Here is a 72,089-nt window from a genome sequence, read left to right as displayed (position 1 = left end):
AGTTTTTTTGCTTGGCACCATAGGTGCTAGTAGCACCCGTGGTGAGCAAAACAATAGATAGCGCAGAAGCCGAATGTTGCAGACGCTATGGTTATAGAGTTTTTTATTTTTTCACACTTTGTGGTGTTATTGGGCGCCCAAGATTTCCCAAAGGGCAATTCAAGGGGCCCATCCCATGTGGTCATAGCCATGGAAAGAGCATAGCAAGCATGCAAGCAACCATCGTAGACACCACAAACTTGGCAAATCAGTATAATCATGAGCCTTTGATTGCATTCACCGTGTTGCAGGGGTTGGATGGCTTATTCACGCACTACGTAGCTACGATGGTGATGAGGCAAGTTCATGAGGCTTGTTCACGGGGCTTACCAAGGGGAATGGCCCTACTCTTGTCTTCAAAGTTGGCTTCCACAAGGCTTGAGCTTCAGCAGGCAAATCGTCACAACTGCGACAAGACATGGTGTGACAACGATTATGACTATGACCAAATTTCAAAGGATCTTGATACGAGAAGCTTGGCATGTATGATCATGCAACCTGTAAGATGTTGATAACAACGGCATCAAGAATACGATGACATGGTTCCACCGCTCGAAGAGGGCTTGTCAGCGTCGATAAGCAAGTTGACTTTCATGTTTTTAATTTTGAATTAATTGAATTTTTGCAAATCTCTCTGCATTACAAGCATGCATTGGGAAATTGGAGGCCAATTACTTGTCGATCATTGAGTCGCTCAAGTATGTTTGATGTTTTTCATGCATGGCATGTGCCCAATGAATTCTACCATCAAAAGTCTACTGTTATGGATGTCAATTTCCCATGGTGACTTGCAACCCAGAATCGTCCTCTTCGATATGCGCAATAGCTTCGAGATCTTTCTCTTGGCCATAACGCTCTCTCTCTTCTTTATAGATGGCCTGTGCTTTAGCTTGGTTAAGTTCTTCTTCCATATCTTTCAATTAAGCAAATATGTCATCAATAGAAAGACTTATCGTGAAGTTAAAAAGTCATCACTTTCAAATTTTCAAAGAAAAAGACATGATAACTTAATCATGCTACAAGAAAGAGACATAATATTTATCACCATGTCGTTCAAAAGAGACAAGATAACATAATCAATTATATAATTTACAAGAACAACTAAAGAAGACAATAATCAAATCATCACTTTAATCATCAGATGGTTGTAGACCAAAAATAATTTCAATGTCATAGCCCACTCTATGGTGGGCACCGTTTAGACAGAGAGAAAGATCAAAAGTGTTAGGTTGGGTTAAGGGATTGTTTCTCTAGCCACTCTCACGGTGGGTAAGTACATTGCTTAAAAAATCCCTTCTGTTTTCCTCTTGTGGCACTTCAAGAGTCGTTTACAAGTATGACACATGGAGAAGATATCCATGGCTTTATTCCAGGGACGGGGATTAGTAGATATGCATTCTAGGGCAGCCCATGGAAAATCTCTCTCGGTCTGCTTTCTATTTGCAAGTTGTAGAGAGGAGGAAAGCATGTCGTTGTTTTGGTCTTAGTACATGACCCCCAATCCACAATGCTTGCATAGACCCCCTCCTATCCAAAGTGAAGCAGGTCATTGTGGAGATAGTCGTGGGCATGTAGATACTTTAGGGTCTAAAGAAGAGCATTTATTATCTGAAAAATGTTAGTTTGAGACATCTCTATTTTTCCTTCAATGGTTACATAAATGTGAATGACAAGTTGACTGCCATCTGCAATGCACTCTTTTATCCACTACTCTACATGGCCGCCATTCCAAAAACATGAAATGAGCATTGGATGCTCTATGTGGTGGACCATGGCAAGTCGATAAATAATGCCGCTGTCGAGAAATTTGCGGTCTTGCCAGGAAAGCACCGGGCTTATGGCTGTGAGAGTTTGTGAGAGAACTCAACAAAAACTATATGAAGGAGTTAAACCATAGATGCCATGAAGACTAGGGTTTGGAAAGAAGTGCAATCAAAGAAGACTCACCCTTTCTCTCTTGCACTCACACACACACAAAGAAAGAACGCAAAAGAGAATGTCAAAACAATACGAAGATGAAAACATCAAGGCTATGGTCATATCGTATCATGGGTAATATGAAAGGGTTAATGGATGAGTTAATGGCATTCAATCTTGACTGACCAAATAGGCTACGAATTGTTCTTTGGAATTGTAGTTTTGTGCTTACCATAATATAGATATTTTGTCTAGTGATTGGGATTAATTGTGTGTACAAATCCTCTTGGTTCATAGCAAGATAACTACGCTTACATCAAAAGAAAAATTATAGTCTATGAGAGGTAGTATGATGGGATCCGGTGATAGAAGTATTTCATTGAGCCTTTCAGGGCCGAAGAGAAACACTATACGTTGTTGAAAGTGTATTTTACGGCTAATCCATACGTTAATTCTAATAGATCGTACAGAGTGAAAGCGATAGAAATGATCATCATGTGGGTTATTCATCTAGGATAGTATGTGAGAAATGTAGATATGAGAGAAGTGAAGAGATGAGAAGTTTCCCTCCCAAGCCCTATTCTTGCCCGTAAGCAATAAGGATACTGCGGGGAGAGATGTACCTGTAGCAAAGAGAACCTAGAGAGGATGAATGAATGAGAGAGATAGGTTTGGTTAAGGAGATGAGATTAGATATATATATATATATGTTGGATTAGAGATGAAAATGAAAACGACAAGAAATCAAGAAAACATCAATGTAGAACACATCTTACTTGAAACCCTTCGGCACCATTATTGATGGGAGAGAGAAGAAGAGTGGATAATTCCACTTTGATTGATACACCAAGTGCAAGACCTTCTTTTATTAGAGTTGATCTTCCAAGGTTAGCTTGTTGCAAGAATGGCTAGTCTCCCTCTAGGAGAAAGTGTAGGCTTGGGCTTACGTTAATGGCTAAGTACAATTAGGCATTACTACTCATTCCCTCAAGAATTCCTCTCATCAATGGCTTGAATGCTTATGTTCCTTTTCAAGGAAGAAGAGGTCCCCTTTTATAGGTGAAGGGAACCCCCAAGGGTTAACACAAGAAGAGAGGAGCCAGTGTGAACAGGAATTGGAAAAGTTGGAAATGAGCTGTCCCTGCATGATGTGGACAGACTGGGGTCCAGTATTTTGATCATATCTCCTCAACCGTGGCTCCAAATAAAAAAGTAAAAATATGGGCAAAAACTTCAGCTCATTAGCTACGATTTTCATTTTAAAATCGTTTTCCAATTCGGATTGGAACCTTGTGTAAAAAATTCATCAAAATAGGGTCCATTTATGGCAGCAAAAGTCTTCATGTGGTCTCCTTAGCCTAGACTTTCATTTAATTCCAAAGGACACCTCATGCCATATGAAAGCATGACATTTCTCCTTGAAAAAGTTTTGTAACCATGCTTGCAATAATGCATTAAAATAAGTGTATCTTTGAAATCATGCCACCTAGTGTCCCACTAGGATTTGATTCTCTCCTAGTAGCTATTTAAAAAGAAATGTAAGAAAAGTATAAAAAATACATAGAATATATATATATTGGAGTTTACCCTAGATATAGGATCTAGCTAGGGTGTGAGATGATAATGAGATAGTAGAAATAAAGAATCAATGCTTTTTGCCCCAAGTTAAAGAGGCGGAGCTATTGATGCTTTTCCCATAGTATTTTCTGATGGTAAAGTAAGAATAGGTTACCCTTGAGAAAAATAATAGGATGAGATAGGAAGCTTATTATTATACTTAAATATGCAAATGTACACTATAGGAAATATAATTATGTATCTAAAAATATAAAAGATAGATCTTGTAGCATGCGTTCCCACTATGTACGTGTCACAGCACGACACCGCGATGAGCGATGTCTAAAATTGTGGCTTTGTCTTTAACCTGCTTATCCAATGTGGGTCTATGCAAGTGGACTTTGAAGATCTTTGTTGCATACACTGGCTCTTTAAATGCAGGATGTGTGACACCTATACGCTTCACGTGTGCTAGGCCATCTCGCTTGTCTCAACTGTGGAGCCTGTATGTTGAAGATTACAGTTTTGGTAAAAGATGCAATACAGGGGGGAGCTAAGACTGATCCAAAGAGCAAGAGTGGCACTAGCAGTAGACTCTATTCTAGCGGTAGCTCATGGCTCTTCAGTAGCATCAAAAGAGCTTGCTTATGCTCTCGTACACTTTGTTGCTATTTCCATCTTTTCCTTGCTCTTGAACTCAGTATACAATTGTTGCACAAGCTGTATGCGAGTAGCTATGCCTTGCAAAGTAATGATTTTAGGATTTTTTAGATCCTAAAAAATCTTTGCGATCTGTCCAATAGACTGCTTGACCATGTTCAATAATGAATTTGATGTCATTAGAGATATGACGACAACAGCAGGCATAAATGCAAGCTGAAGCTGCTCAAATACAGACTTTGTTAAGGCCTCTGTGAACTGGTAATAATGTTTCAGAGTGGTGGGGTTTAGGCAACACTGAAGCTCAGGTTTTGACATGTGATGAAAGTGACGTACTATCACTTTGAAGGAGAATTTTTGGATTTTTCACCAACTTAGTATCCGCCATATTTGCAAGGGATAATTTTAAAACATAAACGTTGTTAGAGGAGAGGGAAAACTATCAAAATCATGTCATGACCCTAATCCATACACAATTGACATAATTCATACTTAACAACAATATATTATGATTGCAATCCATACATTGTACAATAGAGAGAATAACACACAAAGAGAGAGATGGAGAGAGGTGAACAGACCAGAAGTGTGAGGGACGCTCATCACAAGAACTGGACCCTACTATGTGTGTTACATAATACACATAAACGATCGGATCATACATGTGAACAACCCAGCTTCTGTGAGGTACGCTCATCACAAGTCCTAGATGTTTTTGTAATGTTGATTGATAATTTAATCAATCTAATCCCTGATGAAGTGTGTTGAATGCACAACACAACCATGAGCGGATAGTTTAACAATCTCATATTGTGGTCAAACATCATACATATTTACATCCAAGGCAACACCAAGTCATCTATTGATGAGTGGCGTATCTACGGATCAAAAAGTACAAGGGCAGGGCGTGTCACACTAAGATGAAGAGGGCATAGGTATGCATCTCTCCACTCTTAGGTAGACAAATGTATCCCTCATATTTCTATGAAGTAAGAACGATGATTTGACTTAATCTAATCCTTGATAAAGTGTGTGGAACTGGAACTCACAACACAAACATCAACGGACAACTGAACAATCTCAGATGCATACCAAATATCCTATGTATCTACATCCAAGGCAACACCAAGTCAGCTAGTGATGAACAATGACGTGTCTTTGGAGTTCGAAGCACAAGAGTAAACAGTGCAGCACACAGAGATGAAGAGGGCATAAACTATGCATCTCTCCACTCTCTATTTGATGAGCAGAACTCTTGCGTTTCTACATGATACAAACAATGATTTGAGCTGATCTAAAATTGAGAAAACTATAGGTCACTCTGAAGTGAGAGGTGTAGCATCATGCCTACAGCACTCCACGAGTCGACCACTAAATTCTAACTCAGCTCTGTGGTGAGAGATATACTACTGCACCGCACGAGTGAGAATCTAAGTCTGTCCTAAAACCCTTCTCTGTTGTGAGCCAAGTGGCTGCATAGCAAAAGAAAAGCGACTAGATTCTCCTCACTTCTGGAGTGAGCCGGATGGCTACACACCACGAAGTGGCCTATAACCAGCACGCCAACTCTGTGGTGAGAGAAAAACTACAGCACCACATAAGTCTGGCACAACACGCAAAAACAAGTTAGAACAAATGTAAACAACTTTAAAACTATACCTCAATAAACTCTAGCTGCCTGTTGCACTCTCAACTACAGTCGCTGGTTTCAATCAAAACCGACGACGGTCTTTATATAAGTATCTTTTTTTATCGAAAGATATTTTGATTGAAAAATACTTTGATCAAAAAGAAAAAATATGGATATTCGGTGATTACTCGGGATTTTGGAATATAATGATGTTTTATACATATATTTTTTTTGGTACGGCCGTATAAATGCAATGCAGCCTAGGCTAGGTTTTTGAAGAGAGGGTCTTCAAAAAGGTGAGCCCCCATCGTATGTAGCTTCTTAGATCCTTGGGGGTAATTACCTTTTCCTTTGATTTTCTTTAATTTCATGCTTGACAATCGATGATCCAATAGGCACTATGAAATCACCAACTTCAATTCAAGCCAAGATGGTAGGCAATTGGCTTGATGAGAATAATAGCAATGATCAAGCCAATACAATGTGCCCGCATACTATAAACCGGTGTATGTGAACCCCAACATGCTATTCCAAGGGCCCACCTCCCACATGTCCATTAATGCCCAATTCTCATAGAGGCTAAGCCATTTGGATCTTTTGGAACCAGCCAACATATTTGATGATCTTGTTCTGTCCTTTCTCTTCTCTACTATATTAAAGTCTCCCACTAAAACCATTTCCCTTCAACATGGATTTCTTTCCTAATTCTTATTATCTTATCCACATGTTGTTCATAGACATTCTTAGCCTCACTTTTTGCATTTTCTACTTCCCCAATTTTTCGTGGTCACCTTGAGGGATAGTGATTGGTGTTTCCTCTGGAATTCTTGAGTTGGCCTCTTTGTCTCTCCTAATGGATTCCTCTGCTCCATATTTTGTTTTGAATGCTGTAGTAATCCACCGTATTTATCAGATTGACATCAAAATAGGAACATCATACGATTATTCCTTAGGGAATTTTTTTCCTCATCCTTGGATACTTCAGGGTCATGTTGATGTCCTGAACTACTACAAACCTATGACTCTTTGCTAATTTTTTCTCCTTTGATGTTAGATTAAAATTAACTTTCTTCTTCTCTCTCTTAATGAAAATCTTGTTCGGTCCCCAATCTTGCTTTATTCTAGCTATACTCAAGAATGTCCTTCCAAAAATCAGTGTGTAGTCTATTTGTACTTCCTCTAGCTTGAACCCAATGAAGCTTATAGGAAATATAAGATTTGCAACATAAATTTTCTTCCTTGAGAATTCCAAGTGGTTGGACCCTTCTTCAACCTGTCATATTAACCTGAAATGGGACCTCATCAAAGTCCTTGATTGCTAACTTTAGAAATACTTGTTTCCATACTATATTTACTCTAAATGTTCTACCCAAAAAAGCTCTATATATTCTAGATAACTTGATATCCAAAAGATGGACTCTAAAATCCACCATTGTTGCCATTTAAATGGTAGTGATGTGTGTGGACACACTTGGGATCATCGAGGCACTTTTTTTTCTCACTAGCCCCATGCTTTGTATATACACCCATCACTCTATGGATATCTTATCTTGTATTGACACACTTGGTAATACATGTTGAGATGTCGAGCTCTACACCTTGAGCTGGCATCCACTACGGGTCTTGGAGGCTTACGGCATTTACTCACTGGCGTGTTAGGTGACCGACACGGAGGATCTCTGCCAGTGATTCTACAGCTGGACTACACTTATAGTGCCAGCCTAGTACGCTTCTAGCGAGTTCACACTTAGTAACCGCATGTACATATGTGCTATTTTTCAGCTTTAGCACTTAGTCATTTTGTACTCTCTTTTCTGTGAAGAAGAAGAAGAAGCTTTCCATCTCTGTGTGCTTTGTGCTTGTCTTGTGTAGCTCTCTTGCATCCTCATTCTTTACATGGTATCAGAGCCTGGTGCAGGCAAGAGAGGCTAAGAGAGCAAGAGCATAACAATCCAAAGTGCAGTATACAAAGATTTACTGTACAAGTACAGTGGTTGTATGTACGCTTGATTGTGGACACTCGTTGAGTGTAGAAAGCGTTACAAGTACCACGATAGCAGGTTCAGCTAAAGTCGGAGCTAAATCAGGTTAAGAGGAACAACCTCTCCATCAATGATTATGCTTTGAAGATCAAGAGTATCATTGAGGCTCTTGGATCTATTAAAGTCTCAGTGGAAGACGATGACATTTTCCGTGCATGCTTGGATGGTCTAGGAGATGAGTATGTACATTTTAGGTCTTCCATGAATACAAGAGACGACATCCCTGTGTTCCAAGACTTGATTTCTATGCTTATTCTTGAGGAGAAGAACCTTGACACATCTTCTTCTCATGGCAGAAATAATTCTGAACAGGCCTTCTATTCTAACTCCAACAAAGGTAGAGGTAGAGGTCGTGGTCGAGGCCCAAGGGGTTGCAGGGGCCAATTTCTGGAAGGTCAATCAAATCAAAACAATACAGGTGGCAGGGGAAACCAGTCTCAAGGCAGGGGGAGTCAAAGAGGTCGTGGTGCAGGATCAAGCAGGCAGCAACATACTCCAGATAGTAGAGAATGTTGGACTTGTGGTGAAAGAGGTCACATGTCACGTGACTGTCCAAAGGGAAAAGCAAGTGGAAAGAGAGAACAGGGCAACTATGCATCTACTAGCAGAGATGCAGATGACAGCAAAAACGAGCGCATGTTTGTTATGCAGCATGTAATGAATACAATGGCTGCAGAGAATTCCACCCAAGATGATGTTTGGTATGTGGATTCAGGTGCCTCTAATCACATGATGTCTCGTGGAGAGTGGTTTAGAGATATGCACAAACCAGATGTGTCAGGCTATGTGCAGACAGGAGATGACACAGCTCACCCCATTGCTCATGTAGGGGACATACCTCTAAATACGAAGAGTGGGAAATCAAAGTACTTAGCAAATGTACTTCATGTCCCAAACATTACAAAGAATATTGTTTCTGTTGGACAAATGGTTGAGCAGGGTTTGCAGGTTTGCTTCAATCCAAATGGCTGTTATGTAGAAGATTTCCAGAATGGCTATAAGCTGATCACAGAGGGCAAATGTGTGGGCAGAATTTTTACGCTGAATGTAGACATGCCTGAGGTAAAAGCTGCATTATTTGCACAGGGCACAGGTGTTGTGGATGATGTTGACATTTGGCACAAACGCATTGGCCATGTCAATGAGCAGAGATTGCGCAGCATGCAATCAAAACAGATTGTAAAAGGTTTGCCCAAATTCAAGGTGGATGGTATGCATAAAGTGTGTGCAGCATGCCAGTTTGGAAAACAGTCAAAGGGCTCATTTCCACATGAGCGCAATGTATGTAAAAAGCCACTTGAGGTGGTGCACACAGATGTTTGGGGTCCAACCGATACTGCAAGTATACATGGCTGCAGGTATTATGTCTCTTTCATTGATGACCATACAAGGAAAGTATGGATCTACTTCATGCGTAACAAAAGTGAAGTGTTTGGTCACTTTCAAGACTTCAAAGTCATGATTGAGAAGGAGACAGATATGCAAATCAAGACATTGAGGTCAGATGGAGGGGGAGAGTACTTCTCCAATGATTTTTCAGATTTTCTGCGAATGCATGGTATACGCAGGCAGTTTACATGCAGATATACTCCACAACAGAATGGGGTCGCAGAAAGGAAAAACAGGCACATTGCAGAGGTTGCACGTGCATTGATGAATGAGAAGAACATGCCTCATCATTTCTGGGCTGAAGCTGTAAATACAGTTGTGTACATTATGAACAAGACACCTACAGCTACGGTGCATGATGTAACACCTGAGGAAAAGTTTACAGGTACAAAGCCTGATTTGGCACACTTGAAAGTGTTTGGCTGCATAGCTTACGTGCATGTACCAGATGAGTTGCGTACGAAATTGGATCCTAAAGCAGAGAAATGTATTCTTGTGGGATATTCCCTTGAACAAAAGGGGTACAGGTGCTACAATCCTACTACACGAGAATTACGAGTGAGCAGAGATGTAGTCTTTGATGAGATGAGCAGCCGGTACAGTAATGCACATGGCACTATTGGGGCTGATGTAAAAGATGATGTGGTTGTATAAAATGTGAGGCCACAGTCACAGGTTTTGAGTGGACCACAAGAGTCCTCTTCTCGTGGCTCTGTTGAGAAACCATGGAATGGTAGACTACGTACGGAGGTTACTCCACCAACAGGTACATGGAATGTATCACGAAAAGGAAAGGAAAAGGTTGATGAACCTCCCCTTATGGCTGATGCATCATCAGGTTTTTCACATGTAGACATGGATTCAGATGGTTCTGAACAAAGTCTTGATGAGGAATTTGGAATTCCGGCTGTCAGGACACCTGGTGTAAGGAAAGTACAAGAAGATGCTAGAGGGCAAAGGAGTGACCCAGGACCGCGCAGATCTAATAGAGTCAGAAATCCAGTTCAGAAATTGACTTATGATGGGTATCTAGCGCATCACCAAGCCTACATGGCTAAGGTGATACAGGATGTGGAGCCCACATGTTTTGAGGATGCAGTTGGAAACGTGTATTGGGATGATACAATGAATGAAGAGATGGCTGCATTGGAAGCAAACGACACATGGGAGTTGGTGCCATTGCCAAGTGGCAAGAAAGCTATTGGCTGTAAATGGGTGTATAAAACCAAGCATAAGGCTGATGGTAACATTGAGCGTCACAAGGCAAGGCTGGTCGCAAAGGGTTATGCACAGATGTATGGCATAGACTATGAGGAGACCTTTGCTCCAGTGGCAAAGATGACGACTATGAGAGCTGTCATAGCAGTGGCTGAATCTAGAGGATGGATTATGCATCAAATGGATGTAAAGAATGCCTTCTTGAATTGTGAGTTGCAAGAGGAAGTGTATATGGATCAGCCACCTGGTTATGTTGATCCAGGTTACCCAGATTATGTATGCAGACTTCTCAAAGCTTTGTATGGTTTGAAGCAGGGCTCTAGAGCATGGTATGACAAGATTGCCAAGTATCTTGTCAGTATTGGTTTTAGGAGATCTCATGCTGATCATTCACTCTATGTACGTGAGAGTGATGTGGGGATTGTGGTCATTACCATATATGTAGATGACCTTATTATTGTTGGTGACAATGCTATGGAGATTGACCATGTGAAGGGTCTTCTCAAATAGGAGTTTGAAATGAAAGATTTCGGCGAGTTGCACTACTTTCTTGGCATTGAGGTGATTAGGACTCCATAGGGTGTATGGCTATCACAGAGACAGTATGCTTTGGACATGTTGTCAAAGTATGGTATGGCTGATTGTAAGCCAATTTCTATTCCCTTGGATGTGAATGCAAAGCTAAGTGCAGAGAAGGGTGATGTTGTTGAGGATGTCAACATGTACAAGAAGATTGTGGGTAGTCTAATCTACTTGACTATCACGAGGCCAGACTTGAGCTACACAGTAGGCTTGGAGAGTCAGTTCATGCAGCTTCCAAGGAAGCCACATTTGGATGGAGTACAACGCACACTTAGGTATGTGCAAGGGACTCTTGACTACGCATTGTTCTATGCAGCAGATGCACCATTAGCATTGTATGGGTATACAGATGCAGATTGGGTAGGTAGCATTGTTGATAGGAGATCTACGAGTGGCTTCATGTTCTCTTTTGGGAGTGCTGTTGTTACTTGGAGCAGCAAAAAGCAGCCTACGGTTGCTTTATTGAGCACAGAGGCCAAGTACAGAGGTGCAGCAGTTGCGGCGTGCGAGGTAGCTTGGCTACGCACATTACTTGAGGACTTGGGAGTGCAGGTGGACCAGCATATTTTCATCCATTGTGACAACCTCAGCAGCATGCAGTTGGCTAGGAACCCAGTGTTCCATGCCAGGACCAAACACATAGAGGTCCATTACCACTATGTTCGAGAGCGAGTGTTGGCGGGCGACATCGACTTGGTCTACGTCAGCACTGAGGAGCAGATAGCGGATATCTTTACCAAGGCCCTCGGAGCTGAGAAGCTTCGACGTTTCCGGACTATGCTTGGACTCTGAGACATGCAGAGCTCGAGGGGGAGTGTTGAGATGTCGAGCTCTACACCTTGAGCTGGCATCCACTACGGGTCTTGGCCGCTTACGGCATTTACTCACTTGCGCGTTAGGTGACCGACATGGAGGATCTCTGCCAGTGATTCTACAGCTGGACTACACTTATAGTGCCAGCCTAGTACGCTTCTAGCGAGTTCACACTTAGTGACCGCATGTACATATGTGCTATTTTTCAGTTTTAGCACTTAGTCATTTTGTACTCTCTTTTCTGTGAAGAAGAAGAAGAAGCTTTCCATCTCTGTGTGCTTTGTGCTTGTCTTGTGTAGCACTCTTGCATCCTCATTCTTTACAATACATTCTCCGATGTGTGCCTTGAGTTTCTTGAGAGTTTCTTCTCCATCTACAATCCTAACTCCAACAATTGGTATCAAAGCGGGTTGCATCCTCCTAGGCATAGTTGCAAGTGTCACTAGCACCCCTCTACTCACTATCTCTGATTTGTGCGGTGAACAAAAGCTGGCACATGAGTAAAAGGAAGTGCCATGCCTTGAGGACATGATCATTCCACAAAGGGGAGTAAGCCCAAAGCTTTGTGGAAAGCTTTGAGCTTCTCACGAGACAATGCCAAGCTGATCTCTCTTGTTGAGAGCCTCTCCCTAACATAGTGGTAATGCACCTCAATGTGCTTTGTGCTAGCATGAAAAACTGGGTTCCTCGCAATTGCCAATGCGCTCTGACTATTAGTGTAGATAGTGTTGGCAGTGTCATGTCCAACACCCAAATCAGCCATAAGGCGTCTGAGCCATACACACTCAACCGTAGCTATGAAGACAGCCCTATACTCAGTCTCACAACTAGAAGTGTCCATAGTAGGTTGCTTCTTGCTCAACCATGATATACATGAACTGCCAAGCTATGAAACAAAAACCCACTTGTGGACACTCACGTGTCAAAACAACTAGCCCAATCTCAGTCCAAAAAAGCATGTAAGTCTGGCGGCAATGATCCCCCCTTGGGATTAAAAAAGCCAATATGTAAAGTGCCACTAAGGTAGCTGAAAATCCTCTTGACAGCCTGCCAATGCTTAGACCCTCGGCTATGCATAAATCTATTGACCATTGAGACTGCAAACTGAATATCCGGCCTCGTGTTGCATACATAAATGAGGCATCCAACAGCAGTTTGGTAAAGAGTGACATCTGCAGGATCACCAGCATCATGAAGACTCAAGTTTAAACCTGTTTCCATGTGAGTGGCAATAGGTTTGCAATCCTCAAGTCCAAACTTACATATCAATGTCTCTATGTAACTTTTCTAACACAAGGCAATACCACCATCACACTGCTTCAACTGTATGTCCAAATAATGATGCAACATCCCCAGATCTTTCATCTCGAAAGTAGCATTCAAATCAGCCTTACATTCAGCAATATGTCTCTCATTTTGTCCAGTGATCAGCAAATTATCTACATAAAGAACCACGATGAGAAGTACATCACCCTCGCACTTTACATGCAATGTGCTTTCTATTGGACTGTTACAAAAGCCCTGTTTGACCAAATGAGTGTCAGCTTTCTCCTACCAAGCACAAGGAGATTGCTTCAACCCATACAAATCCTTCTTACATCTGCACATTTTGTCCTCTTGTCCTTTCTTGACAAAACCGCGAGGTAGTGTTACATCAACTTCCTCAAATATGTGACCATTCAAGAAAGCGATAACAATGTCTGATTGATGTATATCCCAACCAAAATGAGCTGCCAATGCACATAGAAAACACACAGTAGTCATACAAAAAGTGGGAGAAAAAGTCTCTTCATAATCTATGCCTTTTTGCAGTGCATAACCCTTTGCAACAAGTCGAGCCTTTGGGGATTGATCTCAATGATCTGGCTTGCGTTTCAACTTGTAAACCCACTTCGTACTAATGGCCTTTTTGCCAGGAGGCAAATCACATAAAGTCCATGTGTCATTTTCTATAAGTGCATCATATTCTGATTGCATGGCAGCCATCCAATTTTCTAAATTTTGTGCTTCATCAAAAGACAGAGATTCCTCAACATCATGTAAGCTAGACACAGCCAAAGCATAACAATCTGATGCATAAGATGCATGGCGAGAGCCTGAATGAGTACGACTAGACAAAGGTGCATCCAATTTGTTGTCACGCAATGTATATACCAGCCATTTTGGCATACCTCTAGCTTGCTCATTTTCAGCCCTTTCCTCATCAAGTACATCATGTACATCTACATCAGTAATAGGCTGATCTGTAACATTTTTGGAAACCCCCATAGGCTGTACATTTGCCTCATTGGAATTTACATTCAAACTTCCACCAATGAAAAGAGGCAACAAAGTGTCATAAATGTCATGTGAGCTTACATTAATGTCTCTAGTACATGATAGCAAGGGCTGAACAGAATCTTCCACAAACCCTACATCCCCGTGAAACCAAAATACGCTTTGTTTGCGGATGATACAACATGTAACCTTTGCTTTCAGCACTATAACCAACAAAAATACATTTGATAGCCTTATCATCTAGTTTTTTGCGTTGTGTTTGTGGCATTAAATCATATGCCAAACAACCAAAAACATGCATGTGATCAGTAGAAGGTTTTCTATCATGCCATGCTTCATATGGAGTAATAGAGTGCAACGCTTTTGTAGGACACATGTTAAGTACATAAGTGGCACACATGATGGCCTCAAGCCAAAAAGAATGCGGCAAAGGTTGACTTTTGACCATACATAGTGTTGTTTCCATAAGTGACATGTTTTTCCTCTCAGCAACACCATTTTGCTGAGGTGTATAAGGCACTGTACATTGGTGTTTTATCACACGACTAGCCAAAAATGCATTAAATTCATGAGACATATACTCCCCCCTTGATCGGAATGGAGGGTGCCCATAGTACATTTTGATACATTTTTAGCCATAGCCAAAAGTTGTTTGAAGCACATTAAAACTTTTGACTTTGCTTTAAGAGGAAATACCCATCCATGCTTGGAGTACTCATCAATGAAAGTCATGAAGTAAAGATAATTGCCCAAGGACGGAGTTTGCATGGGCTCACAAACATCATTATGCACAAGCTGCAACCTGCATGTGGCCCTAAGTGAAGCATCCTTTGGAAACTTTGAACGCTCCATCTTACCCAAAATACAGCCTTCACAAACATGTTTGACATGTGCTTCAAGAGGCGGCAAAGAAGCAACCATATCAGATTTTTGCAAACGCAGAAAACTGGAAAAATTGAGATGCCCAAAATGTGCATGCCACAGTTTTGCATCTGAAACAATCCTTGAATCTGCAACTACATTTCCAAAATTTTGGCCACACCACTTGTCATACAAAGTGAGCTTATACATCCCACGGTACAAAAGGCCAAATGCAACAATTACATCACCAAAATTGAGATCATGAACTATACATCTGTCATCCACAAATTTGACTACTAGTCCAAGTCTAGCAAGTGTAGATACAGACAAAAGATTCTTCTTGATCCCAGGTACATAAAGTGCATCAACAAGTGTGAAAGAACTGCCATTTACAGCAGTAAGCACAATCTTTCCAACCACCTGAACCGGATAAGAGGCATTGTTGGCACAAGTGACTGAATTCCCATTAGGGACAGACTCAAGAGAGGTGAACAATTCATGATGTGAGGTAATGTGCTTTGTAGCACCACTGTCAAAATACCACACATCTGAATTTGCAGCAACTAACATGCATGCATCATGGACAACAGGATTGTAGGTGCACTCTGCACTAAAAGTGCATTCTGCATCAACATCAGCATCACAGTCTCCTTTCACAGAAGACTCAACAATGGCTGCATTTGTAGTGGAGCCAGCATTTGTAGTGGAACCACCCTCTTTCTTCTTAGCCTCTTTGGCCTTCAACTTAGGACACTTCTTGATCAAGTGATCATTAGCTTTACAATAATGGCAAGACATCTTCTTTTTTCCCTTATCACCAAAATTTCCAAGCGCATTGCTACCAACAAAAGCATTAGGAACAAAAGTGTTGCCACTCGTAGCAGAACCATAAGAAGTGGCTGCATTGCTGTTACCACCCTTTCTTTGAGAAGCAATAAAAGCGACTTCAACTTCACGCTGCCTAGTCCTATTTGTTTTGGAAAGTGACTCTTGCAACAGCAATGTGCATAATGCATCAAACATGACAACTTCAGGATTTCCTTGAGTCATAAGTCTCCAAGTCCTAGAAAAAGTCTGGTAAGAATCTGGTAAGGCATCAAAAACAGTTTGCACAGGGAACTGTCTGAACTGACTTCACCTGCAGAAATAGGTTTCTCATTGATATCCTTGACACCAATAAGGAAAGTTTCCATATCATCTTCCTCATGCATAATCTTTGATTCCAACTCTTCACATAGCAAAGCAATTTTAGCCTCATTTTGGCTTGCATAAAGACCTGCTAGAATATCCCAAGCCTGTTTTTCACATTTTGATGAACGAATGTGAGGAGTAATGGTGCATTTCATAGACAACACAATCAATGCATGAGCCTGTGCATCCTTTACATCCCAATGAGCTTGTTCTGTCGTAGGCAAAAAAACTCTAATAGAAGCAAGGCCTACAACATCCTCAACATCGCCTACATCCTCAGAACCAAGACGTACATCAATGCCCTGCACAATATTCTAGATGCCCTTCGACACAAGAACATGTTGCATCATGTAAGCCCACATAGGGTAATTGTCCCCATCCAATCTATCCTCAATAGCAAATATCTTGAACACATCTGTGTTGTTGTCAGCCATGGAAAAGAACTGCCTAAAATGAGGAGAAACTGAGTGAGACCAGCATGTGCTATATAGCACAACCTGTAGTAGATTGTATGGGACCTATTATGCAGTAATTGGCACTGACAGAAATTCTGTACAAAATGACAAAATTGCATGTGCAGACCTGGATCTAGTGGAAACCGAGGCCGAAATGAGCCCAAAATTTTCGACTTGCGAACGCTCGCCAAAGCTCACAGAAATCAGAGAAAGTGAGCAGGTGTATGCTGGAGCTGCTGGCAACTAAGACCGAGAGGACATAACCTGCTCTGATACCAATTGTTGGAATTAGGGTTGCAGAGAAACGCACACAACTTGGAGAAGATGAAGGAAGCTCAAGGCACACAATAGAGAGTGTGTTAATTAGTGTACAGTGGAAAGATAGATAGCCCTAGAGTGATGGACGTATATACAATGCACGGGGGAAAAAACCTCCTAAAGAGGGAAAAAATGCCCCGGCGGTCCTAGTGTGTTCATACACATCACTACCACATGCATATGGTAACACAATTGAACATAAATTGCTCAATTTTTTTGATATCCCTTGTAAACCCCTTAAAAACCTTCAAAGCACATTGAAACTTTTTTGAAAAATACATGGATATGTATGCAATGAGAATCTATGCATATACTAAACTGCCGACTTGTTTTAGGCCTCAAAATCATGTATGTTGTTAAATTTAAAAGCCAGCTTTGTGGCTTCTTTCTATTTTTAGAAAACTAATTTTTTTAATTTTACACTTTTTTGGGAAAAACGATATACTAGAATTTTCCTCTATGTCATAGAACCTCAATGATATCCTATGATCAGGGTTTCTTGAAAAATAGACAATCTTAAAGACAAATTTATATAATGATGTGCCGAGCCACTATTGTGGCTCAAACACAAACCTAGTGTTAAGATAAAGTGGATTCCTCCCCTGATGTAATCGTTACATTTTGCAATTATAAACAAGTCTTTTCCACCTTGTTGATGTGATCACTATTTATTGTAATATAAAATCTAAACGAGACCATGATACAACATTAAGAATCAAATGGTTGATATTAAATGATTGAGTACAAAAATATAAGCCCTAGAGGATATATGTTCATATAGACAAAGTGAAAAAAAATGTACACAACTTCCTGTGGCATAAGGTAAACAAACATAAAAATTCACTGTTGTTTTTGTATCAGAGGATCTTGGATCCTCAAAGACCCTTTGCCTCTTTGGTTTGGGTTGATCCAGTGGTGGTGGTTTGGGCTCATGAGAGGGTAGTGGTGACTTTGCTTCATGATTTTAAGTAAAAGGAGTAATGGGGAGGATCCTCTTGCCTTTTATTTTTGCATAGGAGGATCCTGGATCCTCAAATACCCTTTTCCTCTTTGGTTTGGGTTGATCTAGTGGTGGTGATTTGGGCACATAAGGAAGGGTAGTGATGATGACTTGGACTCCAACATCTTAGATTGAACCATTATATGACATATAAGAAGGTGCTATCATATAAGCTAGAAATATAAATCTAAGGACTTCCTTATTAATGTAATGACAAAAGAATAAGTGAGAATCATTATCATAAGCTAAAGTTTTACCTCGAAATCCATAATCATCTAATACTTAACATCAAATCTCATTACCTTATGATATAAAAAAACTATAAGTTTCAAATGCATCAGAATTTGATGATTTTGACATCATCAATGCGTCTTGAACACCCAAAAACCTCAAAAATGAATGGCTTTATGCCCCGTTCGGACACCCGGAGAGGTCGTACGACCCAAAAAAGGCCTCTAGAGGCACTTTTTGCATGATGTGATAGAGAGGGTAGTGAGATTGTCACTGCCCCCTCTATCACGTTGTGCAAGAAAGTGCTTCTAAATGCCTTGTTTGGGCCCCCTCTCTACATGTCGGAATAGGAGATGTAGCCAGCCATTTTTGGGATGTGTGGGCGCTCGGGATGCATCGGTTATGTCCAAATCATCAAATTGTGCAGTATGTGAAAGTTAGCATTTTGCTTTGAGTTATTGAGAAGAGTTAGAAAAATTTGAAACAGTGGGTACTAGTGAGATTGTCACTACCACAACTTTGCTTAATGTAGGATAGTACAGACTTTGTTAAGTTAAAAATTTTTCTTGTGGATTTGATTGATACTAGGTATGTTCTAGCCATGTGAGACAACTGGGAAAGAACCATGAGCTAGAAAGTAAAGGTTGCTTTGTGGGAGGGGGTGCTGGATCACAGAGTAGCCTTGGTTGAATGAAGCAAGGAAGGTGTTGCTTGAATTTATAAAACACCTCTATTGCATCATGACGGGAGGGATGTCACCGCAAAGAGTCCAACAACCAAAACAAAGCAACGGGGAAGGTTATAGGATTGTCAAATCACTGCTATCATGTGGAGACCCGGATGGGAAAGGCTACACAAACAAAGCGAAGGGGGGTGTTCTTAAAATCCCAAATAGGTGCTATCGCGTCATGCGTGGAGGGGAGACCCGAGTGAAAAAGTTGGTATAAATGCAGCAAAGAGTGGGGTTCTTGAAATCCAAAACCACCGTTCTTGTATTGTGTAGGGAGTAGTGAGGGAGACCCAAGTGAGAAAGTTGACCCAAACTAAGCGATTATAGGGGTTTAAGAAAGCATGAGACACAGCTATCGCATCATGCAGGGCTAGGTTGAGAGGTTGGAGAAATGCCCAAAAAGCTAGGGGAGAATTTTGTGGTGGGTGGAAAATGAACACGTATTCAAGTTCTATATACCCAACCGTCCGTATAAGTTACCGTTGTTGTTAGTGGCATATGTCACTTGGTGCCATGTGGCACCAAAGAACTTTTTCTTTTAGTATGGATATAAGTCAATTTCCAACACCACGTGCACATTTCAACCCCAAAGTTCTCTCAATTTCTCCACAACTTGCACCACGCGATAGGAGTAATTTTAGCATTCTCACTCACCCTTCTATTGCGTCTTTTGGGCTCCCTTAGCGCATTTCTTCCACATCCCTCACAACGCGATAGGAGAACTTTAAGCATTCTCACACCCCCTTCTATCGCTTTGTTCGGGCTCCATTGCATTGGTTCCAGGTACAACTTCCTACTGGAAATAGTCATTGATGAGGATGAGTTGCAGAAGGTATTTTTGCTTTGATAGCTCCTATCACAATCTATTTCTATTAAAGCTATTGTAAAATAAAGCTCCTTATCTTGCAGATTGAACTTCTTGGTAAGGATAATTATTTTTTGGAGAGCTAAAGGCTCCAAAGCAAAATCTACAGAGACTAGTTCAAGAGCTATTAGTATTGGCAGAGTAGAGGAAACTCTTGTGAAGGTGAGAAGATCTAGATAAAAGGTCATGGGAGAATGTGTGTGTGTGTGTGTGTGTGTGTGTGTGTGTGTGTGTGTAGCTATTCTAACATAGATAATAAGACATAATTGAACTTTTTACATTCAAAAGACAGCTGGCTTTAGAACAGAGGAGATGATAAGTACAAAACAATTCAGCCTTAGAATCAATTTTGTACAATGATTGTAGGAATGAAGCACCACTCCAATACAGTGTAACAAAAGAACTTCCCAAGCAGTAGGTACATGTGTAATCCATTGTTGGATAGCTTGCTAGCCAAAAAAAACTTTCCAATATAAGATAGAGTCCTTACCTGCATCCATCCAAACAAGACAACAGATACGTTAGCCTTGGATGTGTTTTACAGGTATGACAACAAATACGTTCGCCTTGGATGTGTTTTACAGGTATCAGTGGACCATACCAATTGTTATCCATGTCCATCTTACAAACTTTTTTTTAAGAAAACTTACAAGCATAGTCCAAGAGTAATTTATGTGTTTCCAAAATGTACATATGCTTTCATAAAAAACCCAAAGTTTTTAACAAAAAAATACTATTATTTTGATTAGAAGACCATTACCCCTTCTAATCCAAATGTCTTAATCCCCCATAATTGGGTAGCTGTGTTACTTTGAAGTATGGAGCTTGCAACGCAGGTTTCTCAGGTTGGCTCCTCCGCCCTTGCATATTTTGTGCAGACTGATAATTGTGTAGCCTATTTTGATATGGTAGTTCTTAATATTGTTTTTGCTCTACATTAATGGCTCCTGGTTATGGACCTGGTTGGGCGATGAGTATATGAGATGATGTGATTTTTTGGCATGGATTGTTTAGCTTTCTGCGTTTTACTGTTCTAACCATACTGGGTTATGTTGTTACCACACGGCTTGGCAAATAGGGCCCTGATTGACAATAGCGTGCTGTTGTAGTAGTGGTACGGATTGGTTTTCCCTACGCTTTCTACTGGTTTTTTACAGGTCGCACAATATTATTCGTGTCAAATTGGGTTTTTGCCCTAAGTGCTCACTAGTATGGGTTTGGTTTTAAAAAAACAATGGGGTGGGGGGTGTTTTCGGTGGTTATCCCTGCTGCGTTAACACTATTGAAACCTGTAGAGAGGGTGTGTTTTACACCGCGTTTTCTTCTGGTTTAAAATTCACTGCTGGTTGCATTACGAGTACCTTTCTGGCTTTTTGGTAAACTAGGGGGCTTGGTCCAGCTGCTTACAGGTATTGGATTTTTAGCTATCTCGTTTTGGGGTTTTGGCCCGATTGTTTGTAATTACTAGACTGGGTGTCTTAATAAGGGGCTACAGTACTTTGGCATTCACAAGGACAGGTAAGAATGCAAAAAACATATGGGCTCTTATTCGTTTGCCTCCATGGTTTGACATAAGGATTGGATTGACACTTGGCATGCTTTTTTGAGGTTTAAAGTAAGTGATATACAAAGAGGGGAATTATTTGGATTCTTTGGACCGGGAAGGCCGGCATAAAATCTATTTACCTAAACTAAAACAAGCTTGATATTTTGAACTAGTAAAATAATTCTCTATGTAGAAAAGCTTCCTTTATAGCTTCTTGTGGTGAAGCTTCATTAATTTTGAAAGATAACTTAGATAAACTGGTTAAAAATGTTGATTGGAGCAGGTCAAGGGTTGATTTACAATAGCTTTGGATGGGTCAAAATTGAACCAGGAGCGAGGAGTGCAAGCAAACTGGGCACATAGTTTGAAAGTCAAAGTAAGACATATTGAGGGTACATCTAGGTATCAATAGAAGTGGTTCCTTAGTATGGTGCCAATCACTATTTTGCACGCTCTTCGACAGTTAAGGGCAGACCCTCAAATAATATATCTCCCAAGCTCAAAAATAAGGGAGGGGAGTATCATATTTTGGGGCGGGGGGGATTGTCTTGGGGGATTCACCATGGAAAACTTAATGCACCAGGTAAGTACAGGGGAGGGGTTTTTTTTACAAGCTACATAAGTGTATAAGTTAGGGGCAGACCCTCAAATAATATATCTCCCAAGCTCAAAAATAAGGGAGGGGAGTATCATATTTTGGGGCGGGGGGGAGAAGAAGTGAGAAAAAAAGAAAATGAGAGGAAGTTTTTTGTTTCAAAATCATGGCTTCCCAATCTGCCCTCAAACTTGTGAGTCAATTAGCTATAAAGATAAGGGTGCTATTTGATCACCCCATTTGGATGCACTCTAAAACCCCTTGCTTGTCATTGGGTCTCTATCTTCATCATATTTCTTTGGTTTGCTGAATGTGGCCAATCTATCCTTTGGGTTTCCAAGGGGAATATCAGTATATACTCTGATGTATCTATTTATGCAATCTTAGTGAAGTTCTATTCTCCCCTACCGTCTCTTGACACTTCTTGTCATCGAGAGTAGAAATGCTAGAAGAATTTGATTTCTTGTTCAAAGAGCTTCTTGATCTTGTTCTTGACTGCCTGTTGAATCCAAGGCTTGTGTCATAGCACTGAGTCGTTTTTATATCTAACCTTGCATATGACCTCTAGTGGGAGCCCCGGTAAGTATTGTTCGAGAAAAATCCTCACGTATTTTGTTTTTCTTCTTGTTCAATCATCCAACTAGCAAATTTCACTAGTCCATATGCTCCTCGTGTAATGTCAATGTTGTCCAATTGTTTTTTGCTCTTCTTTAGGATGGATCTAAGCATATAGCCCCCCACAAGGTAACCAAGTGTTAGCTATTAACTCGACACTAGTACTAAAGTTGATCTAAATGTCACGGAGTGTACTTCGAATCATACAATCTCAAGAGGGTGTGATTAATCACTACCTTGAAGCCATGTGTTAGGAACGAATTGATGTATGGAGGGCGGTAAAGAAAGCTAGTATGAGAACTTGCTCTTTGTAGTAGTCCATCTTGGTGGGCAACAATTGTGTCAGTTGTGGTGGTTCCACCCAAGCTCGTTTCTGTAGAGCTTGGCGCAGAAGCGAATGGAGTCCCGGATGGACATAGCTAGCCAGAGAAGAGAGCAGACAAGAGAGGAGAGGAGAGGGAGAAGAAAACACACAAAAAATGTACAATGTAAAGAGAGTTATAATTAGGTTTTAGTGACCCTTATAAAGGCCAATCAAATGGGTTCACACACAATTGACCGCTCAAGTTAGGCTGACCCCAACAGTTCTATGTGTCGCTCTCTTAGCTTTGTCTCACTATCTTATTCCTCTCGGGAGATAATGTGGGTGTCACCAATGTGTCAAAGTGCCACACATGCTTAAGATGTGCCTAATGACATCCTCTCAAGCATGGCTAGCGAAGCATATGCTCATGTCAAATGATCCTAAGAGGCCTGTATCATGGATCATAACCTTGCTTTTACCAAGGTTCACTAGTAAGGCTCTTTTTTGCAAAGTGTAACAATGACTTATTTAGATTACACTATATTCCAAAAGTATAAAAAATAATGACTAAACTAATATTCAATGGTAATGTCAACACCTCTCACAAAGACCTAGAAGAAATATTAAACAGGAAAGTTTTTCGACATGTGACACTAATCCGCAAGCTGAATCCAATGGTCCACAATTGCACCAAAAATCCAACGCTTTACTAAGGACTCCTTATGTAGTCCAAAAATGTGTGAGTAATCCATTGAAGCTAATACTTCATTAGTGTTCTTTGACATAATTAAGCCTAAAAGTCAAACTTCACACTTTGAGAGAGAGAGAGAGAGAGACGAGGGATCTTTTAGAGGCCGAAGTAGGCCTATGAGACAAATCAAATATAAATGTGTCCTCCATTTATCAAAAGTACAAAGAAACAAAATGTGGTCCTGTGTTTTTTTTTGTGGGGGGGGGGTGTTGATCCCCAAACATATTACTTGCAACAACCCCAAAATGTGGTCCTGTGTTTTGTTTGGGTGGGCGGGTGGGGGGAGGGGGGGTGTGGGGGGGGTGGGTGGTTGATCCCCAAACATATTACTTGCAACAACCCTGTTCTACTTGAGATATTAACTATGTCACACAAGTCCTTTACAACGTTCTCCCCCAAAGTTGAAAGGGGTATTCGACAAAAATTGTACATAGTGAAGATGGGGTCACCCAATACAGAAGGATACTATGAACACTCCAACCTCATGGAAAGCACAGCTACTTTACAAGTAAACCTAATATTTCTACAAATCAGACGGGCTGTGTACAACAAATTAGACCCTTGCTAATGTTACATACATACCGCAAATATCAATCCAACCCTACTTTCACAAATTTACCCCACCTTATATATATATATATATCACTGCAACCTGTGTTTAGTAATCCCATTCATCTGCTCGGGTGCCAAACTCCCATATCTTTAGAGGCAGGCCACCATACAATTCAGCGAACTTGTTGAGACAACTAGTTCTTTTCATGTAGTGTACCTTCGTATTTCGACTAATGGCAGAGCCTGACAGTTTTGAAGTGTCAATTGCCCATGTGGGATGAATATACTCAACAGTACGACCTGTTGTGCTGTTAGCAATCATATAGTTGAATAGAATATCTTCACAGTTGAACAGCTTATCAACAAGAGCTCTCCCTTGCTTTGACTCTTCACTCCAATACTCGTCGAATGCTGTTTTGCTGTCTAGAAAAGCAGCCCCTGTCAAAATCATGTTGTAACCATTGTTGCTACGGGCGTATCGCTTATTTCTATACTTCAGAGGACTCCCATCAACAAGACGTGGATAAAAGCCCACAACTCTCTCTGGATGTTGGCGCCAAGCACTGAATGCCCTCTCTAAATCATCGCATGTCATCAAAATGTCATCATCAAGCTCGAGCACAGCGCGAGTCTTTATATGAGAATCAGGTTTGAATCGATTGTTTAGAGAGTTTTTCTCCTCCACTCGAATACGAACTGGTACAGCAGAGTCGAAATCATTATCGGGATGAGGAGGGCGCCCTTTGTTCCAAACCACCAATATCTCTTTCACTGATGCACACCGAGAATAATGCTTGACATACATCTTGAGGTTCCACAATCGGGCCTCATATGTCATGGTCACCAACGTGAACTGTGAGTAATGCCCCCCTACAAGATATGGCTCCTCAGCTCCATTCCCACCGAAGAAGGACCTCACTCCAATACAGACTGAAATCACACTCAAAAGGAAACACAGCACTACTAAAGAGGCACCGGCACAGCTACTTGAGCGGATCCGACCCCTTAAAGCAGATGTATTCCTGCTCAGATGAGACAAAGCTCGGTGCAGCTTGGACGTTACCTGTGACGACACCCATCCTAATGCCACGTCATTTCTCTTGTGTGCACCAAGACACTTGCTCAAGGGGAACACGCACTGGACAGCACCAAAGATGATACCCAATGAAAGAACTAGAAAGACGGAAACTAAAAATGCTGCAGATCCAACTAAGTATCTTGCATTTATGTCACCAGAAGGAACCCTATCCCCATCCATTACAGCAATCCATCCACCTGAAGGTAGTCTTTGGGCATCCAGATGGTGATAGCGCATACCATTCCAAGCATTTCTTCCTTTTTTTGATTCTGCGAAACCCAAAGGAACCTCCACCTCCTGAAACTCGTAAATGTTGAGGACCTCAACATGGAAAAGGCGAAGTCTTCGACCATAGGTTTCACCACAGTCTTGCCCTAAGCGATAAAGCTGACCCTTATAAATGAATGGCCGGCCTCCATTACGAGCTCCTAGGCTTCGATCCCCATTATGCACAGGGTTACCTTTATGTTCCTGGAAAGGTCCTAAAGGTGAACTTGCAAACCAAATCTCAAGCTCTCCATTTTTTCTGACCCCAAACCTCTTGAAGTCTGATCCAAGAATCCAATATTTTCCTTTGAATTCTACCATTGTTGCATCCACAAGTGGCCTCTTTATAAGAACTCTGTCCAAAATCCATGTCAATGGAAACTGCAACGCACGATAAAGGCGAAGATCACCCTTCCCGCTGCCTTCAGGCATCATATAAATCTAGAACAAAAAAGAAAATGATGGGGTAAGAAAACAACAATGTTAGCTACATTAGCAATATCATACAGCCAAAAAATTATGTTGATTACATTAGCAATATCATACAGCCAAAAAAATTAACAGAACTACTGGCTGAATCAAGCAAAGCCGTTTTTCACATAATCCTACTGATCTCATTCTTTTTGCCTAGGAGAGGGTCTTGCAAGTACGTGTCACATGTTCAAGAGATTGGGAGGAGCCTTGGACATATTAATAGGTGAAAATGAGGCATCCTCCACACACTCCTCCAAGTTGGATTTTTTCCCAGGTATAAATGGAGAAGAAGTCAAATACAGAGTATTCTTCATTGGGTTACCAAATCATTGCTTTGTCTGTGGCATGAAAGTTGCAGCTTGGCGTCAATGTAGAAGGGTGTCTGAAGAAACAAAACCAAGCGCAGAGACAGAAGGCAATAAAGAAGGAGAGACAAATGAGCTAGGCAGATAAAAGGTGCCTATGAAATTATTGTATACAGGCGAAAGGTACATCTTTTGTACATACCCTAGGCATCAGCTATTCATACTGCTATCTTGATACCTTTTGAAAACTTATCATACTACAAATTCATTATAATATGAGACATTTTACTCACAAAAACGATCGGGCAAAAACCAGCTGCAATGACTTGTAGTAGAAGCACAAACACGCAGGCATGAAACTCTACAGAAGGATCAACCATTCAAGATGAGAGAGAAGAGAAATGGATGGCTGCTTTGTTTGAAATCCATGCCTAGAAACAGGCACCCAAAACCAGTCATAATGTACGAACGTCCACTGCCTAAACATGATAAGAATAATGAACCGGATAGACCAGAGATTTCTAAGGCCTTAAGGGTTTGGCATCCAGATGGTTCATCCAGAGCTTGATTTGCAAAGACAGGTTACTTCTTATTGCAACGACAGGTTACTTCTTAGAGTTTGAACTGCAAAGACAGTATTCGAAGTCCAGGGCCACATAACATCTAAACCAGTAAGAAGATTGACGCATCTAAGCTGTAAAAATACAATGAGCTGGGTGTGAATGGATAAGAGCGGCATGGTAGACATCACAGCAAGCAACCTCAAGCGCACCAAGTTGGCACACACAAGAGCCACAAGGAAAGAGCTCCATATGGTGGACATGCGGCAGCCAACTGGTGTAGAAACTTGAAAGTCGTCCCTAACAACCTCCTGAAGTAGGAGGTAGATGGCTAGACCAGTTAAGTGCTCTGCTCGAATATGCGACTAAAACTTTAGGACTTACAAAATCATGAAGCGATCGATAGCAAAACAGTTCATTAATCACAATCGCAGACAATATTTCCCCCCCCTTCCCCCCCCCCCCCCCCCCCCCAAACACACACCAGACCTCATCACTAAGTTACACCCATAGTTAAGAGGGGATCAAAGGCGGAGAAGCTCACGTGCAAAAGCCAAGGAGATCGCAGCTGCAGTAGTCAATCAAAAACTAAACTTGGACGGGCATGTCACCTCACAATATAAGGCCATAAAAACGATTAGACATACATGATGCACGCGTGGGTGAGGTGGTTGGCCTATGCGACCCTCAACCTGGAGAGCAAGGCCACCAGTTCAAACCCCGGCAATTCCCACTGGCCGAATTTACTACGCCTCGCTTTTTGTGCGGCCGTGTTTAGCTCGCCTCGAGATCCCGCCCCTCAACACAAACCGTCGATCCCCTTACTCCACCCCACATTTAATATGGGTGTTACTTAGTGCCAAGGCACACCAGAGGGCCCACAAGGGGAGGTGCTCACCACGTGCTGGGAGTGACGAAGAGAATTCGTAGCACGAGGAGGAGGATGCACTCGAGTGTCCAAGGGCAACAAGAGCCCTAGCAAGGTAAACCCCAAGTGAGCACAAGGTGTCCCTCTGGAGTGTGACCCAACGGGGAATTTGAACCCACAACCAATAGGGTGAGAGTCCAAAGCCTTACCCTTACCGGTAGGCCAACTCCAACTCTTTGGGGACAATACCAATTCAATATTTTGTATCAAGATATACTAATCTACTATGTAATCATTAGAATACATAAACTCCAACACCCGTTCCACTATTCTATATCGAAACGTTCCTCTGAATTTTTGGCTTTTCTACTAACCTGCACATAACTAAATCCGACTCCGACATGTCTTCATGTTATCAAACTTTCTCTTTTCAGGCACTCACATTCTACATAATTCAGCAATCCAAAAAGAGAGAAGAAAAAGCTAACCAACCTCGCCAATATAGGTGAACACAAATGGAAATGAAAGATGCCATTCCTCGTCCAAAGCAATACCAAGGTACTTCCATGATACGCCCCCATCAGAGGATTTTGCTACACCTATGTCACCTTGTTTTGTCAGAGCATTTTTCGATTCAAAGAAAACATAGAGTGTAGATCCCTGGAAACAAAAGAAACAGCCATTAATTAGGTTTTCTAAGAAGCCAAAACGAAATGATTGTCAAGAATACCTGAATAAATAAAAAAGGGTCAGCAATGAAGTTGCTTGGGTAGCTGGCATCTTTGACCGATGCACATGTGAGTATAGGATTAGCAACAGGCCATGCTGAACTCCTATTATTGTTTATATTGACCTGTGCAAAAGATAGTCTTTAGAGTAGGGCACTAAATTAACCACAAACACAGGCGTCACCATACAATGCCCAATGTTCACCATAACCTAGAATTGACAAGGAATTCATGCCCTGCATTAGGCACCATTCTGTGAAATCAAAAAGTATGAACCTGTTCAATTGGCTGTAAAGATAATGGGCTGCCCCCAAAGAAAAGACCGATCGACCAAGACCCCTCATTGTCTGGCTGACAACCAAGTTCTGCAGAATTCAACAGGGGCTGACCGAAAGGAGAGAATGTAAGCCATGAAAATATGAAGGCAAGCGCTGCAAATATGACGAAGGAAGTAAGGAAAAAGATGAGGGATGATGAAAGAAGGCAGGAGGAACGATGCAGCTGCTCTCGGCAAAACAGGCAGAATGTTGTATGACCCCAATTCCACCTACACCGGCACTTCACGGACATGTCACAACACCCCATTGATATAGCTCCTGATTTAGAGCTCTTATAATCATGTCTCGTGTTTCTGCAGAAGAGAGAGAGATTTTAGAAACATGATGAAAATTAGCCACCAATTTGTAACTTAATAACCAGTTTTTAGCCACAAGAAGACTTCAATTTCCAATTTCACAGGTTGCACCTTTCAAAACATAAGAGTACTGCCTGATGGGAATCTTGTCATACCCTTGCCTCAGAAGGAATCACTCCCAGAAATACAAGAACGCCTTCATTCACATGGGTGTATTCTAAAATTTGGGAAGGACTGTGAACACTGATGATAGCAATAGCAACAGCCTGATGAATGATCTAAATCATATAAAAAGGAAAAGCTTTGCCAAACAAGACCTTATTCATAGGGTTGTATGGTAGAATAAAGGGGAAATGGGTACACATGTAATTCTTATATCATAAAAAATACAAGAGCCTAACCCTGGACTAGAAAACAACACAATTCACGGAAGCGTCTTCAACAAAACCTACCTATTCTGCAAAACTTCTAGCAGTTTCTGAACTACATTTTGCCACCTCTCTTGCCGGGTATGCCTACCCCTATTACCCACCTTCGGAAACTGCACCCAACCAGCCCAAAGACTTCAAGGATGGTGGATCTACTCTTAATTTTTTCACTTTTTAGTCTTTCCTAAAAGACAATGCTATGCAGTAGCTACAAAGCCTCACGCTTCAAGGACCTGGAAAGCTTTCAAGAGTAATTTTTGCCCGAAGTTACATGACCTCCTTGTTTGAAGTGACTGGAGTGTTCTTAGGTCTAGAGACCTTCTTTATATCCTTCCCAAAATGACAAGATTTCTTGGCTATGGTTACGGAATGGGTATTCTCCAAGAGTAGTGAGGTGAAAGGTGAAACTTTGGATGATAGGGATTTCTCTGAATTGCAACAAAAGAATTCACCTCACTTTTGGGTTCTGAAGGATCTCGAGCATTCCGTTCCTTGGATTCTCTAGGTTCTCGAGCATCATGCTCTTGTCGGTTTCTCAGAGAATCCCATGTCTTGTCGTCTTCATGCAGAGAGAATTTTTTCCAACTCTGCGAGCTTTTCCAGCAGGCCTTAAGGTTCCGCCTGTTTGCTTCTCTCTTAGCTTGTCATGGCTTCTTCCCGTATCTTCCCAAAGTCGTTCACCTTTACATAGAAATAGAGGAGACTATGCTTTGATACCATTGTCACAAACGGGAGTGCATAACAAAAACGAATATACTCGATAAATAGATATACCTAGATGAATCCAGGATAAGCCCACATTCACCCTTAAAGGAAAGTGCAAGGTATAGACCCATGGTAGTCACCCACAAGACAATAAAACCATCAGCTCCATTATGCATAGTATTGACTAAATACCACGACATCCCCACTAACGTCATCAGTAAGTTTAGTGTATTGAGTTTATGTCATGACTCCGGAGATCAAGGGCAGACTCGGCCAAAATGAAGCCTAGCACTAAAAGAAGTATTAAATTGGAAAAATTAGCACAAAAATGAGGTAGTTGATAGGGCATACGCACCACAAAAGATAGAAAGAATTACCACACTATCAACTGGTTGTAAGTCGGACAAAAACGTCACAATGTGAATTTTGCATGTCCACCATAAGACTAAACAATATACCTAGATGAATCCAGGATAAGCCCAAATTCACCCTTTAAGGAAAGTGCAAGGTATAGACCCATGGTAGTCACCCACAAGACAATATAACCATCAGCTCCATCATGCATAGTATTGAACAAATACCGCGACATCCCCAATGCCCAATCGTGGGTGTAGAACTTTCGTTCCTTATTCAGAATCCTCCAAAACCAAGGTTCTCACCTTTGAATCTCACCTGCCAGACTCAAGGCATGGCATCCGAGCAACTCTATTCCCAAAGTCCTCTTCTCGCAGATGATCTTAGCATCAACTCTGATTTTCTCGACGCAAAATCTTTGCTTGGGAATCTCAACTCCTTGATCCTAACTCGAGATTCTACCACTCTCAGATGCATGGATTTAGTAGTAGTACCATAGTTATCCGAAACAGGAATGGGGAACGGGAACGGGAGGGTCTGGAATAGGACGGGAACAGGGAGGAGGAGGGGGGCCCGGAACGGTCGACTAAAGTAAGGCTTGAATTACCTCCATTCAACTTAGTCCCAAATCAACTCCTAAACAACCCCAAAACTGCCCTCAAACTGCCCCAAATATGTCCCCCAAACAGCCCCAAATGCCTACTTTTTTGCCCCTAAGTGCCTAGTAGCCTACTTTTGCCCGTTCCGTCCTCCGTTCTGCCCCATCCCCCCCCCTCCCCCCTTCCGGAACACCGTTCCGGTTATACTTTTTTCCGGAACGGTGTTCCATTCTCGACTCCGTTTTAGGATCGGGACTCGTTCGGAACGCCATTTCGGAACGTTTGGACTGTGTTCCGCGCCCGTTCCCTGTTACATTGGGATTTACTCCCAAACTCAGGGTTCAAAACCGATCTGGCTCTAGTTTCTCAGAGCGCTTTTATCTTGCCAAGGCTTATGCTTTCCTCCAGTGTGACATAAAAACGCGTTTCGACACTCTGAAACCCCGAAACACCGAAACGGCCGAAACGTTTCGGCGAAATGGGCGAAACGAGTCGACTTTTTTTTTTTCGCCCCCTTTTGACCAGTTGACCTTAAACCACCCATTTGGGGATTTTTAAAGCCAAGCCACTTCACAAAATCGATACCTTGTTTACTCGTGACTCAAGTCTCACATCCAAATTTTGGTATTTTACATGTTTTGACAGGTAAATTTATATGTATATTCAATGTATAATTATAGGTACATACATGTAAAACGAAACATGTGTTTCGCTTTCTTTGAGCCCCGAAACGAAACGTTTCAGAAACCTCGAAACCCCAAAACGCACGAAACCCCGAAACGTTTCATGTCACACTGCTTTCCTCTGCCCTACTTCCCCGCAAAGAGAAAGTGCTCTTGCAAACAAGTACTCAGAGATCAAAACATGAAAAACGTTACCTGTGAGGTCTCGACACTCCGAACGCAACTCGGTTCTCGAAAAGGAACTTCCCAAAAGAGTCTATTCACAGAGAATCCTCTCTTCCAATCCTACACACACAAGAGGTGGGTTCTTTGTCATGCCAAGGGCAACCTTGGAGTCAAGGACCAAGGCCAATGGGAAGGGATGCTAGGCCAAGTGGCTATATGAAGGGAGATTGGGTAGAGGATTCAAACACGGCAGTTCCAAGGCTTTACACTCGTATCAGAGCTTGGCTATTTTGGGAGCCTAGGAATCGTGGACCTTCTCTTGCATGCTCATGCAAAAACTTGAACCGTGGGGAAGCACCCTTGAGAGGGGGGGAGGGCGTAGCAGGAGAAGCACTGCGTGTGCAGGGCTGCTTGCGGCGGGGAGGTAGCAAGCTCGACCTCAATCAAATCAGGCGTGCTCCGGCTCGTTGGCATCGCGATGCTAAAGGGAGGAGATCACGTCACAAGGGCGATGGCCGCGAAGCAACAAAGGCGACTCTCTCTCTCGTTATTCTCCTCGCGGTAAGCTGCTGCCCGCCATAGCTCGTTATAGAGCTTTCTTTTTTTCACATTTAAACCCCCAAGGTCATAAGGTGTTAGGGCAAGTTAAGTGGTATTAGAGAGGGTGCCCATGGCCACCCGCCTCCCCCCCCTTATCGGCATCTCGGCAAGTCCTGTCGGCATGATACCGGCAAATCTTCGGCAAATCGCCATATTACAGAAATTAAGGATGCAGCAGTATTTCAGAGATTTAATAACGACCAAATTTTGAAAGTTCAAAGATTTTAAAACAAGCATATATTCGAGCTTTACACAACGGGAAGATTACACCTGTATACAGAATTTCAAAGCGGAAGATTACGGATTGCGGATCGACCACCGTTTACGACTTGAAGGCGTAATTAACACGGCTAATTATTGGTGCCTGAGGTGCATACTATAGCTACGAGCTTTTTTGAATCAAGGTATTCATCTTTCTCTTACTAGCACTGCACAGAGTCGCCATGGATTCCGATATCAATATGACTTTTGATTTCGAGCACCATACGTCCGATTCTCCCAATGATGGTTCGCGGCCGGATACTCTCACGGAGGGTACTCACGCAGCTACGGGAGGAGATGACGCTTAAGAATTGCTTGATATTCAAGAATTTCGAGCACTTCAAGCATGCATGTTTGTGATGGAAAGGAATTTTGCATCGTTAAATGTTAGTAAATTATCCACGTTAGTAGTGCAGTTTATGCAACAGCAAGCCAAGGGCCCTGTTGATACGCACATGCATGAGCAAATGGCCGACCAGAAGCAAGGTCCTCCTGGTCAAGGACAAGGTCCCCCTCCGGATTCTCTACACTCTCTCACTCCAAAGGAGGTGGACGATTTGTTGAAAAATATACAGCCACCAACTTTTAAGGGAGAGGAACGAGAGTGCAATAAGGATGCAGTAAATATCTTTCTCGGCAAGTGGGAAGGGATTCACAATCTACGGCGTACTCCGGAAGGCACTGCAGATGTCACAAATTGATGACGTGGCGGTACTGCCCGGACACACGGCAATGACGTGGCTGCCTGCTGACGTGGCAGAAGAGGACAAATGATGATGTGGCTGCCGTAGGAACCCCCGCAAAAGGCGATGACATGCTAATGTGGCAAACTATATGGACAGTCCCAGATTTTGTCTTGACAGCATTACGAAAATTCCGCAATTTGCGTTGCTGGCTTTTTTAGGGCAACTTTTTGACCAATTGCTTTGTGAAAATTTGCTTTTGAGTTTAGAAGCTTTTGGGGCTCTGCTTTTGGGCATCCCTTGTAAGAATAAAAAGGACCCAAGGGCCTCACTCTTCAGAGCATCTGGACGCAGAGTCTGAGAACAGAGGTCCCTCGGGAGTTGTACTTTGCAATGATCAATGAAAAATAAATACCGAAAGGGACGCCAGACTTTGGGGCCAATACCTCTGGGCACGGAACTATGCCGGGATGTGTCTGATACTTGCGGTGGTATCAGAGTACAAAAAAATTCTTCTTCTATAGAGGATCCGATCCTTTTTACAGCACACGCAGTTTTTTTGAAAGAATCTTCGTGGGCTGACCCCGGACTTATTAGCGACTCCCACACTTCGTACATCGCGTATCGGATGCGCTCCCGTCTTAATCGCTCTGTCTTACAGGGCATAAGCCATAAAGAATTTCAAATTACTCATGGGTTCTCTCGGAGAATCTAACAAAGATAACACCTTTAGGTGGGCAAGAAAAAAAAAAGTTGAAATCCGGCGTGGGAACTGAAGAAAGGAATGAAGATTTGAACAGATTCTTGGTGGAAAATTTTGTCAGAGCAGAGTAGAAAAGTCAATTGCAGGTTGACATATGTGTGAAAAGATTGATCAAGTATTCGAGAGACCCGAGACTTGCGAAACACCTGAAGAATTACGCGATTGATGAGATTTACTTGAGATGGTGTGAGGCCATTGCTTCTCCTCTCAGGTCGAGAGGAAAGTTGAAAGGACAGACAAGTGCAGAAAAGCGGAACCCGTGCTCACAGGAAGAGCCAAAGGTCAGGCATAACGCACACAAACTCTTACAGCCTTTACCCATTCCCACATGCCCCTAAGAAAGCATTGCTATGGTTCATCTTTGATCTCCCCAAGACTCAAAGTGGGCATGATGGCATTTGGATAGTCATCGACAGATTCAGTAAATAGGCCCACGCCATTTCGGTAAAGAAGACAATAAAGCCTGATCATTTGGCAAAACTGTTTGTCTCATAGATTTTCCGAATATATGGGATGTCTCAATCGATTGCTTTGGACAGAGATCCCTCGTTTACTAGGTTATTTTGGAGGGCAATCTGGGAGAACATTGGCACACAGTTGCAATTCTCTTTCTCGTTCCATCCGCAAACAGATGGGCAATTTGAGATGGCCAATTCAATGGAATTGGATTTGTTGAAGTCTTATATTTCAAATCAGAAGATTTAATGGGAAAAGTATTTGCACTTCGTGGAGTTTGCCTATAACAACACACGGGGAAGGTGCCATTTGAAGTATTTGAGGGTGCTAAGAAGGTTCCTCAAATTCTAAGCACCAAAGACAAGATTCTTTTGAAGTAAATTTTTTGGAAAAAAAAAATGTCTTGAAGGCATGGAAGGCCATCTAGCCGTTTAGAGGAGCAGAGTTCGTCCTCTTTTGACAGTGACCAGATCAACAAGAAAATTAAGGAGTTCAAGGGAGTCACCCCGTCAAATTTGAGACATTTTTAGACTACCAAGACACCCATCGAGCCCTTGAGTTTGTACAACAGTTTGACATCGCCTTCTCTGAAGGACGGTTCTCATAACATTCTAGGGTGCGAAAGGCGGCATCTTACTTGAAAGGAAATGTACACACATGGTGGTCTACTCTGTTGTTACGCAGAGAAGCACCTACGACGTGATTAATATTCAAGACAATTTTCACGTCAACTTGGATATCATATGAATATGCAACAGATGTCATCACGGCTTGGCATCACTTGAAAATGACTGAGAACAATACATGGCTTGGCATCACTTGAAAATGACTGGAAAAAATGTCTTGAAGGCATGGAAGGCCATCTAGCCGTTTAGAGGAGCAGAGTTCGTCCTCTTTTGACAGTGACCAGATCAACAAGAAAATTAAGGAGTTCAAGGGAGTCACCCCGTCAAATTTGAGACATTTTTAGACTACCAAGACACCCATCGAGCCCTTGAGTTTGTACAACAGTTTAACATCGCCTTCTCTGAAGGACGGTTCTCATAACATTCTAGGGTGCGAAAGGCGGCATCTTACTTGAAAGGAAATGTACACACATGGTGGTCTACTCTGTTGTTACGCAGAGAAGCACCTACGACGTGATTAATATTCAAGACAATTTTCACGTCAACTTGGATATCATATGAATATGCAACAGATGTCATCACAGCTTGGCATCACTTGAAAATGACTGAGAACAATACATTGGATGACTACTGCCAAAGGTTTAGGGATACTTATTTGTCAGTATCTTCGTTTTGGAAGATTACTTTGAAAGACCGCATTGAGCGGTTTTGTTGTGGTTTGCCAAAAGAGATTCGAGACTATTGTCTGAACCAGAAGTGTAACTCTATTCAAAGACTTATGCAACACGCTAAGGAACGATTTGGAACGCATGTCGGCTCATTGACTTATCTTATGGACAGGATAGTATCCACCTCAACAAGGCAAGAGTCCGCCAGATTGAAAAGAATGCATCAGGGGAACCGGATGACAACTCATCACAAGATTGTAGAGAATCAAGGGGTTCCGACGAACTAAGGAAACCAGATACAAGTTCATCAAAGGATTCCAAAGAAAGGGGATCAGATAATAATGCGTCTTAGGGTTCCGATGATTGAGACCGACGTGCCAATGGACAGGGGAAGCGAAAGACGCCAACCACAGGTGCAGAGCACAAGGAAAGAAAGGAGAAAGGGAATCAGCTGGTAGATCATAGAATTCCCCAGACCCAGGATAAGATTTTTGAAGCAAATCAGCATGATCTAGATCTGGATATTGCTTTTGCCAAGGTGCACAAGGCTCTTGAGAAGTTTCAAGCACGGCATAAGAGAGCAGCCGACAAGATTCGACGCAACTTGCAGTTGAAGGAAGATGATTGGGTGCTCTTACGGTTTGAGAAGGCACGCCTAAGGAAACGAAAAGGAAAGGAGCAGCTTTTTCCAAAGCTAAGAATGACTATGGCCCTTTCCAGATTCAAGAGAAGATAAATGATGGGTGAGGTGCCAGTTGACAGGGAGCCTGAGGAGCAACCTGGAGGGGAAGAGAGCAAGGAGGTACTTGTTCTGGAACAGATAGTGGCTCACCAACAAAGGAAAGAGAAAGGTAAAGTGAACGGCAATTCTTGGTCAAGAACTATCCGGCATTGAATGCGAAGTGGATGGAGGAAGACCTAGCAGATACCCCTCAGATTTGGAACCTTGCCTTGACGCTTTTGGTCTAGCTTTGGCTATTCCAAGAGTTCCCGGATATCAGCAAGTTGAATCTCGTGCAGGCTGGATTGCACAAGAGAGGAGTTACTACGCTCCTTTGTCACAGATTACCTAGAAAGAATAAAGTCATTGATTTTCCTTTGGTTTTCAGGGATACTGATGGGCTAGCTGGATGACTTTATGAAAGAAGTACTTCGACATGGGAATTCCTGGAACTGATTCTGAATGATGAACACTCTAACATGTGACTTTGTTTGAGAGCAGGACTAAAAGACGATAGGACTACAGCATTTCGGTCTTGAGAATCTCTATAAACATGATCGCAATAAGAATTAGTTAATTGCCACGTGACACATCCAACCGTATGTGTCCGTGGACAAGCTACAGCATGATCAGGGTTCAGTCAGTCTAATCAGTCTAGAATAGGAAGTGATCTGGCACTTTTGTGAGTCTATTCGTAGACCGTGCATGCCCAGACACTTAGTGTAGATGCATATCCTCTGGTTGCACACAGCATGATCATCAGTATTTCCATCAGAATCCATTAGAATCAGTTAGGGATATTTTCCTGTGATTTTAGCCTATTTTCCCTATTTTTGACCATTTTCACTTATTAATTTAAGTGACTTCCCAACAAAAGTAGGTAGGGCAATTTTGCTAAGTTTGTATATAAGCAAACCCAAGTTAGCACTCAATGGCAGAAGAGGCAGCAGAAGCTCCATGCTCAACAAGCACCTTCTCAGCAAGAATCATCAAGGACCCATTAAGACTTGGCGTTTTTCCAACAACCCTACAAGCTAGCGTTTTTGGACTTCGTTACCACCTGCCTTGCAGCCCTCGCCAGCAGTCCTAGACCCCTAGCGTTTTCAGTTTTCCTTCATCGCCACAGTACCAGATAGGCCAGCGTTTTTACTAACGCTACAGGCAGCCCCAGCGTTTTCATTTTCAGCCTTAAGTGCAACAAATGCAGCAGCGTTTTCAGCCTTAAGAACAGCAACAGATTCCGCCCTAAGCACCTGCAAATACACCCCATTTTCAGCCTCCCAAAAACGTAGCAAACCAGCATTTTTTAGCAGTCCGAATCAGCCCTGAAATTCAGCAGATAGAAGACCGCAGATTTCAGCCCTAAAGTCGTTGTCGTCATCCCGTCGTCGTCACCGACATAGTCCCAGGTTGCATCAGTCCATTGCATCATCATTGTACCACTTTGTGCAATCAATAGTAGACCACTCTCGCCGACGAGAGTGGGGCCTTCGGAGGAGGGTTTTACAACGTCTCTGGTGTCGTATCTCTCTTATCTCTCTATCTCTCAGTCTCATACACTTGCACGCACAGTGTCCATTCACTTTGTTTGTGATCATTAGCACTCTCTCATTAAGAACGGAAGGCTCTCCCTTCCATAAGAACAAAAGGAACCTTGAGCACAGTTCAGAGCACTCATCTTGAGCAAAGCGCAAACATTCATTCCGCTGCACCTAACATTTATCCGACATCAATGAGGTCCGGAATGGATGTAAATGCGATTGCTAAAAAGTTGTTGGCAGTCATGGTCTAAGATTTGGAATGAATGTTTCTTTGATTGATTTGATTTGCATGTGATGTGAACGTTCAGTGACTGTCGTCTTTGTGCAAGTGCTAGATTTGTGTCGTCTAGTGCCCCGGTACTTAGAGTGAGTGTCTACTAAACCTTACAAGACACAACAAACGCCGTCGTTGAGCACTCCCCCAAGACAAACGGTTTGCGGTATGAAGCTACTCAACGACTACCTCGTCAAACAATTCAAATCGGCACCAAGAGAGGTTTAAAACAGATAGCATCCATTTCAAACAAACTTCAAACAATACTTTCTCAAACAATTTTCAAAAGTATCTAACTAGAAAACAACTAGAGAGGTCATTCACGGCTTTGTTCGGACAATCGAACTTTGAGGACAACTGGCTTGCCCTTCTGCATCACGGTGATGGTTCGGTTTCGAACCTGGAGAGTTGCATCATTCTTATCGTGCCACGTGCCCAAGAAAACGTCGCAATTGCCCAACTTCATAATGTGGAAATCGGCTTTTTCATGATAATCTTTTATAGTCGCCGGAAGAGCACCAATGAGCGGTACCACTTTCTGAGTTTGCCCCGTGGCTAGCTCAGCTTCAATTTCTCCACCCTCTACATCATAATCAAAGTGCATCTACTTCAAGCATTCTGGATGAATGAAGTTCCCCATAGCTCCGAGGTCAAAGAAAATAAGGCTTTCAAGCCGTTGACTTTTCCATAAGATCTGCATAGTTCATTAAAACTCTCGAGGTGTATACCATAAATATCGGGTACAAGTCCAATAGCAGGTCTAGCCTCTTGGCCTGAGGTGGGCCCGAGGATCAGTCTGACATGGGAGCAGAAGGTTGCACTGAGGACGTCGAGGCTCGCTCAGAACATGTATTAAACGTATGCCCTGTTTGGAAACATTCGAAGCATCAGCCTTCTTGTAACAAGGCATCTCCTTGACGGTGTGTCAGACGAGGCCGTTGAGGTTGGTTTTCATGGGATTCCCGAGAATTTGTTCGTTGTTGCCGAGAGTTCTGGTTAGTGGCCGGAGGTTCTTCTGTGGTAAACTCCAACTTGCCCTTCATGAGCTTGTAGCCGACCGTGGCATGGTCCATAAGGTCTTGCATGGTAGAGTCTTGCTTGGAGAGACAATATTCCTGCAATGGTGATGGTAGTCCAATGGTTTGTAGCACTCGCACTAGTCCTCTAAGGAAATGAACTTAAAGAAGGACACCGGAAGGTACACGTCGAGAAACCTTTGGTAATAGTCGTCCATGGTTTCGGTGGCAAGCATTTTCAAGTTACCCCACTCTGCCAAAATCCGGACTTCAAACATCGAAGTCATGTAATTACATGCAAAAACTGTCTTGAAAGCTTGCCAAGTCTTGAAGCATGCGGTTGTGTCGCGATTGAAGTCCACCATTGCATAGCATTATCTTTAAGAAATCCCGCTGCTCGAGGAATCTTGGATTCTTCTGTATAGTTCTCCAAAGCATCGATGTTGTCGAATTGCTGTAGGAACTACAATGCTTTCTTATTATCTTTTACCCGGGAAAAAGTGAAAAATTTGATTGTTGTGCCGCCATCTTTGAAATCTTTGGGTTGATTAGGCGTATATCCCGGGTATGGATAATAAGGGTATCCATATGGGCTCCAACCATTGTAGCCTGCTGGCGGTGGTGGTGGTGGTGGAGGTGGGGGCAATGGCAATGGCAAAGGCAGTTGCATTGGATCAGGGTCAGATGGCTGTACCATATTCCTGAAAACTCCCCCAATCTGAACAGACGGCTGAGAAGGTTGCCGATTGGAAGCTCTCATACTTTTTGGTGCCGGAGGAGGAGGTACCACCTGTGGCATCAAAGGGGGTAACATGTAATTCAAAAATTGTTAAAAACTTTGCAGCATCGGAATATTTTGCTGAGGATGCTGCGAAAGAATATCGTGAAGCGCGTTGATAAGAAACTGCAAATATTCTGTTGAATCCATGAACGCTATGTCTTGGGTTCTTTATGGCTTATGACTTGTAAGCAAAGTTACTTAGAACGGGAACGGGGAACGGGGAACGGGAACGAGGGGCTCCGAAACGGGAACGGGGCGTATAGGCAGGGACCGGAACGAGAACACCAGAACGGTCCACCAAAAAACGCTGAAATTAGCCTCAAAACAGCCTATAAGTTAGGAAACAACTATAAGCCAAGCTTCTAACACCTACTTGGACAATTAGAATCATGTTCAAGCATGTTTTAAGTTTCAACATGTCGCTTGTGCGCGATGCGCGTTAGTGGTTGCGGATGTAAATTCAATTTACCAGGGTTGTAGACACCTCATAACATACTAAGCGCATCACAAATAACATTATCTAGGAAGTGCAAAGATTGAAGAGCTCAATAGACAAAAAGACGGAGTAAAAACTTAAAAGACTATGACTATAAATTCAAGTGTGGCTTATAAGGCCAGCCAAGGCACTACAAAAAGGTAAGCACTGAGAAAAGATAAGAGTCGAGGCTCAGGAGTAAAGACTAGCCACTATGGACTCAAGAGCTCAATACATAGATGCCAAAATGCCATAATGGAAACATGTCAAGGGCCAAGGCTCAAGGACCAGTGGCAGAAGAGCCAACCTGCCAATCTGTAGTGGTGTCATGGAGATCATGGGTGTCATCCCAATCCTCATCCCCAACAGGCTCGTCCGCATCATCCACTTCATGTAAAACCTCTGTAGATCCACCCTCCCCAAGTATCTCCGCCTCTGCCTCCATCTCCCACTGTAGAAAGGGATCTGATACTTTGGATGCCGACTTGCAAAGCATACGCAAGTTTGCACTCACAAATACAAGATCATTTGCTTTCTCCACTGCAAGTCGGTTTCTCTTCCTGGATGCAACGTGGCTATAAACACTCCACAATTGCTCCAAGCAAGAGGAGCTAACCGCTTGGCTGAGGATGCGGATAGCTAGTCGCTGAAGCTCTGGCCCATCTGAGCCATAGTCCTGCCACCACAAAACTGAGGAGATCTTGGTGCGATCAACTTGGACATCGGCAAGCCCAAATGATCCTCGCATATCCCTGTACATAGCAAGTTGATCCTTGATTTTGCGGCGCTCTTCTCGATCAGGGTGAAACATGGTCAAGATCTCGTTCCATTGCTTGGTCACCTCCCCATCATGCTCCTGTCCTGCACCTTGAAACTCTGGATCCAGCACAAAAGCCACACCATGGAAAGGGGAAGCATAGGCCTCCCATCTGCTCTGACAAAGCAAGCTAATCTCCTCAAACCTATCTGCATCTAGCTCAAGTGTTTTGAGGGCCTCCACCATGCGATCCATGGCCTCATAAACCTTGCCAATGCAAGGTTGCATGCCATCAACTACTCGAAGCAAGTGGAGTACCGACTGTACCATTTGGTCTATAGTCTTCAGTGACTCCCAAAACTGGGGATCCTCTGACTTGCTTGCACATAAGATCCCTGCGACTGAACCTGCGTAGGATGAGGAAGTGTACTCCGTACTGATGAGGGTCTGCCGCACTGCACTTTGACATTCGCATAGGCGATGAACCATTAGGTAGTTGTAGGCAAAGCGGGTCTCACAATACTTCAAGAGAACCTTGCCCCCTGACCGCTTCAAGAATGCAGCACGAAGGAGATTGTGATTGTTGATGAAGGACACTAGCTTGGACGCACTTATAATGAGAGGCTCAATCCAAGGTAGGCGGCTTATATCTTTTAAAAGGTTGTTGAGACAATGTGCCATACAAAATGACACTTTGATGTGAGGATACATGCCCTCCAAAATGGCGTTGGCTGCCCTGTTTGATGCCTCCCCATCCGTGACAAGCTGCAACACCACCTCTGGGCCAATGATCTCTATGGCAGACGCCCACTCTCCAGCAAGCACATCGGCGGATTTCCCTGTTTCTGTGGCGTTATGTGAGTGGGCAAAGTACATCTCTCCCTTGCAATAAGCCACAAGCCCATGAATGGATCTCCTCCTTGTGTCGCTCCATCCATCTGCAATGAGTCACTCTATACTTGGCCCATTGTCGCTTCATGTTTACGACTGCCATCTCCACAACGGCCTTCTCTCTATCAAGAAGAGTAGTACGGAGGGCCTCTGAAGTGGGTGGCACGTAGCATGGCCCGTAATCCCCAATCCTTGTGCACATTGCCTTGAAGTAGTCCGACCTATACAATGTACATGTCACAAAGGTCAAAAGAGAAGACAATGTAGATTGGAAAACAAACATACTAGTTATGGTCATGATATGAAAGAGCATTGAGAACTTGGAACTTACCGAGCCTTTATGAAAGGGATATGATCTTGATAAAAAAAGCGGGCAACGGTGGCATCCACATCCTCCTTCTTTTTGGGATCCCATGACGAATCTAGAGTTCGTTGACGATGGGTGGGATGAGAGGGAGTGCTCGTTTGAAATGATGATTGAGCCGCCGCACTACAACCTCCAACGGAAGCGTGTGAATGAGTGGTAGAAGAAGGAAAAACCAAGTGATTGGGGTCAATGGCTTTCCGCTTGGGTCGATCATTTGCTTTGGCTCTTATGATGGCATCCTTGATCTCAAGCTCCTTCTTCTTCTCGGCCATCACATTACTGCAAAGCTTCACTTGCTCCCCCACTATGTGAAGGAGATGTGCTCGAACCTTGCTTGTCCCGGATTTGCGTTGAAATCCACATAGTTTGCACGTCCATGATCTTGCACCGCCTTCTTTGCCCAAGACTTCGGAGTGCACCTCATCCCACCATGAAGGCTCATCCTTCTTTCCTCTCTTACCAACCGAGGAACCTTCATTTGATGCGGAAGCTTGTGCCATATTGATGGCGCTTGAGACTTGAGGCTTGAGGCTTGAGGCTTGAAACTCAAGAGAGAGATGGAGGGATGGAGCTTGAAAGTTGAGAGAGGGATGGAGCTTGAGAGAGGGATGCGATGAAGGAAATTGGAATGGAGCTTGCAAGTTGCGAGAGGGATGAAGCTTCAACCTTGAGAGCTTGTGGCTTCGAGCTTGAGAGAGAGGGTGAGAGAGGCTTGAAGCTTCAAGCTTGAGAGAGGGTGTGAGAGAGTGGCTTCAAGCTTCAAGCTTGAGAGGGAGGGTGAGAGGGAGAGAGTGGCGCTTCAAGACTCAAGTAGCAATGCGGGAGAGTGAGGGCTATGAAATTGTGAGGGGTGTGGATTAGCTTTTATAGGAGAAAATAATGAAGACCTCCCCCCCCCCCCCAACACACACACACCTCTAGTGTGAACCATCCCAAAAATGGGCGCTCCAAAAACTGCCGCCTGTTTTTGAAATTTAAAAACTGCCGCCCAGATTTGAATTTTAAAAACTGCCGCCAGACGCTCCGTCCGGCCCGTTCCGCCCGGCTGGAACGCCGTTCCGCTATTACGTTCTGAAACCGGAACATCCGCCCGTTCCCATAGCCGTTTCCCCGGCCGGCCTTGCTCGAAACGCCATTATGGAACGAAATGCCCCCATTCCGCCCGTTCCGTGTTATTGTGCTTGTAAAACATGAGCGGTGAAGACGGGAGTTCGCCCGATGCGCGATGAAGTAAGGGTGGGAGTGGCTAATAAGTTCGGGGTCAAAGCACGAAGATTCTTTTTTTAAAAATCCAGTAGCCTTTGGAAGGGCCGGTTTGCTCTGCCTAATCTTTTGTAGGACCAGTATGCTTTCAAAAAAGCACACGCCTAATGCTCTGATACCACTGTCACAGGACGGGCACCAGTGCCAATAGAAAAGAATAGACTGAACAGAATTTAGCACTTCAATAACAACTGAATTGAGAGAGAGAGACGACACGTGACACAGTGGCGGAATTCCACCCTAGAGAGTATTGGCCCCAAACCTTGGCGCCCCTTTCCGTATTTCTTTATATTGCATCAACAGAGTACAAGCCAGTACTCCAAACTCTGCACCTTCTCCGGGAAGCATGCCAGATAATGAGCCCATGGCCTCATATTTAAAGGCCCTAGGCCCCAAAAGCAGTTTACATGAAAAGCCTTCAAACTCAAACGCAACTGATCCAAAAGCAATGCCCAAAATCTGCCAACGCGTTTTGCAGAAATCTGTACAACTGTCACACCAACACTGTCAACGCGTTTTGCGGAAATCTGCCACGTCAGCATTGTCAGCGGAATATTAGGCATGTCCGTACAACTGCCACGTCATCAGTCCACACGTGCGTGTGTGGGTCCTGCTTTAGTTTGAATGTCTTTATGTCACTTAGGTCCCATCGGACGGGGTCCCATAAGTTGGTAGGACTTCTTCTTCTGTTGCTTGTTTTTCTTAGGGTTTAGGCCCCTCGGCCGTGATCTGAAGGTTGGCTCTGCTCTTCAGTGTCTGGACACATCAACAGTTTGTGACACTCTCAAGGAGAAAAATATCATACCACAAACTTGAGCAGCCTTTGAGGTTGTATTTAGAAAGGAATTTCTACCCACGAATGAGGCAGACAGAAATTGGTCAGCTTGGGATAAGTGTTGCAAGTGACAATATCAATCATTGTTGGAATATATCTTGCACTATCGGGATGTTATCCTCAAGTTTGAAGGGTTAGATACCTTTCAACAAGTGCGTGGGTTTATCCGCGGTCTGACACCTGAACTTAAGAAGCACGTCAAGACTCAGGATCCCAAACACTTGAGGAGGTTGTAGTGCAAGCTCACATCCACGATGATCCAGATGATAAGACACCACACAGTACTCACGTGCTTGACAATATACATGGTAATACACGCACATAACATGGGCACAATAAAAAAAAGTTTGTAGTAGCCAGCTCAGAGATGGCCAAGAAATCCAGGGGGTCTCGAGGGCCTCTCTCTATAGAAGAATTTGAGAAAACCTTTGTTTTCTTGCTGTCAAAGCGACACATCAGCAGCCTGTGATTTTCGTCGCAAGTCACAGCACGAAACCCGACATGCTGTACGGCCTGTTTTTGGTCTCTTTTTCAGCACCAAAGTCGGTCAAGTCTATCTTCTCTTTGTTGAATAACAAGCCTTGAGTTCAACACTTATCAGATAGACCTTTAAGGTCTCTTGGGAAAGTTCCTGCAAAATTAAAACTTCTCTTCACATGGGTGTGTGTGTGTGGATAAGTGTGTCTCTGAATACGAAGAGATATCACCCAAGTGGTGGTAGATTGGTTATCCTAATTCTCTCTTACATAAGAGGTCTTCAATTCAACACAGATAGATCTTTGAGGTCCTGTGGGATTGTTCCTACGACGTTGAAAACTTCTCTTATCTCTTCTTCTTCTCTATTCCGGTCTAGAGGCATGCCATGTCATCAGTTTGTGATTGGAAAATGGGATCCTCTCCTTCCCAATAGACAGAGCATATGCAAACACCCACCGAACAGAGCAAGGCACACGCGGACAGATGATCTTCATGAGCTTGAGTTGCTTTTGGGGCATATTGCCAGTTCTCTTACAAATTTCTGTTATGGTTTTGTGATCGTGTGTGCACCTTCAACTGTGCAAGCGTAGGAAGAATCACTGCTCCATCGCTCTTTTCCCACCCAAGTTGTGAAGGGCTCTCTCTCTCTCTCTCTCTCTCTCTCCACACACACACACACACACACACACACACACACACACACACACGGTAGGAAAATTTGGTATCTTCCAACACTTTGTGTTTAGTTTAGGCAATAGAAACTCTAACACTGAGAAACTCTATTGTTGCAGGATTTGTCAATAGCATTGCTAAAAGCTCAGCTTGTCAAAGAACGCCTTTGCATAGCCTTCGTGTCCTAACCTACAGCTGGGTTTTTACGGAAAACTTAAGATTGTGAAGCCAAAGTGTGGTTGTGTATAGATGTTAGAGAATGGAAGAATGTGTGCACATTGTGAGTGACGGCACGCACGGTTGCTCCCTTTGTGCACAAGCATAAGTGAATGTGTATGCAAGAGAGAAAGCACCTGTGTGTGTGTGTGTGTGTGTGTGTGTGTGTGTGTGTGTGTGTGTGTGTGTGCGCGCGCGCGCGCGCGCGAGAGAGAGAGAGAGAGAGAGAGAGAGAAGGGGGGGGACCTCGAATAGCATCATATTTTGCGCTTCTGCCGCTGCCTGTCGCGGTAGAGGGGAAGAAGCGTAAGGACTGCAGTGAAACAGAAGCAAATTCCTCAACTTGCAGAAGAGTTTGAGCTGGAGGCCGGACGTGAAAGAAGAGGAGCTGTGGTGTGAGAAATTGCATGGAGAGGTGCTTTATGTGGAGACAGTGGAGGTGCCATCGCCAGAATTTGCTGCTGAAATAAAGTCCAGATCGAGACATCGAGCAGGTGACATCTGGGAAGGAGCCTTTGTCGAAAAAGCTAGAACAAAACATGAATAGAGGAACTCTCTAGCCGTTCTCGGGCTTGAAAAGTTATGAGAGCGCGTTGAAAATTTTAAAAAATAGAAGGCCCTAAATCTTGAAAGGTGAAGGCCGCCCGTCCCGCCAAGCATTTGCAAGGGCTAGGGGGCTGCGTCACACGAAACGCTTGCAGGGGTTATGGGGGCTCGCTGAAGCATTGTTACCATTGTAAATAGGTAACACTTTGGGATGGACAAGGCAAAGCAACCAGCAAGTGCTAGTAAAAAGTTATTTTCTAGCACTCTTCTCATTAGCTTGCCGACAGCTTCCAACTAGGCCCCTCGGCATGATCTCCTTGTGTACTATCCCCTCTAAGCATCTAGTGACACGCAGCTCTTATGGGCGATTGACAAGTTGGAACTTGGAAGGTTGTTTGGAAAGCGTGATCAGGGGCAGTGACAATGACAATGGTTGATTTTTGACGGGCACCATTGCCCTTCAAATTTGCAGGGTTTTATAATTTTGGGGTATATTTTGTATATTTTTCATATTTTCACCCACTAAAAACAGGCAAAATGCCCGTCAAAAGCAACCCTAGCGATCACCTACTTTAGCCTAATGGGTAGCTTGGTTGAAGGTTGGTTGAAGCCAACACAATCAAAAAGGCTCTTCTACGCCATGACATAGATGGAGAGGAAGTGATGTTCATACACACTCGATGCACCCCTTTTGCAATCAAAAGTGGGTGTCCATTCTTTACCAAATTCAAGGTTCAAGTCAAATTGTGTGTGAAGCGATGCCATTTATGGTCACCAGAAAGCTTTTGCTATTGCCTAGCTCTCTCTTCCTATATTGTAATGTGCAAGTTAGTGCATACTTCCCCCTATCTCTTCATGCACAGCCCCCACCCCCCTCTCTCCTCTCTCTCCTTCCCTCAAGTTCTTTGATGTCCCTTCACCCAAAGCTCTCCTATGAGTTTGTTCTCTCTCTCTCTCTCTCTCTCTCTCTCTCTCTCTCTCTCTATATATATATATATATATATATATAACATCTGGGACCCTGGGTGGTCCCCAACCATGAAGATCTTCTTATGGAAGATACTTTGGGGGGGCATACTGACTGGGTATAAGGTATTGATCGGAGGGATTGGCTATGATAGATGCTCAGGGTGTAAAGCGGCTAGTGAAGATCCCTTTTACTTCTTTCAAAATTTTCCATCGACAAGGGGCCTAGCGGGGAAACTAGACTTGGAAGATCTTGTTTACAAAAATGATCTACTCTTGGAAAGCAAAATTTGGAAGAACCAAGCCATCCTGATATGCACACAAATTGTCCACTTTTGCTACTTTAGACAAGTTTGGGAAGCTAGGAACAAGCGCATCTTTGAAAAAGACCACTCAATGGAAAGCTTATTCAAGAAAGTAGGGGAGTGATCATCTCTATCGGAAAACAAAAGAACTTAGACGACTAGAATCTAGAAGTCAAAGCCCTATCAGGTCTGGGATCTACCAAACATCAAAATGTAACTATATAGTAATTCTTGGCTCTCAAGGACGGTGTAGCCCTATTTGTGTAATATGATCCCTCAAGGCACCGTTCATGCTTGAGGATATTTGTACATATCTTTCTAGGTTAATATTACTCTTCCATTCACAATTGTGAGTATGGAAAAAAAAAGAGGTCAAATTATCATAATTCTTCCCTATCACATGGTCCATTCAATTGAAGGGCAAGTCATCTACATAAGACCTTCTTCTTACATCTTGTCGGCACTGCCTACTTGCAGATAGTGATATAAGCGTGGTGCCTACCAAATTAGGCATTCTTTTAGGCTTTTTAGGTTATTTTTTAGGTTTACTAATAAAAATAGCGTATCTTTCTCTCTATCTCTCTCTCATCTGCACTAGTCAAGATCTCTCTCTCTCTCTCTCTCTCTCTCTCTCTCTCTCTCTCTCTCTCTCTCTCTCTCTCTCTCTCTCTCTCTCTCTAGTTTCCTACGACGTTAAAACTCTCTTCTTCTTCTCTCTCTCTCTCTCTGCCGATCAAAGCAGTCAAGAGCAGCGTTCTCCAGGTGCAAGCTGCAACCTCTCTCTCTCTCTCTCTCTCTCTCTCTCTCTCTCTCTCTCACACACACACACACACACACACAGAGTAGGCAATGCCGTCGTCTGCGCGTTAGTGTCGATTTGTTTTCAAAGCACTCGTCACATCTCCTCATTTGCTCCTCCCAATTGATTGCATAGAACATTCTCTTTGACTCTACTTGTGATCTTAGGTACAAAATTTCTTCTTGAATTTAAAAAACTTGCATTGTGAAAAGAATGGCTAGCATTTTCATACATCTTGATGAAAAGGGTTGAGCACATGCACGCACACGCGCGCGTGCACACACACACACACACACACACAAAGGTTTGCATTGTTATGGCAGACAACCTATGCAAGCTCTTGAGGGGTGCCTATGTGAGCATCATAGCTCAAGAGCTCTTAGGTTGCAGATGAGTAGATGACCATGAAGCACACTAAAATGAAAGGCTTGAAGAAGAGACAACCTCTAGAACTATAGAGAGTGCATAATAACTCCATTAAGAGAGACATGTGTACACTTTTTAAAAATAATTTAAAAACAAATCAAAATAGTTCAACACCCTTCCAAATTGCTAGGGGAGGCATAACGATGCATTGGGCAATGAAAAAGTAGAGATTATGGACAATCAAAAGCCTTTGTAATCCACTATCCAAATAAGAAATTGTTCTTGCTAACCAAGGAGTTCAAGTCACCAACCCTAATCATATGGGCAAAATGATGTTAGATCACCTTAGCTAAATTAATGGAAAGGAGGACTCTCCCTCTCCCACGATCTAAGAGGCCAAGGCTAAGATTTTTGTAGCCACCCATACATTAGTGGACTCTGACAGTGGATGACTCTCAAAAAGTTGAGAAAAGAAAAGTCTCTAGGATGGGATGGGATCACGATCGAGTTTTATCAAGAGTTCTGGGAATGTTTAGGCCCGTCTTTCTTACATATGTTCAACAAGGCAAATACCAAAGCTATGCTCAAATCAAATGTAAAGAGAATCAAATGTAAAGAAAGGGATTATCAAGCCCATCCCTAAGCAAACAGGGTGCTCTCAGATCAACCACCGGAGACCTATCACAATGTTGTCGGTAGTATATAAGGTACTGGCTAAACTGAAGCAGCCACTTTGGTTCATTGCTTGCACCCACCCACTTATAGCCATGTTGGGGCAAGCGGTTGCAAGAGGAGAGATTAAAGGGCTTCAAATCCAGAATAGTAATCAATTGATGATAAAGATGTTTGTTGATGGTTCTTTACTTTTTCTCCAAGCGAAAGGGAATAATGTTAGAAAGGCCTTAGAGGTAGTACAAGCATTTGCCACAGTGTCGGGGTCTCAATGTAACATAGAAAAGTCAAGACTTATCTCTTTGTCAGAACAAGATAATTTTGATTCCTTAGGGTGGACTGGTGAAATTGTTAAGAGAGGAAACATCTTACGACACTTGGGGATGCCTATCAGGGATGGAACTACTCACAAACAAGATTTTGATTGGGTTCAAGAAAGAATTAAAAAGAAAATGAAGCGTTGGGAGTTAATCCAGACTCTATTCCACTATAGGGCTACAATTATTAACACCTTCTTGATCCCTTACATTACCTTCGCATCACCATTCTTGCAACTATCCCGAAAAAACTAGAATGCCTTTCTGAAACCAATCAAGGAGTCCTTGTGGTGAAATAAACTGACATCAGGCAGATCGTGGCAATGGGGTAAATGGTCGGCTGTTTACTAAACTTAAGGCTCAGGGTGGTCTAGGCATTCTGGATCCTGTCACTCATGGTTTGACATTATGTACAAAACTTTTCTACACCCTAGATAATTTAGAAAAGACTGAGCTTGTATGGCAAGGGAAATCGCATGGAGTCTAAAGGTGGGCGCTTATCATACAAAATAAGATTCTACCCCCCATCGGTGTAAGAGCTAAATTAGGTGGATTTACGGGGAGATTTATTGATAAATGTTGTAAAGCCACAGCTTCAGTCTTGTGGAAGGAAGAGACCAAGTACTGGAAGGGAATGGCTAGGCATTGGTCTCCTTGGGGACCCATTGTGGAGGGCTTGGGCCTTAATAAGCATTGGATTGAAATAGCAAAGAATCTCAACAAATATGGGCTTTGGCACCGTGGAAGCTTTTTGGGGTTATCAGAAAGGGGAGTAGCAATCCTTGGAGCATTTAAAGCTGAGCAACAAGCTTTCACTCGAGGAGGAGATTCTCATCGGAAGAGTTCTGGAAAAAGTCTCAAACCTAACCCTTCCTCCTTGCTCCACACTTGTGGATTGGAAAGCTTAGAAATGGCATGGAGAAAGGCTTTTTAGTTCACCCAAGACTAAACTATTTATGAGAAGATGTGCTTTACAAAAGACTCGGTAGAACACCTCAACAAAATTTGGGCCAAAAATTGGACAACAAGCAATTGGAGCCAAGTAGAGGAAAAATTTGGAAGGCCAAATGAGATGAGAGGGACAAATTTTTCCTTTGGAAAGTGCTTTTTGGAGTCATGCATGACAGGGAAAAGGCCAAAGCGAGAGGATTAGGTGAAGGCACCTGTGTCAGATGTAAACACCCCAATGAGACCCTTACACACCTGTTCTTGGGATGTCCAACAATCAGAGGCTTCACGGGCTCAGTTTGTAGATGGGTGTACACGCATTTGGACACTCCCTTCTTTAGACGCAACCTTGCAATGGAATCTAGATGCATCGATTGTTATAGAAATGATATTTTATGATTTATTGCAGTTGACAAGTGGAAAAGACTAGACCCAGCTTGGCCTATGCAAATGTATCTGTATATCATGTACAATTTATTATTCTAGTGCTCTTTTATGAGCTTTGGCCAATTATGACCGGCCGGCCAGTTTGTATTCAATTTGACCATTTAAGAAATCTATAAATGAAATACATGCAAGAGGGAAATGGTCACTCTTGCACGGGGGGAGATTGCACCCAGTGTCTGTGTACTTCTTCTCCCCTCTCCCCTCTTCTCTCTCGCCGTGCCAGCATACCACTCCGCTCTAGGAGGTGCGCTTGCACGTGCGCTGTCTTGATCTTTGTCTCTTCCTGTTCGTGTACAATGTGGATTAGGCGTCGTGTGATTCGAGGTATGCAGATTTAGTAGTTCATGTCTCGCTATGTGCTCTTTTCGAGTATATTGCAAGGCAGCCAGGCTTCCGACTGTAGCAGTGGTATCAGAGCGAAGGCTACGCTCCCAGACTGAACAATCTGAGAAGCAACAGCTAAGTGGTTTTTCTTTCTTATGTTTGCAGATTTTGCTAATTGCTTCACTTAATGTTGATTGCATGAAATAATAAGTGAATTTTGGAATTAAAGGGAGCCCCTTCTTTGTTTTCATGTTATAGCAATTGTTAGTATAATTATGTTGATTAAACATAATAATATAATGGATTAGACTAAATTATTAGGAGATACTCAATGAAAAATAATAAAATAAAAAAAAATAGTGCATAACCCTAGATAGGATATTACGAAGAGCAGATGCAATAGAAGAAGGAGAAGTAGAAGATGAAAGAGAAGCCTTAAAAGGCCCTCCTAGCTTATTCTCCCGAAAAAAGCCTTCCTAGGTGGGAGAAGAAGCATATTTCCTCTTATCTTATTACGTCTTTATTTTTTTTGTTCTCCCTCCCGCGTGGGAAACTACTCCACAACGGGAGAATCTAAGAATTGCAAGAGGCATGTAAACATAAGGCTAAGTAGAAAAGAGAGATTGATTGAAGTCTGTAGGAGGCTCGCGAGCATGATGCTAAGAAGGGAGACAGAGATTTCCTTTTTCCTTTCTTGGAATCACGAGTCTACTGCCCATGAGAAACCATCCCTAATGATAGAATTTGTAGAGCTTAAATTTGTTTGAATATATGTATATATCTATATGTTCCCCCCCCCCCCTTCCCCCCCTTTTTCTATTCCATTTCCATTGGAGCAGAAAAAAAAAAAAAACATAAAAAAAAAGAAATCGCCAGGGCGACCTTCATCACCGGCAGATTTGAACAAGCGGGCTATTACACAGTGGAGGATCGGATGAGCAGACAGATGCATACTAGGCGAACAACATCATCCCCATCTCTCATACACTTGCCTGGCCTCTGCTCCCACCTAAGCCGCTACCCACCTCCCGGACTTAGCTACCCTCCAGTTGCAGTGCCGTTGCTGCCGAGATGCCATGCAGCCAGCTAATGAGTTTGTTTAGCCACCAAAAAACGTTCACTCTCTCTCTTTGTCAACTTGCGACTGCACACACCTTGTACATGCTCGTAATTTTTCTTGAAAGTCGAAATTTCCCCCTTTAAATCATGCAAAGTGAAGCCACTTTGCTTTGAAGCCATGCAAAGTTGGAGACGCTCACACTCTTTCTGTGAGTTGCATGCAACCAACCAACCCCCCATCCCATGCAGCAGCCGGTTTTTTTGTCCACAATCGCTCAACTTTCTCTCTCACTCTGCGGCCGCCAAACCAACAACCCATGTAGTGGCCTTTTGCTGTCTCCCTCTCAGTGGTCTCTCAGTGGCGTTTGATCGCCATCTACTCTCTCTCTAGCTCTCAGCTAGCGGCCACACACACCGTCCCTATCGTCCATCTCTTTTTGACCAAATGCCATCGAACTCTTTCATGCTCTCTCAATTTGCTACCTACACACTCTCTCTTTCTCCCCTGAATTCGATTAATCAAGGCTGCTGCAGTTTGTTACACACACATACATACAGAAGCACCGCTACATCAGCCGCCACCCTTCTCTCTCATGAGGTGACAAAACCTCTCTCTCTCTCTCTCTCTCTCTCTCTCTCTCTCTCTCTCTCTCTCTCTCTCTCTCTTCACAACCCCCCGCCATCCCCCTATTGTTACGTTTTAGTGATTGACGTCAATCATGTTATATTTTTGGACAATTACGCAATGTATAATAATCCACTAATTGCAAATAAATAAATAAATAAACATTCAAGACCACGCACCTACTAGGTACGTGAACAACGCAAAAGGCATGACTCATATATAATTTGGACCCTAGTATCATACACTACGACCCTCACAATTGACGCTTATCTCGAGCACCTTTGCTCATTCGAGTTGAACAGGGTTACTGAGTTAATAATAGTTTTTTGATGCAACTTTAAACCTAAAATAGGTGCTTCAGAACTGCTTGAGCACAAGTTGCCTTGCAACAACTCGCACTTCATTCTTGTAACTTTTTTTTGGTTAATGGCACTAGTTGATCTACACTATTTAATTAGAACTGCAAAAATTTTCTTTCCGTTCAGTTGTCTCACATTTGTCTCGGTTGTATACCTATCCCTTCTGTAGTTTTCATTGCAAGTTCATGACCCCTTATTAACCCCACGCTAACACAATTTGGATCTATTAGCTTTTTGGTGTAAGTTTGCTAGTTGTAGCACTAGTACCTCTCCCCATGTACCAACAATGGTATATATATTTTCAACTACAATATACCCTCCTGGTATGTCCATCAATTACGTCATTCCTCTTTTCACATTTTATTTCTCTGCATTATGTTCTAACTTGAATACTCAAACACTGCTAATTATATAAGCTCATCACTTCTAATTATATTGAAAGGAATTTTTATTGAGGTGATTTGTCTATCAGCTATGCAACTCCTTTGGGACACTGAACAATGGTTTGTAAGTACCCTCCTACTCAACCATGCTCCACATTGGTCTCACACATGTGATAAATGTTATATTTTTATGTCTCGTCTAGTCCATTGGTCATGCACACACAGATTCGCCGATCCAGGCAGTGTGTAGCTACTCATCTTGTTGCAAATCCGCCGATTTAGGCAGCACATTAATAAACTTCAGATTTATGATTTTTAAACAATATCCAATGCAGACCCTCCGATTTAGGCAGCATTAGTGCAGATTCGCCAATTTAGGCAGTACGCTTTATTGGTGTAGACTTGCCGGATGAGGCAAGACCGACCACAAAATCATGCTGCAGTGGTTGGCCACCACTGCAAATGGTATGATTTTGTTACCCGGGTATACAAATTGACGGATATTGGATTTGAAAAATGGATATATGTTGGCAGATGTTTGGAGTTCCATTTGAAATTGAATTTGGACTTGGTAATCGAATTGGACTTGAGATCTATGAGATTGAGTGTGACCAATGATATCCTGATTCATCAGGGTATGACATATACTGCTTATTCTAGTGGTATGGGACACTAGAATAGGTGGTATGTGGATGACGACAAGCATAAGCTAATGTTGTTTAGTTTCATAAATTTTTCTTATTATGTGATGTTTTTGACACAACATACTAATCACTGTTTTTGACAAGTATTGTTTGCAGATTTTTATACTCGCAACTGAGGACAGTTGCTTTCCAACGGAGAGGTATGTTATAGAAATGATATTTAATGATTTATTGCAGTTGACGGGTGGAAAAGACTAGACCCAGCTTGGCCTATGCAAATGTATCTGTATATCATGTACAATTTATTATTCAAGTGCTCTTTTATGAGCTTTGGCCAATTATGACTGGCCGGTCAGTTTGTATTCAATTTGACAATTTAAGAAATCTATAAATGAAATACGTGCAAGAGGGAAATGGTCACTCTTGCACGGGGGGAGATTGCACCCAGTGTCTGTGTACTTCTTCTCCCCTCTCCCCTCTTCTCTCTCGCCGTGCCGGCGTAGCACTCCGCTCTAGGAGGTACGCTTGCACGTGCGTTGTCTTGATCTTTGTCTCTTCCTGTTCGTGTACAATGTGGATTAAGCGTCGTGTGATTCGAGGTATGCAGATTTAGTAGTTTATGTCTCGCTATGTGCGATTTTTGAGTATATTGCATGGCAGCCAGGCTTCCGACTGTAGCATCGATAACGAGGATCTCGTGACAGACACTTGTATAATAAGAGCTACGATTTTAAGAGCAGTCTGCCAGTCCAAAAATGCACTACTCTTTAAGAAGAAGTGTGATCCTTTGGACAAAGGACTCGTTATGAAAACTTGTGGCTAATCCATAGTAGAAGAAATCAAGAGTGCAAGCTTCGCAAGAAAGAGTAGGAGAAATCCATAATGAGTATCTTAAAAAATTGTAATATATTGTAAGGGTTGGTTTAAAGTCAATGGCCTCAAATCCCTTGAAGGGCTGCGCGCCCATTGAAAGGACTTTTTTGTATGTGTTGGAAACCTTTTGCAAAGGATATTATTTTGAGTAAATTCAAATCTAGCTCGAATGACCATTTCAAAAAAAAAAAAAGTGTTCTTGCTTAAGGATGGGTATAGACTACCATCATATTTTCAATTTAAAATCATATCCTTAAACTGCTTTTGCTTTTTGGTTTCAAGAAAGTCTCGAGGGAATTTTCTTTTCGACATTGTAAAAAGTTTAAGGGATGTTTGTTTTTGACTTTGTATTCTGTTTGCTTTGTGGTTTCAACAAAGTTTTGGGGGTGATTGTCTTTTTGACATTCTGTGTCTCTTTTTCGTTAAATTCTCTTGTTCTTTTTCTTAAGTTGCATGATGTAGGCCTAATGCAATGAGATTTTCGACCATAGAAGTGTAGTTTTTAAAACCACACAGAGCACAAAAGCTTGCCACAGCCAGCCCCCTCAAATACGCGGTGGTTCCTTGCATGTCATGATGACATCTTGTAATAAGTAAAGCCTAGGAGTAATATGTGGTTTCTATGTCAAGCAGAAAACTTGTAATCCTTTGACCCTTGAGGCTCGGTCTGAGCTCGAGGTTGGTGTATATTTATGATGTTCTTAATACTATCCACTCACAATTGTGAGTAGTGCAAAGAAAAAAAAAAAACCCACACAGAGCAATTTCGTAAACAATTGACAATGTGAGATGATTGTAGCTATCTTATTGTCATAGCCTACTGCTCCAATAAACACTTTTTGTATATTCGACACACACACACACACACAAAAAGAGAGCTAGGAGAGAGAGAGACCTTACTCAAGAATTAGCATTGGAAAGGTTGAGTCAGCTTAGATAATGGGGGAAGGGTTAATATCCTTCTTTGCAAAACTACCTTTATATGCATCTATACTATTATAATAGGGGGAGGGTCCCCCCGTTCCCCCCCCCCCCCCGGCGACATGTGGTAGCAGCTCCTCACTCTGGCGGTGTAGCTTGCATCGTCCGGCAACACAGTGACGCACAGAGAGAGAGAGAGAGAGAGAGAGAGAGAGAGAGAGAGAGAGAGAGAGAAGCGGCTGAAGGCCACTGGCCGTACTAGGATAGATAAGGGAGGTAGCGAATAGTTTTCATGTTTGAAAGAGTGTGTGCCAGAGTAGGTTCCAACTAGTCGACTATAAAGAAGAGATAGGTATAAAAAAGATAGCCTCATCTATAAGCGACACACGTGGAGACAAGGGATCAACGATGTCTAACATAATGCTCCGATCTTGAGGTGCCCCCATGAGGCTCGATCATTGGAGCTGGGCAATGGGAGACAACCGACCTAGCCAACATGTTCGGGTTTGTTCACTCATGAAGAGTGCGCTTGGGTGTCTTCACACCCTATCCACAAACGCCCACATCATCGATAGTGCATAACATCCACATCATCTCGCGTCCCCATCCTTTGGAGATCCTATGTCCCCTATCTATGACACTTATAGACGAGGATCAAAGAGCTTGCTTGGGAGTATTCACACAATATGCACATAATGTTCACATCATCCAACAGTGTTGAATGTGTCCATGTCATCCCGCAATCCCCTCCTTTGTAGATAGCTTGTCTCCCACCCGTGCCTCTTATAGCCAAGGGAAAGATAGAGAGAGATTTGCAAATTTTCATGTGCAAAACTTGAAAGAGCGTGTACTAACTTAGGTTACAAAATTACAAATACTTGAGTGGGTATAGATAACTAAACAAACTAAGGGTACCCCCACATAGAGGGGGGTAATCTATATCTATACAATAATAAAAGGGGGAGGGATTCCGGTCCCCCCCCTCCACGTGGCAGCACCTCTTGCGTCCGGCCAGTTCCGACACTTGGCCTTAGCACTGTTCCAACCCCCGATGGCCACTGTTTGTTGCCCACTGTTTCAGCCTGCGATGCAGTCGCACGAGTTTGAGGGCCAGACAGCGTGGCAAATTCAGGAGCGCTACGCCGCTACAGAGCAACAGTACCAATATGTAGGCTAAGCGTGTGCGTGACAAAGTTTGAGGGCTCGAATTTATTGAGTGTGATGGGGCAACAGTACCAAACTCCAGGTGTGTGTGTGTGTGTGTGTGTGTGTGTGTGAGAGAGAGAGAGAGAGAGAGAGAGAGAGAGAGAGGAAGGGCGAGCCGCGCATGAGTGTTGACTCGGTGAGCCTTGAGGCTTGAGGCCCGAGGGCCATGCAGTAGAGTCGTCAGGGCTGCAAAATTACGAGCTCCACCTTTGAGAGAGAGGAAGGGCGGGCCGTGCACGAGTGCTGACTTGCTAAGGGTTTGAGCCTTGGCTCTAGCCCGTGGATTGCAGGTAGGCCTCCTGCGCTCATTCCCAACCACATCCTGAGCTGACCATTACTGCGGACGACGCTCTTGGGAGTTGGAACTTGGAATCGATGATAATGAGCGTAGCTTGCCTAGCATCCGAAGTCGCCAAAACAACTACAACCTGATCAGTGTTGGCCCTTGGGGTCTCACCTGAGGCGGCGATCGCGGACGAGTAAAGGCCTCTCATCACTATTGAGTTCCAAGCTGGTAGCTTCGAGTCTCGAGATCACAATAGTGTTCGAACTTCGGGCAAAATCATTTTTCTAATTATACAAAATTCATTTGCTTGAATTTGCCAAGAGGAAATTTTTAAAAAAACTAGGTGTATTTTTGGAGTTTTTACACTATTTTTCTCTATTTTGGGGAAAAATTTCTCCTTTTCCCCTTTGCCCTGAACCGGCATTTTTGAGATTGAAAACAACATGATATTAAGGTGAAACACATTATTCCCGAACACTGAAATTTGAATCATAAAAACTGAAGAGAGCATGCAACAGTAGTACAGCTATCAGCTACCAGCTTTACTTGCTTTAAGAGTAAGCGAAGAGTACAATTTGGATTATATAATGCACTCTATCTGCCACGACACTAAGTGACACATAAGATTAAAGAGGGGGGGCTAAGGGGATCGACGGCACGGAAGTGGATGCGGGGAGCCCGAGGCAGATTAAATCCGGACGTGCGGCAAGTCAACGCGAAAAAGAACCCGGGCGGCGACTCGATTTGAACCCAGGGCCTCGTCGCCCAGATTGTGACGCATGGGGTAACCATCCCACCCGCGCGCACATGTTGTACCCATGGCCTGGGTTTTTAGGGTTTTATTATTAAAACATAGACGCTGCTCGGGTTTAATCTGTGGCCGGGTTTAGTTTTTAAGTGCCCATCCACGGCTGCAACCTCTCCAAAAATACTATGTGTTATTTAGTCCTGAGGCTCTATCTGGCTCTAAATTATAAGCTTGACATATACTTAAACATCGTGAAAAAGACCAAGCCTACATTGCTTTAAGCCTCCAGTCGCCTTCACACCTCTAGGCTCTTACATGTATGGAACATGTACACACTCTGGGATCTTTGTAGAGTAGAGACTTTTGAAAAGCAAAACCATTGTTGGGGAAAAATCATTTTTCCAAACATACAAAATTCCTTCTTTGAATTGCTGAGGGGAAATTTTAGAAAACTATCTTTTGGGTTTTTACACTATTTTTCTCTCCTTTTCACCTTGCCCTAACTGGCAGTTTTGAAATTGAAAATGGCATGATATTAAGTTGAGACACATTTTTCCCGAACATTGGGAAGAACCAGTCAGGTGTGGAGCACCCTCTAATCCAGGATATCGTACCTTGGGATGCATTGATTGCAGCAATGCCCAAGAGGAAAGCTGTGGATTGTTCTTAGCGAATATGGAGCAAGCAGATGCAATCACCTCTGTTTGCAAGCATGTGGAATTACAGAAGAGACTAAAAGAATTATGGAAGATACTAAAAGACGTGGTTGGGAATGACTTGGTCAACATGTAGGCAACAAGTGGCGTACTGAAGAGCCTTACATACAAAATGTCGTCTCCTAAATTGCATTGATTGGGACATAAGCGCAAGAGGGGCAAGGCGAGGAGGCTTTGGGTTTTTACACTATTTTTCTATATTTTGGGGAGGAGTTTCTCCTTTTTACCTTGCCCTAACTGGCATCTTTGAAATTGAAAATGGCATGATATTAAGTTGAGACACCTTTTTCCCGAACATTGGGGAGAACCTGTCAAGTGTGGAGCTCCCTCTAATCCAGGATATCGTACCTTGGAATGCATTGATTGCAACATATGCCCAAGAGGGAAGCTGAGGGTTGTTCTTAGCGCATCTGTAGCAAAGCAGATGCAGTCACTTATGCTTACAGGCATGTAAAATTACACAAGAGACTGAAAGAATTCCGGAAGATACTAAAAGATGTGCTTGGGAATGTCTTGGTCGACATGTAAGCAAAAAGTGGTGTACTTAGGAGCCTTACATCCAGTATGTCGTCTCCTAAATTGCGTTGATTGTGGCATAAGCACCAGAGCGGCAAGACGAGGAGGCTTTGGGTGGTCTTTAGCATATACAAAGTGAGGGCATCCCTCCAGATGCAATCACCTTCACCTATGCTTGAGAAAGAATTTTCAAATTTCAAAGCGACACAATTGTAAAGCACAGTTTCCCCGAATACTGGTGAGCAGCCTTTGGCAACTAGGCAAATCCATAGGCTTGATGCAATTGAGGGGTTGACCAAGGAACAATGCACACACACACACACACACACACATAGAGAAATGCTAAGTAAGATACCATTAGCACATAAGGGCAGCTGCCAAGACGGTCCATGAACATGGCCTGGACCTTTCTCACCCCAAGTTTGAGCACATAAAGTTGGCCACCCACAAAATAGATCTCCGCTCACCCCAAGTTCGAGCACAAGAAGGCGCTCACTGGTTTTGGCTGGCTGGCTGTAAAATACAAGGTTTCATTTTTCGGGTCTGGCTTCTAGCCCTACTCAACCAAGAATGGGTCGCCACATCAACATACGCTCCTACAAGGAGGTGACTGGCTGGCTAGCTGCCCTTATGTGCTCAACACAAGAGCAAGGGGTTTGAGTGTAAAAGGGGCCATGCCGCCGCCGAAGGCGGCGTCGTTTTACTAGTTGTTATAAATTATCCCCTTCCCCTCCTCTAATTGCACTGAGGTGCAGTTGAGATTTGCTCACAATACCCCCCTCCACACTATCTTGCACTGGCATGCTCAAATGGGATCAACGGCTGAGGTGATCTGGCCGTCAGATGCGCATTTGGTAAATTCGGGACGTTTGGTAAATTCGAGGAGAAAAGTAAATTCGGGTCAATCTGCACCCGGCACCCCATGTCTTGAATCTCCGATCTCCCCACCACGAGCCATGTGCACTAACCACTATGTCCTCATTCGTATGTTGAAATATAGGGGATTCGAGTATGTCATATTGTAAAAGTGGATTGATTAGTAAATTCGGACAAACTAGTAAATTCAAGGCAACCTCAGATCTAACGATCCATAATTGATGCGCCCCGCTTTTTCATCCTCCACCATTGATCCCATTTTGACCATGCCCGTGTGATATAGTGATGAGGCAATACCCCCTCTTTCTCATGTGTGTGAGTGTGTGAAAAATGACCACATCAACCATGTCTTACCTTTTACCCTCTCTCGTGTGGGTGGCACTTAAGTCACCTTAGGGCCCCCAGATTAGGAGGGGCTAACTGTTTTTTAGTTACCCCTCAAATAAGGTGTCCCCCACACATAGGGGGATAATGGTTAGACAAGACATGAAGTGATCGCTGTGATGGATTTTCTCATACACGGGTGCAAGAAAAAGGGGGTAATCTCTTTGAGGAAAAGTTATTTGAAGGAGGGAGTAACTCAAAACATTTACCCAGTCCTCCTCTAAGAGTACCTTAGGTGCACACATAAATTAAGAAGGGTCCCCTTCCCCCCAAATCAACTCAAAAGAAAAAATTATTATTACCCCTCTTGTTGTTGGGGGTTTCCTTAGAGTGTGCATATGTGAGCACTTCGCTTTAAATGCATGTAGGATAGAGGAGCCAATTTAGAAGATGCTGAAGTTGCGCCATCAATTGTGAGCGTTTTGCTATAGCATTTCAAGCATGGATGGGTACAAATGAAAGTGATGCGCGACAGGAGTCTCCAACAAAAATTGTAGCATGAACAAAGCTATGCAGGCAAAGATCAACGCAGATTACAAATTCTTGTGTTAAAAAAAGAGGTACCAAAGGAGAACCGAATGGAGGGGGTATTTAGAGTCACCGTTGTTAAGGCTTGAGCACGTGTCAAACGGCTACGATCTTTCCTCAACCAAGCTAGCCACGCCTATAATCGACGTCTTATGCCTAAAAAATGATGCATACTTGTCTTTATATTTGGGAGCCGACGGCCTTAAAAAGGGACCCGTCTTTTTATTGGCTCCTCTACCCTAGCAACTCAAAAGGAAAAACAAGTGAAAGGGTCACGAAAGCTTTCAAAAACAATAAGAAAGTGATAAAATTGTTAGGTTGAATTAAGCTGATATCAGTGTTTAGGAAAGGATTGCCTCAGCTTAGTCTTGAGCCGATTGAAAATCGAGACTAGCTAGCTGCAAACCATGGTAAACGAAAGAAAAACCGATGAAATATGTGAGAAAGTTGTCTAAAAATTTTGCAAATCTCAAAATTTTTGCTAGTATTTCCGATTTTCTTCTTTGTATGAAGAGGAAACTCCATCAATAGACGTTTAATAAAAGAGACTTTTTCGACATTAACACTGATTGGAATCAAGATATAAATGCAAGAAATGTAAAGCCATGCGAATTTGTGAAATAAAAGGTGAAATAAGAAGAATTAATTAATATATGTGTGTGTTAGAATTTATTAGAATTACTAGTAAAACGGCGCTGCCTTCGGCGGCGGCATGGCCCCTCTGACTCTCAAGCCTCGTGTAGAACAACCCGTACCGTTGCACGACGTCCACCATGCCAACCCTTGTGGGCGTGTACGCTTAGAGAACGCAAGCACATGTATAGGTAGCACCACAACAGCGTGACATAGAGAACATCTTCAGAGATACACCCGCCTTTAATGTGTGCTACCAGGAGCACCTACAACTCTCTCCTAGCCATGGTGGTGAGAACCTTAGCCTCGTCGGGTTCTGCATTGCCCGTCATCCATGCAACGGGGCCGCCTCCATGGGATTTGAGAACTTTGGAAGGCATTTATAACCTACAGGAGCGTGCATGCACATCTTGTGATTCCCATCTACACACACACGTACTTGCTTGCCCTTCCTCCCTTTACAGTGTTCCAGAAAAATCATTTTTCCAAACATACTAAAGTCCTTTCCTTGAATTTGCAAAATTTTAGAAAATTAGGTTTATTTGCGGATTTTTATACACTATGTTTCTCTATTTTGGTGTGGAATTTCTTCTTTTCCTCTGGACCTCAACCGGAAATTTTGAAATTGAAAACGACACGATATTAAGCTGAGACACATTTTTCCCGAACAATATCCCTCTAGCTACTGCTTCAGGTAAGTGAACCCTAAGCAAATATCGAATCCAAGCTCACGTCCTTGATCACTCCCATTGAAGAAAAGAAATTGCGTATACGGTATGGTTGTGAAAGTGAGTGGGAAATCGAGGCACCCTAGCTCCAAATATCAACTTATCAAATGCAACCACAATGGCCGTCCACACCACATGCCATGCTAGTTGTCCTTAGCCAAAGCTCTTTGGTTAATCGTTGTTCAATAGCATTGCTTCCATAACCATTTTTGCTCTTATTGCGGGTGTATTTCTTTCTCTCTTGTTGTTGCTATTGTGAAGCAAATGCTCTAGCAGTTCTTGTGATGACCCTCACAAAAGCAGACCAATTGCGGTGCAACACGTGCGAGAAAACAGGGTGAGAAAATCATCCAATTAGGTCACACATGTGGCAAGTGGAAACTAAAAAAAAAGCTTCCAAGACCTCGAGTCCTCGACGTCCACATCCAGCCATAGCTGCCTTTGCGCGTTTGTGAGTCTGGATGAGAAAAATGTCCTTCGTGCTGAGGGGATGAAGGATATGAACGATGCAGTGGTAGGATGCAAGTGACCATGCCTTTCCTTGGACTTCAGCTTTGCAATCACACGAAGCAGGCAACGCTTAGGCATCTCCTTCAGTTTCATCTTGGCCACGCCCGCCAACTCCTCTAATTTCCGGCAACGGTCAAGCATCTCCTTTGATTTCATGTCCACCATGCCGGCCAGCTCCTTTTCTCGGTTGTCGCGACGTCTCGCCCTTGCGTTTCTTCTCATCTTAATGTTTTACCTTCTAGTACGGCCGAAAGCCGGAGGCTGCCTCTCTCTCTCTCTCTCTCTCTCTCTCTCTCTCTCTCTCTCTCTCTCTCAGCAATTCCATATCCATCTACTTCAGTCTTGAAGGATCAACCATCAAATCTACGTTTTGAGTCTTCTCGACAGTTGTCGCTGATCACCTCAACGTAGGAGGCAGTGCTGGCTATCCAATGTTGAGCACTGCTAAAAGACCTCTCTCCCTCTCTCATAAAGATATCTCTCTCTCTAGCATGAGAGATGGAAGGCGACGTTCTCTCTCTCTCTCTCTCTCTCTCTCTCTCTCTCTCTCTCTCTCTCTCTCTCTCTCTCTCGGAAAGTGTGCCTCGAGTGTTCAAGAAAAGTGTGCCTCAACTTCTAAGGGCTTGAGCCGGTTGAAAAACCAAATCAGCTGATTGAAGGGGGGGAGAAGGAGAAAACCTGCTTAGAAAATTTTAAAAAATAGAGTAAAATTGCAATAATCATGGTTATTTTACAAAATTTCCTCTTTGGATCTACCTTAAAGGGAATTTTGTATGTTTGTGAAATTGATTTTTCCCATACAGTCTGCTCCCCGTTGGTAGTACTCTCTCTCTCTCTCTCTCTCTCTCTCTATGTGCTCCAGTTGGAACTTGGAGGATTTTGAGACTGCGCTCGCCGCTCAGGCTGCGCTCCCTGTTGGCTCAACTAATGCACTAATGGAGAGACCATAATCTCTCTCTCTCTCTCTCTCTCTCTCTCTCTCTCTCTCTCTCTCATGAATGTGTAGGAGTGCATATGGACACGCCATATACGGAGACTAGTGTGATGATGCACGGACGCAGGTACGCTTGCATGGAACCAAGCCAGCTTCGGGGCTCCCTGTCTCACGGTCACAGTTCATTGGTTTGAACTTTGTCCTCACCGAGCGGCGGCAATGAGTAGCGGCAAATACTCCTTGCATTCGTGCGCAGGCCGGCCCAGGCAGTGACCACTCTCTCTCTCTCTCTCTCTCTCTCTCTCTCTCTCTCTGACTCAGACAGTCTTTCTCCCTCTGTCTCGCTGTCCATTTGCGTCACCGTTGGGCTTCGAGGAACATTGCCAGAACTGAGTTGCTGTTGCCACGTGTAGGGGGAGAGGGGAGTCGGAATCCCTCTAATTTGTGGAAATTCCCAAAATACGCATCAAAATTTAAAAAATTTCTAATTTCTAATTTATCTATTTTGGTTGGATTGTTCAAGATTTTCTAATCTTTATTCCTTTTTGATAACTGAGAACTGTTTTTGAGTGCTAGCATCTCTCTGCAGAAGCTATGTGTGTGTCTCTCTCTCTCTCTCTCTCTCTCTCTCTCTAGTCTCCAATCACGCAGTATTCGAAAAAAACCATTCTTGAATTTGCCAAGAGGAAATTTAAAAAATTAAGGTTCTATTTTTCTTCTCTTGCGCTTGCTCTCAACCGGAATTTTTGAAATCCAAAACGGCACGATATTGTCTCCATCATTCACTAAAAACAATGAAAAAGTCTACCTAACCCCAACACAACACCAAGGTTTCTTTTAGAAAACCAATAACGGTTGCCCTTTTGGGGTTGGGGCTACTTTTGGGGTTGGGGGCTACCTTATACATGGGTGATATGTGATTTGAAGTAGGTGTAGGTTACATAATACAAACCCTTCAATGTCATTGGGCCATAAAGAAAGTGATGATTCCATGTTTGACGTTTCTTATTTTGATTCCTTATTTCACTTTGAAATCATTATGTTCCAACTACCATTTCAATTTTCAAGTCAAGCTGAGAGGAACGTCCTATTAGCTCTAAGATCTCGATGGCCCCTTCCCGCCTTCTAGAAGAATCTAGAGCATTTTGAAACAAATGTCTTTTGGCTTTCTAAAAGAAGCCTTAGAGACAAGTTGGGTTAGGTATATTTTCAATGTTTTTAGTGACGAGTAAAATTTACTTCAAATGTTATTTTAATTATAAAATAAAAAATAGATTTTTTAATTTTATTTTTCGTTTCACATTGACATGTCTTGATTTTTTTTGCACTTTATGAAGCTTCACCTTGCATAATTTTAATAAATTCTTTAGATACATACTCACACACATACACGTGCGTGTGCACACACACACACACGCACACACACACACACACACACATATATATATATATGTGTGTGTGTGTGTGTGTGTGTATGTATATATATATGTGTGTGTGTGTGTGTTGATGAGTTCTTTTTATTGACTTTTCTTAGATTCTATTACTTAATTATAGTCAATATTTGGGAAAGTCCCTTTTATTAAGCAATTGTTGATCGAGGCTTCTCTTCACAAAGAAGTAAATTGGAAATAGTAGCAAAAATTTAAAATTTGCATGATTGATGAACTATTTTCTCACATATTTCATCGGTTTTTCTTCCCTTTACTCTGGTTTGTAACTGGCTAGTCTCGAATTTCAATTGGCTCAAGGCTATGTTGAGACATTTCTTTTTCAAACACTAAATTTTCAATTGAACTCAACCTAATGATTTTATCTCTTTCTTATTGTTTTAGAAAGCCACCGTGACCCTGTCACTTGTTTGACTTGAATTCCTTCGGATTCCTGAAAAGGGCTTATTTACAATCCCATGTTGACAATCTGTAGTGACTATTTTAGCTTCTTTAAAAATATATAGCTCTCTTAATGACTTAAAATATATATTGAATATCTATATAGTATATACTGCAAGCACACTCTAAAGAGAAGAAAAATGTTAAAGAGAAAATAAACAAAAGAAAAACAGGAATGTATCAATGTGCACTTGAGCATCTTTTTATATGGACACAAAAAGTCTTTTGACTTTCTACTTTCATGGATCTTTTTTTTCCCCTCAAACTCACATTAATGAGTGCATATTTATATTACGAAACCAAAAAAGTTACATAAGAATCCATGCTCGTACTGAGCCATGGCATCAGTTTGCATCTTTGTTACAATGAACGAATATATCGGCTAACAAAGGGTGCCATCCTGAAACCAAATGACACAAAGGAAAACTTACACAAGCTTGGGGTTGCCACCAAGAAGCGAGTCCTGCCATAGTCCATCCCTTGACCACCAAGCTAGAGCCAAGATGCTAAAATTGTCGATCAACGACACAACTACACTTTTTCTTCTTTTAATTTTTACAAAAGCTAACAATGTTGGTCGTAGGCTTTGTAACACTTACCACATGGCCAATGAGATCTAACTTCTGGACCTGGACTTCATCTGCAGTAGTGTCAAGATGGGAGGCTCAGTGGGACCTTGAGACTCTAAGCTTGAATCGATAAGCGACTCAGGTTGAACTTGATTCCCAATTGAGGGGCCCTCGAGCTTATCCTGCCTCTCCTCTGCTTGGTTCTTTGGCTCTTTGCTTGACTCACTCTATTTCAACTCACTGTTATCGGCTTCCCCCGCAGGTATGTTGTAGGTCATAGTAGGCATGTTATCCTTGGAAACCCGTCTCCATTTTGTCCTACCTGCCAGATTGCAGGCCACATCAACCTTTGGGCAGTTCTTAGCATAGTGCCCAATTCGACATTTATGGCATGCATTGGGGAATGAATCAAAAGCTAACTCTTGGATAGGCACCAAAATCTCCCATATTTAAATCCAGGTATTTCGGGATGGGTTTGCACATGTCCCACAAAATGCATACTTTCACATCCAATCCTGACCTAGCTCGGTGCATCTTTGGAACGAAAAGCACATGGCACATAAGCTTGGCAATAGGGTCTTTTCATTTCTTAGTCTCACCCTTCACTTATGCACTTAAGATGTTTTGAAAGGCTTTAGAGATTGGGGAGACCTAATTGCTCTTTTGCATTTCTCGATGAATTTGAGTAGATAGAACTTTGTATCAATTGTCACCCTCTCAGAGTAAAAAATAGTGGCGATGCTTATTGGTGGTCAAACGTTTGTGGCCACCTGCATGGATCGCATTTCTATTGAGCTAGCCAGTCGGGCCACATGCATATGCTGCCCTCAAAGCTCTCCTCCATGTTAAAAAAACACACCCTCCCTTGCAACCTAAAGAATCTATACATCATTGTTGTCCATGCGGTCTCCTATCCTCTCTTACTTCACATCGCCTCTCTACTCCAACTGTTCTTGGTTCTGCCTATTGAGTCTTAGTCTAGAATTTTGTAAAACCCGTCACAAATTTTGGATGTACAAAATGATAAAGTGGCAAGCAAGATGCGCACAAACACAAATTTTTTGGCTTGCTCAAAGGGCAAAGGCTTTAGATTTGTGTTCTCTTCTTTAGGCTAAAAATAGGAAAAATAATTTGGCTTGTTTTTTTTGTCTAAAAATGTTTCCATTAGTCGATACAATACTCCTATGAGCTTGGAGAGAGAGAGAGAGAGAGAGAGAGAGAGAGAGAGAGTAGGTGAAGAATTTCTGGGAATGACAAGGTGGGATAGTGTTGCATGAGTGGGAGAGCCCACATTAAAGTTATATGGGGAAATGGGTTGATACTCCTACCATCTTGGGGATGAGAGAGAGAGAGAGAGAGAGAGAGAGAGAGAGAGAGAGAGAGGAGGAGGAGGAGGAGGTAAAGAACCTTTGGGAATCACAAAGTGGGGCATTCTTGCTTGAGTGGGAGAGCCTAAAGCATTGGGGGTAGGGCTCTTTATGCCCCTACTCCATCATGAATTTCCTACTCTATCATGAATGGAAAATCAAATAGTGAGATGTTGGTTTTCAAAGCTTTTGCAAGCTTTTGTGAGCTCGGTTCCCGCAGTCTTGAGGCACACCTGCAACCTACACGCAGACTGTGTGTGTGTGTGTCTGTGTGTGGTCATCGTCGTCTTCTCCTCCTCGCACTCTCTTGGGAGTCTCCTCTCTCTCTCTCTCTCTCTCTCTCTCTCTCTCTCTCTCTCTCTCCCTCTCTACTTCTTCTCCTTTTTAGCAAAGAGCTCGTGCACGTTGTCGAGAAGTTTGCGGTCTTGCGAGGAAAGCAGGGGACCTCTTGCTGTGAGAATTTTTGAGATAACTCCAAAAACTATATGAAGGAGTTATGTCATAGATTCCATGAAGTCTAGAGTTTGGTAGGGAGTGCAATCAAAGAAGCCCTACCCGCTCTCTCTCTCTCTCTCTCTCACACACACACACACACACACACACACAGACACACACACACACACACGCACATACACACAAGGAAAGAACACAAAATAGAAAATCAAAACAACACAAAGACAAAAACGTCAAGGCTTTGGTCATATCTTATCATGGGTAGGATGAAAGGGTTAATAGAGTCAATGGCATTCAACCTTTGCCGAACATACAAACTAAGAATTGCTCTTTGGAATTGTAATTTTGTGCTTACTATGATATATATGTTTTGTCTAGTGATAGGGACTAATTGTGTGTACAAATCCTCTTCGTTCATAGCAAAATAACTATACTTATATCAAAAGAAAAGTTATAATTTAGAAGGGGTATTATGATGGGATCTGGCAAATGAAGTATTTCATTAAGCCTTTCTAGTCAAAGAGAATCACTATACATGGTTGGAAGTGTATTTTATGGCTAATCCATACGTTAATTGTAATAGATCGCATGGAGTGGAAGCGAAAGAAATTCACATCATGTGGACTATTCAACTATGATATTTTTAGAATGTGCAAAAGATAGATGTGAGAGAGGTGAAAAGAAGAGAATTTTTCCTCCCAAGCCCTATTCTTGCCCGTAGGCAATAAGGATACCATGGGGAGAGATGTACCTGTAGCAAGGAGAGCCTAGAGTTTGTAGAGAAAATGAGCTTCTAAGAGAGAGATATTTGTGAGTGTGAATATATAGATACTCACCTTGTGCATTAGTATAGCTCCCTAAGAAGGTTGATCATAGCTTTGACGGAGTGTTCTAGCTTGATTGCCTTCAACAATTAGGACACAAGAGAGATGGAGATAGGGATAGAGAAAGAAGTAGAAGTAAAGATAGAGGTAAGGGTGGGTGTAGAATTAGAAGTGGATAATAGCTAGGTTAGGGAATAGATTTGGAGATAGAGATAGAGATGTAGGTTGGGCTAGAGATGAAAAGAAAAACATCAAGAAACCAACAAAATCACAAATCAAAACACACCTTGTTTAATACATCCTTCACGAGTTATTCACCAATTTGATGGAGAGAGAAGATTTCAAGCCTTGATTGATGCACCAAATTCAAGTCCTTCTTTGATTAGAGTTGATCTTCCAAGGAATGCTTACAAGATTGGCTAGTCTTCCTTAAGGTTTAGGTTTATGTTTATGGCTAAGTACAATTAGACATTAATCCTCTCACCCTCTATGGAATGGTTTTCAAGAAAGAAGAGATCCCCTTTTATAGGTGAAGGGAACCCCCAAGGGTTACACAAGAACGAGAGGAGCCAATGTGAACAGGAGCTGGCAAAGTTTAAAATGGTATGTCATTGCATGATGTGGACACATTGGGGTCCAGCATATCTCCTCAACCGTGGCTTCAAAAAAAAAAAAGGGAGACAGAAAATTCAGCTCATGACCTACGATTCCCAACCTATATATTGTTTCTAATTCGGATGGGAATCATGTGTAAAAAATTCATCAAAATAAGGTATCTTTCTGGCAGCAAAAGTCTACTTGTGGTCCCCTTAGCCTAAACTTCCATTTGATTCCAATGGACACCTCATGCAATATGAAAGCATAATATTGCTCTTTGATAAATTTTTGTAAGCATCCTTCCAATAATGGATTAAAATAGGTGCCTCTTTGAAAATTATGCAAGGTAGTATCCCCCTAGGATTTGATACCTTCCTACTAGCTATAAAAAAGAAATATAAGAAAAATATAGAAAATACATATATTTAAAATCACACTAGCTATAGGATCTAGCTAGAGTGTGAGGTGATAATTGGATAGTAGAAAGTAAGAACCAATGCCTTTTTTTTCCCAAGTCAAAGAGACGCATCTATTGATCCTTTTTCCCATGATACTTTCTAACGATAAAGTAAGAATATATTATCGTTGAGATAAATACTAGGATGAGATAAAAAGTTATACTTAGATATACACATGTACATTATACAAAATATACTTATGCATCTAAAACATCACAAAATAAATCTCCTAGCATTCGTTCCCACTATGTACGTGCCACATCATGACAACATGCCATAGATTTCTCCTCCTGCACCATACACCACCATCTACCCGGTTACAATATCCACCCACTCTAGCACTGCTGGGGGTGAGTTCATCAATTGTCTAAGCATGACATTGGCATTCACATGGTCGGAGGTATGCAAATCAGGCTGGATGGCAGGATGGCAAGTGGACAAGCTGGAAAACTAGGGCTAATAGAATACCAATTGTAGGGGAGGAAGTTAGGGCGATGCTCAGAGGGGAGTGGAGGATGTTGGCGTAGCCCAACAACCAAGTCAAAGCAGTCCCGACAGGTGGCTAACTGGACGACAGGTGCTTTGGTAGGGCCTTGAGGACGGTGCTGCATGTAGGCAAGAGTAGTTCACAAAATGGCAATGTATAGGATGCAGCTCCTTGCCAAGTTCTGCTTGAGCATTGATCCATGGAATCCTCGAGTTGGGGTGTTCATGTGATGCAAGAGCTCACTCAACTCTATCTCTAAAGCAACCAGAGCTAACTGATGCTTTGATTGCAAAGCAATGTGAAGGCGGTTCAACAAAGCAAAAAACAAAGTGTTAGTTCTTGCTACATCACAAAGAGGGTGCAATGCACAAGATGTTGGGAACTTGGGAAGTAGTGTAGCTCACAAGCACTTGCATTGTCAATCACATCATCATCCATTAGAGAAGACACCAACAATTGACTGGTGTGAGGTACTTGGTGACCAGCCTTAGTGTCTT

General features: G+C 42.7%; 2 protein-coding genes across 2 annotated transcripts; both read right to left on the bottom strand.

Annotated features, from left to right (window-relative positions):
* Positions 1 to 23,916: 23,916 nt before the first annotated feature.
* LOC147453921 (glucosamine inositolphosphorylceramide transferase 1-like) lies at positions 23,917 to 46,885 on the bottom strand. Its single transcript, XM_086515982.1, has 6 exons — positions 46,576 to 46,885; positions 28,987 to 29,049; positions 28,695 to 28,849; positions 28,421 to 28,543; positions 28,183 to 28,350; positions 23,917 to 25,924 (listed from the first exon to the last, which is right to left on the bottom strand). The coding sequence occupies exons 1-6, from the start codon at positions 46,868 to 46,870 to the stop codon at positions 24,245 to 24,247; spliced, it is 2,484 nt and encodes an 827-aa protein (XP_086372108.1). The 5' UTR covers positions 46,871 to 46,885; the 3' UTR covers positions 23,917 to 24,244.
* On the bottom strand, positions 40,950 to 46,567 carry LOC147453922 (uncharacterized). Its single transcript, XM_086515981.1, has 2 exons — positions 42,831 to 46,567; positions 40,950 to 42,720 (listed from the first exon to the last, which is right to left on the bottom strand). Exon 2 carries the CDS (start codon positions 42,482 to 42,484, stop codon positions 41,132 to 41,134), a length of 1,353 nt encoding a protein of 450 aa, XP_086372107.1. The 5' UTR covers positions 42,485 to 42,720; positions 42,831 to 46,567; the 3' UTR covers positions 40,950 to 41,131.
* Positions 46,886 to 72,089: the final 25,204 nt, after the last annotated feature.

Source organism: Adiantum capillus-veneris, chromosome 7 (assembly GCF_014529385.1).
Source record: "Adiantum capillus-veneris isolate H3 chromosome 7, ASM1452938v2, whole genome shotgun sequence".
NCBI lineage: Eukaryota > Viridiplantae > Streptophyta > Polypodiopsida > Polypodiales > Pteridaceae > Adiantum > Adiantum capillus-veneris.
The sequence above is the reverse complement of the archived record's forward strand: the minus strand, read 5'-3'. Positions and strand labels throughout refer to the sequence as shown.

Coding starts and splice junctions, on each gene's coding strand:
- LOC147453921 (XM_086515982.1), bottom strand. CDS start 46,870: ATGTTTTGTTCTAGCTTTTTCGACAAAGGCTCCTTCCCAGATGTCACC. Junction 28,351..28,420: donor ACCCTTTTTTATTTATTCAG/GTATTCTTGACA, acceptor TTTTGTTTCCAG/GGATCTACACTCTATGTTTT. Junction 25,925..28,182: donor TGTTCACCTATATTGGCGAG/GTTGGTTAGCTT, acceptor TTTTTGTTCTAG/ATTTATATGATGCCTGAAGG.
- LOC147453922 (XM_086515981.1), bottom strand. CDS start 42,484: ATGTACTTTGCCCACTCACATAACGCCACAGAAACAGGGAAATCCGCC.